General features: G+C 47.0%; 1 protein-coding gene, 1 long non-coding RNA gene and 1 pseudogene across 3 annotated transcripts; 2 read left to right on the top strand and 1 right to left on the bottom strand.

Annotated features, from left to right (window-relative positions):
- Positions 1-17,058: 17,058 nt before the first annotated feature.
- LOC109759630 (importin subunit beta-1) lies at positions 17,059-21,064 on the top strand. 2 transcript variants are annotated; one of them, XM_020318456.4, is made up of 3 exons: positions 17,059-17,355; positions 18,167-20,591; positions 20,678-21,064. In XM_020318456.4, the coding sequence occupies exons 2-3, from the start codon at positions 18,178-18,180 to the stop codon at positions 20,871-20,873; spliced, it is 2,610 nt and encodes an 869-aa protein (XP_020174045.1). In that variant the 5' UTR covers positions 17,059-17,355; positions 18,167-18,177; the 3' UTR covers positions 20,874-21,064. The 2 variants fall into 2 exon arrangements, with proteins under 2 accessions (XP_020174045.1, XP_020174044.1); XM_020318455.4 differs by having other exon boundaries at positions 17,070-17,355; positions 18,162-20,591.
- A 33,562-nt stretch (positions 21,065-54,626) lies between these two features.
- Positions 54,627-62,157, bottom strand: LOC120972688 (uncharacterized). Its single transcript, XR_005766973.2, has 2 exons — positions 61,558-62,157; positions 54,627-54,939 (listed from the first exon to the last, which is right to left on the bottom strand). It is a non-coding gene; the product is annotated as an uncharacterized lncRNA (long non-coding RNA).
- LOC109759632 (calcium-transporting ATPase 7, plasma membrane-type-like) lies at positions 54,952-57,972 on the top strand (annotated as a pseudogene).
- Positions 62,158-72,089: the final 9,932 nt, after the last annotated feature.

Below are 72,089 nucleotides of genomic sequence, written 5' to 3'. Positions count from 1 at the left end.
CACCCCGGCCCACCCTGGGTGCCCGGCCCTTTGGCCCCGGGTGCCCGGGCCTCCTCCCAGCCGCCAGCCGCCGCATTTTGGGTGCCCGGCCCATTGGCCCCAGGCGCCCGGGCCATCAACCCCCGGGTGCCCGGCCTCCCTCCAGCCGGCCCTCGGCCCGGTCCGGGTGCCCGGCCCTCTTCGCCTCGGGTGCCCGGGCCCCCTATGCGCCAGCCCCTGTCCACCCGGGGTACCCAGGCCTCACACCCCCGGGTGCCCGCACCACTCCGAGGGCCTGCGTGCCTCTTTGGGTTTTCACCCTTGTATCCCCCTCCTCCTCTTATTTGGTCTCTAAACTATATAAGGTCCTCCCCTAGCTCATTTAGAGGATAGAAAAGGATTTGATAGACAAAGAGAGAGCTTTGCTCATCTTCCTCCTTTTGGAGATCTAGACCTCCTCTTGGAGAAGCTCCTCTTGGAGATCAAGCCCTCCTCTTCGAGAAGCTCGTATTGGAGATCAAGCCCTCCTCTTGGAGAAGGAGCCCCATCATAAGATCATCAAGACCTCTCTCCTCATAGGATTGGGATGAACTAGTTACCTCTTGTATCTTCTTGTGTTGGATTTGGACCTTTGTGTCTCTCTTTGTGTGATTGGATCTAGCACATGTGTGATTGGATCAAGTCAATTTGAGTGTTCCTCTTGTTTTCCCCCTTTGTGTTCTTGTTCTTGGGTATTTCCCCTCCAATTCGTGAAAGATCTCCATCTAGGGTTCCACCCTACAATAGAAGAGCTTCACTGCGTCGACCTCGTCGCCGTCGTACTTGCGCCGCCCGCGGAAATCTTCACCTCTGCCACCGTCGTAGCTGTCTTCCTCTACCAAGTTAGGGCGTGGAAGATCTGGACTGACGAACTTCCAATCTACAACTCTCAGTTTGTCGCGTTCTTCATCAAGGGTAATTAAAAGTTACTTTTACTGCCCTTGTTGATTCTGATGATTTCTACAAAATCTTCAAAAGGTGTTTATTCTTCAACTTCCACTCTTTAAACACCTCACACAAGCATCTGTTCTTGATCTGTTTCTCTAAGCAATGTTTTTCTTCAAGATTCCTAAACTGTGTGGATTTTCCAATCTATACAACTCTGGAACCTAAGTCAAAGAACGCTTAGTGAAATTCCTCAAAACACCTCTGGTCAAATTCCTCAAACTTGTTCTTTTTGCAAAAACTTCTGAGAACGCATATGACCTCTCCAAATTCTTCGCACCTATACTCTGTTCACAGGTACACATGCCCGCTGCGGAATTACTAGGTTCTCATCAACTTAACTCATTTTGCAGCGTTCCTTGAAGACAAATTGCATACCTCTTTAGAGAACTCAATTGTTCAAATTCCTCAGCTGAAGAAAATGGCAGATGGCAAGAAACCTCAGAAGGGAGGCAAGAAACTGGAAGTAAACACTGCCCTTGAAATCCCTGACGACATCTATGCAGGGTATTGCACTCCTGATGAGGCAATTCATGGCAAGGAAATGAAGAATGAGCGCAAGGTGCGCATTCATAGGATGGAAAGAAGATGGGCACGGGAATGGAGGGAATACCGAGATGTTACTGAAGGAAATATGCCCTAGAGGCAATAATGAAGTATTATTTATTTCCTTATATCATGATAAATGTTTATTATTCATGCTAGAATTGTATTAACCGGAAACATAATACATGTGTGAATACATAGACAAACAGAGTGTCACTAGTATGCCTCTACTTGACTAGCTCGTTAATCAAAGATGGTTATGTTTCCTAGCCATAGACATGAGTTGTCATTTGATTAACGGGATCACCTCATTAGGAGAATGACGTGATTGACTTGACCCATTCCATTAGCTTAGCACCCGATCGTTTAGTATGTTGCTATTGCTTTCTTCATGACTTATACATGTTCCTATGACTATGAGATTATGCAACTCCCGTTTACCAGAGGAACACTTTATGTGCTACCAAACGTCACAACGTAACTGGGTGATTATAAAGGTACTCTACAGGTTTCTCCAAAGGTACTTGTTGGGTTGGCGTATTTCGAGATTAGGATTTGTCACTCCGATTGTCGGAGAGGTATCTCTGGGCCCACTCGGTAATGCACATCACTATAAGCCTTGCAAGCATTGTAACTAATGAGTTAGTTGCGGGATGATGTATTACGGAACGAGTAAAGAGACTTGCTGGTAACGAGATTGAACTAGGTATCGAGATACCGACGATCGAATCTCGGGCAAGTAACATACCGATGACAAAGGGAACAACGTATGTTGTTATGCGGTCTGACCGATAAAGATCTTCGTAGAATGTGTGGGAACCAATATGAGCATCCAGGTTCCGCTATTGGTTATTGACTGGAGAGGTGTCTCGGTCATGTCTACATAGTTCTCGAACCCGTAGGGTCCGCACGCTTAACGTTACGATGACAGTTATATTATGAGTTTATATGTTTTGATGTATCGAAGGTTGTTCGGAGTCCCGGATGTGATCACGGACATGACGAGGAGTCTCGAAATGGTCGAGACATAAAGATTGATATATTGGAAGCCTATGTTTGGACATCGGAAGTGTTCCGGGTGAAATCGGGATTTTTCCGGAGTACCGGGAGGTTACCGGAACCCCCCGGTAACTTAATGGGCCTTAGTGGGCCTAGGTGGAAGAGAGGAGAGGAGGCTAGGGCAGGGCCGCGCCCCCCTTCCCCCCCAGTCTGAATAGGACAAGGAGAGGGGGGCGGCGCCCCCCTTCCTTCCTCCCCTCCACCTCTTCCCCTCTTCCACTCCTAGTCCAACATGGAAAGGGGGGAGTCCTACTCCCGGTAGGAGTAGGACTCCTCCTGGCGCGCCACACCTCCTAGGCCGGCGGCCTCCCCCTTGCACCTTTATATATGGGGGCAGGGGGGCACCTCTAGACACACAATTGATCAACGATCTTTTAGCCGTGTGCGGTGCCCCCCACCATATTACACCTCGATAATATCGTTGCGGAGCTTAGGCGAAGTCCTGCGTCGGTAGAACATCATCATCGTCACCACGCCGTCGTGCTGACGAAACTCTCCCTCAACACTCGGCTAGATCGGAGTTCGAGGGACGTCATCAAGCTGAACGTGTGCTGAACTCGGAGGTGCCGTGCGTTCGGTACTTGATCGGTCGGATCGTGAAGACGTACGACTACATCAACCGCGTTGTGTTAACGCTTCCGCTTTCGGTCTACAAGGGTACGTGGACAACACTCTCCCCTCTCGTTGCTATGCATCACCATGATCTTGCGTGTGCGTAGGAATTTTTTTGAAATTACTACGTTCCCCAACAGTTACTCCTAAGTACATGAATAAATTTGCTGCACACCCTCCTTGTCCAAGACCTCCACTGGCACCTGGCCAAGAAGCTGATCCCACCAGCCTCAAGCGCGGTGAGGACTATCCTGATGAATGGTCCAAGCGACAAGCAAAACTGGCCAAAGTGGCCAAGGAAGCAGTGAGGAAATTCAATGAAGACTCTGCTGCTGCCGCTGCTGAGGCCTCTGCTAGCAAGCCCAGGAAGTCTATGCAAAAGAAGCCTGCTCGCAAACCACCTTCCTCAGCAATGCCCTCACGGCCAAGCTCATCCATGCCCTCACGTCAAATTCCTCAAGCTGCTCCAGTTCTTCCACCTACAAAGCCCTCAGCTCCTCCGGCAAAGTCCTCGGCACCTGTGCATCTCGCCTCTTGCCAAAGGACCACACGCATCTCAATTGCCTCAGGAGCCTCTGCAAGTTCTTTAGCTCCTCCTCAGTCAGGCCCCACTTTGCTGAAGACCAAGGCCACTACTGGACGAGGCACTAGACCAAGTCCTCACAAGAAGCAGGTTGCCTTCCATGTACCATCAAGTGAAGACGAAGCTGGTGATGATGAACTTGCTGATATTATCAGAGAAAGACATCAATGGGCCACTAGAGCCAAGGGCAGAGCTGTGCCACTCTTGCTGGATCCGAAGAAGATCCTAGACTTCATTGATCTATGGCACAAAGATCCAAACACTCCCTTGCCAGAATTAAATCTCTCGCCTGGCCAAAGTCATATGTTGGCTGCTTTCATAGCTGAAGAAAAATGGAAATTTGGGAAAGCCAGGACGGTGAAGAAAGCTCAGTACAAGAAAGAGTGCTTTCTGAAGCAAAATGTTCTGAAGCTATCACCTGATGAACTTGTTGCTCTGCAATCAGAAATCAAGAAACTCGGTGATGAATTTGATGCATACCGTGCAGAATGGCTGGGAGCCAAAGTCAGATTCGTCAGGATGACGAAGGGATTTACATCCAATGTTGCTGCTCCAACGCACATTGAAATTCCTCACGCTGAAGCATCTACCCAGCCTACTGAAGAACATGCCAACACCGCTGATGATGATCAGGTTGCTGATGAAAATGAGAGTACCAGGGTTGATGAAGCTATTCCAGCCGCGGATGAAATTGCCAGGGCAACCACTAGTGTTGCGCCTGAGGATCAAGCAAAGCCAGCTGAAGCATCTGCTGCTGTGCCTGAAGACACTGAACAAGCCAGGGCAACTGCATCAGTTGCACCTGAGCAAACTGCACCAATTTCCTCTGCTCCTCCCGCACCAACACCAAGTCCTATTCTTCCTTCTGCATCAGAAGCAAAAACAAAGGCCGCGGAGCGAGCAGCTGTGAAGAAAAGGAAAGCATCTGCCACCTCAGAGTCCTCTGTACCAAAGAAAATGAAGACTTTGACGAGCTCTTATGACAATACTATAGATGTTGTTCCTGTTTCAAGCATGCCATCAAAAGAGATAGTTCCCTTTGGTGAGGATTATCAAATCCCAAGTGGATCAGATGAAGAAGCTCCTTCTACTGCTTCGTTAGAGTAGTTGGACGAAGAATTGAAGTGGATAACATCCCTTCAACCCCTCTGGTATCATCGCCCATGCCTCAGTTCATGGATGAAGAGGCAGGCATTGAGGAAATTGATGAAGAAGATGAAGACGTGGACATTGGGTGCACCACTCCAGTTCTGAATGATGACTATTGGGAAAGTCATCACCCAAATTCACCAATGTTCACCCCTCCGCAACAGATTCCGCAATCCCTAGTCCAAACTGAAGAAATTCATACGGGCTCTGAAGAACCTCAAGCTTCTCTTCTTACTATCCCTGAAGAAATTCCAGCCACTAGTGCTGATGTAGATGCTGCTGAAGAAATGGAGACCTAGGCTGCTACTGATGAAGTGGAAACAGAAATTCCTCAGCCTGCGGCTCCTGAGACTGTGATTCAAGAGGCTGTGAAGACATTGACTGATACTCCTCAGCCCAAGCCGAAGAATCCCTTCTCAAAGAAGCAGAAGTTCTTCCATGAACACGTTTTCTTCACAGAATATAGTCCTTATGACTTTGCTCGTCTTCAACACAAGCGGTTCTGGACAGCAAGCCAGATGAACTTCTACTCTTCACTGCTATTCGATAAAGACAAGATCTCTGACCATGAGCATATTCCTCATGTGGATATGGAATCGTTGCCTTGCTTCACCCCTGTCCTCAGTGTTCTTCATGACGCTGGGCTGCTCAATTTCTGCACTGACATCTGCGACTGGAATGAAGAGCTAATTCTTCAGTTCTACGCTACGTTGCACATCACCGGCAACGCTGAAGATGTGAATTCATGGGTGTTGGACTGGATGACTAAGAACACTCAATACAAAGCACCGGCCTCTGAATTGCTTCATGCCCTACCAGTCAGTCCTCCCCTTGAAGGTGCAAGGGTTATCTACCATGAACCTGAGCTATCTGATCATTGCAAGTGCTGATGAAGCCTCTGAAGCCTGGCCAAGCTCCAAGAACCAAATTCCTCATGAAGGAATTGCTCTATGTGCCAAGGACGATATACAGGATCTTGAACAAAACTCTCAATCCAATTAAGGGCCACAACTCTGATGAGAAAGAGGTTGTTGGCATCATGAAGAATTTGCTTTTCAATATCATCTATGGAGTCCAAATCAACTTCCATGATTTCTTCATGAGGACTATGGCTAATGTTGCTCTTTCACCGTTTGAATTGAAGCCTTACGCTCCCTGGATCATGAGATTCATCAGATCAAGGTCTTCAATCAACTTCAAGGCTGACACTCTCAGTCATGGCAGCTTCTTACCCCCAATTGAAGTCCTCAAACGGACTATGTCCTCAGCTGATGAGAAGGGCAAGGCTGCTGTAATTGATGAAGGCACACGTCCATTGGATGGACAGTTTCACAAAGCTGCATCCTACTCCACCAATGATGACTCTGCCACTCATGACTCTGCCGCAAATGCTTCAAAGAAAAAATCCTCAAGCTACTGCTCCAAGGGTGATGACTGATCGTGAGCTTCTCCTCAGTCTTCATTAGAAGGTCGATCGCAACCACAAGTGGGTCAAGAGACAGTTTGGTGCTATTCTTCAGAACATGACTGTTACACAAAATTTAGGGAAGAAGAACCACTACTACTTGCATCAAGTCTTCATCCGCACTTGGGCCATACTTTCACATCTGTATTCTGATAAAGATATCAAGGAGATGGACTTCCAACAGGACATTGACTGGTCTCAGCCACCTTCGAAGAAATTCAAGAAGGTCAAAGTTCCTCAGCTCATCACCAGTTCATAGTCTTCATCGCGCGAGACGGACCCAGCTGAAGAATTGGACGACAACCGACCCCAACAATGCTGGCGCTCCTCCATCGACTTCATTATGATATTCTTCAAGGGCGTTAGTCCTTATTTTTCATCCCTTTTGGTCATTTGATGACAAAGGGGGAGAAATTTGAGTTAGTCTTCAAGCGGGTCTATATATGGGCTTTTTTTTGCTAAGTTACAACTCTCGTTCTTCTGAAGTATTTGTTGGATCGAGTTGTAAACTTAAGTCCTATGGTGGTCTGATACTTTTGTTATGTTCTTCTGCATGCTATTTCCTCATATATGTTGATGCACGCATGCTGAATCACATCAGTCACCATATTTCATCATGCATTTCAAATTCTTCATATTATATGTTAAATGCATGTATGAATTACAAGATATAGGGGGGGATCTCCATGATTCTACTCTTCAATGTGCATTGCTTCTCAAAAGCAAATTCCTCACATATGCACATCTTCAGGGGGAGTTCTTCTATATCTTGCAATCAAATTCCTCAATATCAGTATTTACACTTCATATGTTTATCCCCGTTGAAAACTTAACCTATATTGTCATCAATCACCAAAAAGGGGGAGATTGTAAGTGCATCTAGTGCCCCCTTAGTGATTTTGGTGTATTGAAGACTTATAGGTTAAGGGACTAATGTGTTTGTGAGTGTACACATGTCTACAAGTCTATGAGGAGTTTGATATTTACAGAGAAAGTCGACCCCTAAAAATCAATGTCTTCAACTGAAGACTTTGGCTTTCTGAAGACTTTGAAAATGAAGAAATTGGTGTGACCGTGAAGACTTAATATTCATGCGAGGAATATGAAGCGTGAAGACTTTTGTTTTCGTAGTTTCATTTTTCTCTTTCTTGAGTCATAGGAAACACCGTACTGTTAAAGGGGGTCGAGGAAAAACTAAGGAAAAGTTTCCAAGTGATGCTCATCTCAAAATCCTACACCTACCAATCCTTTTGAGTGAAGCCATTAGAAATCCCATGCAGTTCGGTCAATTTCTTCAGTGATAGAGACGAAGATATTCTGGTCGCTGAGGAATTTGTTCTGACTGAGGAGTTAGGAATTCGCCCTGAGGAATTTGATAGTCAAATTTCCGACCGTTGCTGTGCTATGCACCAGCTGTCCCAAAATATCTATCCACTTAACGGTCATATCATTGAAGGGCATTTATGTCTTATCATGTCGGGCTGCTCCCTAGGCTATAAATAGCCGCCCCCTACAACCACTAGTTGGTTGGCTGCTCCGAGAGAAACTGACACTTGTCATTGAGAGCATCCCATCCTCCGAGGACTTTGAGCGAAAATCATCAAGTGAGGAAAACCCAAACCCAAACACCTACAAACCCAAAGTGATTGAGCATCACTGAAGAGATTGTTCCTATGTGGATCCAACGCTTGTTACCTTTGAAGACAGTGCATCTTCCAGACGGTTAGGCGTCATGGTCTAGAGCATCCAAGAGGAAATTGTGGATCGCCGAGTGACCGAGTTTGTGAAGGTTTGGAAGTCACCTGAAGACTTACCACGAGTGATTGGGCGAGGTCTGTGTGACCTTGGATCAAGGAGAATATGGTGAGGAATGTGTTTCCTCAGGTTTAAATACCTAACCGCTCCAACCAGACGCACAACTGTCACGGCAGTTGAAACTAGTCTACCAAATCAATGTCTTCACCGAGCTACTGGTTCTATTTCCTCAACCCTTCCATTTCTTTAGTTACTTACTGTTGTACTTGATCGTTACTCTTTGAAGACTTTGACTGAAGACTTTCTCTATTTCCTCAATTCTATTTCTTCAGTCAGTTTGTCTTCAACCTGCTTATCCTGTGTTTACGCTTCTTGTACTCTGTGCTTGTTTTCATTTCATCATGATGACTCTAATTCTGTTCTGTTATGCTTGCATCTGAGTACTTATTCCGCTGCTAGTCGTTTGTGACTTAGGAATTTCCTCACCCTGAAATTCCTCAGTGACAAATTTGTAAAAATCGCCTATTCACCCCTCCTCTAGTTGATATAACGCACTTTCAATCCTGGACTTCATAGATCTCTGGCACAAGGACCCAAACACTCCTATGCCTGATTTCAATCTCACACCTGGCCAGAGTCATATGTTGACTGCCTTCATAGGTGAAGAAAAATGGAAATTTGAAAAGGCCAGGCAAGTGAAGAAAGTTCAGTACAGAAAGGAGCGTTTTCTGAAGAAAAATGTTGTGAAAATGTCTCCTAAGGAACTTGTGACCATGCAGACTGAGATCAAAGCACTCAGTGATGAATTTGACGCATACCGTGCAGATTGGCTAGGAGCCAAAGTCAGATTCATCAGAATGGCGAAGGGATTCACTTCAATTGTTGCAGCTTCAACACAACGTGAAATTCCTCAGGCTGAAGCATCTGCCCAGCCAACTGAAGAACATGCAAGCACAAGTGATGACAATCAGATTGTTGATGATTCTGAAAGCACCAGGGCTGCTGAAGAAATACCAGCCGCTAAAGAAACTGCCAGGGCAACCTCAAGTGTTGTGCCTGATGAAACTGATCATGCCAGGGCAATTGGATCAGTTGCGCCTGAAGAAATTGCACATGTTTCCTCTGCTCCTCTTGCCCAGACAACAAGTACTAATCTTCCTTATGCATCAGAAGCGAAGAAAACCAAAGCTGCGGAGCGAACAACTGTGAAGAAAAGGAAAGCATCTGCATCCTCAGAGTCTTCAGCTCCGACGAAAGTGAAGACTTTGCGAGCTCCTATGGAAATCCCATAGATGATGTTCCTCTATCAAGAATGCCATCAAAGGAGATTGTTCCCTTTGGTGAGGAATATGTGATTCCAAGCGAATCTGATGAAGAAGATCCTTCTGCTGCTACGTCAGAGCAGATTGATGAAGAAATTGAAGTGGACAACATCACTTCAACTCCACTGGTATCATCGCCCATGCCTCAATTCACTGCTGAAGAGGCCAGCGTTGAAGAAATAGATGATGATGAAGAAGAAGATGTGGATATTGGGTCTACAACTCTGATACTGAATGATGACTACTGGGAAAGTCATCACCCCAATTCACCACTCTGCATCCCTCTGCAACAGATTCCTCAGTCCCCGGTTCAAACTGAAGAAATTCATACGGGCTCTGAAGAACATCAAGATTCTCTTCTCACTATTCCTGAAGAAGTTCCAGCCACTAGAGCTGATGATAATGTTGCTGAAGAAATGGAGACCCAAGCTGCTACTAATGACACTACTCCTGAAAATCCTCAGCCTGTGGCTCCAGAGGTTGTGCTTCAAGAGGCTGTGTCGACTTCGACTGCTAATCTTCATCCCAAGCCACAGAATCCTCACTCCAAGAAGCAGAAGTTCAAGGCTGATGACTTCTTCAATGAGCACATTTTCTTCACTGACTACAATCCATACCACTCTGCTCGACTTCGTCAAAAGCGTTTTTGGACTACTAGCCAGATGAACTTCTATTCCTCACTGCTGTTTGAGAAGGACAAAGTTTTTGACCATGAGCATATTCCTCATGTGGATATGGAGTCTCTACCTTGCTTCACTCCAGTCCTCAGTGTTCTTCATGACGCTGGGCTGCTCAACCTCTGCACCGACATCTGCGACTGGAATGAAGAACTCATTCTTCAGTTCTACGCCATGTTGCACATCACAGGCAATGTTGAAGATGTGAATTCATGGGTGTTGGACTGGATGACAGAAAATACTCACTACAAAGCACTGGCCTCTGAATTTCTTCATGCCATCCCAGTCAGTCCTCCTCCTGAAGGTGCATTGCTCATTTATGCTGAACCGGAACTCTCCAACCATCTGATGCAAGTGCTGATGAAGCCATTGAAGCCAGGCCAAGCTCCAAGGACCAAATTCCTCGTCAAGGAATATGTGCCAAGGACAGTATACAGAATATTGACCAAAACCTTCAGTCCTATCAAGGGCCACAACTCTGATGAAGAAGAGGTTGTTGGCATTATGAAGAATCTGCTTTTCAACATCATACATGGTATTCCTATCAACTACCATGATTTCTTCATGAGGACTTTGGCCAATGTAGCTCTATCACCGTTTGAATTGAAGCCTTATGCTCCCTGGATCAAGAGATTCATCATATCAAGGTCTTCAATCAACTACAAGGCAGATTTTCAAAATCATCTCAGCTATTTGCCCCCAATTGAAGTCCTCAAAAGGACTATTTCCTCAGCTGATGAAAAGGGCAAGGCCGCTGTTATTCATGAAGGTACTCGACCATTGGATGGACAGTTTCGCAAAGTTGCTTCATATTCCACCAATGATGATTCTGCCACACATGACACTCCGCAAATGCTTCAAAGCAAAATCCTCAAGCCACTGCTCCACGGGTGATGACTGATCGTGAGCTTCTCCTCAGTCTTCATCAGAAAGTTGATAGAAATCACAAGTGGGTCAAGCGTCAGTTTGGTGCAATTCTTCAGAACATGACAGTCACTCAAAATACTGTGAAGAAGAACCACTACTATATGCACCAAGTCTTCGACCGCACTTGGGCCATTCTTTCACATCTCTATAGTGCTGAAGATCTCAAGGAGATGAACTTTCAACGGGACTTTGACTGGTCACAGCCACCTTCGAAGAAATTCAAGAAGTTCAAAGTTCCTCACTTGGTCGCCAGTTCATATTCTTCATCACGCGAGACCGATGAAGCTGAAGACTTGGACGACACTGCGGCAGGCCCTACATCAACGGACGACTCCAACAACGCTGGCGCTCCTCCATCGACATCATGATGTTATTCTTCAGGGGCGTTAGTCCTTATTTTTCGCCCCTTTTGGTCATTCGATGACAAAGGGGGAGAAATTTGAGTTAGTCTTCAAGTGGGTCTATATATATGGGTGTTTTTTTGCTAAGTTACAACTCTCGTTCTCCTGAAGTATTTGTTGGATTGAGATGCAAACTTAAGTCCGATGGTGGTCTGATACTTTTGCTCTGTTTTTCTGCATGCTATTTCCTCATATATGTTAATGCACGCATGCTGAATTACATCAGTCACCATATTTCATCATTCATTTTCAAATTCTTCATATCATACGTTAAATGCGTGTATAAATTACAAGATATAAGGGGAGGTCTCCATGATTCTACTCTACAATGTGCATTGCTTTTCAAAGAAAATTCTCACATATGCATATTTTCAGGGGGTGTTCTTCTATATCTTGCAATCAAATTCCTCAATATCCATATTTACACTTCATATGTTTATCCCCGTTGAAAACTTAACCTATATTGTCATCAATCACCAAAAAGGGGGAGATTGTAAGTGCATCTAGTGCCCCTTAGTGATTTTGGTGTATTGAAGACTTATAGGTTAAGGGACTAATGCGTTTGTGGGTGTACGCAGGTCTATAAGTCTATGAGGAGTTTGATATTTACAAAGAAAGTCGACCCCTAAAAATGAATGTCTTCAACTGAAGACTTTGGCTTTCTGAAGACTTTGAAAGTGAAGAAATTGGTTTGACCGTGAAGACTTGATATTCATGCGAGGATTATGAAGCGTGAAGACTTTTGTTTTCGTAGTTTCATTTTCTCTTTATTGAGTCATAGGAAACACCGTACTGTTAAAGGCGGTTGAGGTAAAACTAAGGAAAAGGTTCCAAGAGATGCTCATCTCAAAATCCTACACCTACCCAATCCTTTCGAGTGAAGCCATTGATAATCTCATATAGTTCAGTCAATTTCTTCAGTGACAGAGATGAAGATCTTCTGTTCTCTGAGAAGTTTGTTCTGACTGAGGAGTTAGGAATTCGCCAGTGCGGATTGCCTACAAGTGAGGAACATGATAGCACTGAGGAATTTGATACTCAAATTTGTGCCCGTTGTTGTGCTACGCACCAGCTGTCCCAAAATATCTACCCACCTAATGGTCATATCATTGAAGGACGTTTATGACTTATCATGTCGGGCTGCTCCCCGGCTATAAATAGCCGCCCCCTACAACCACTAGCTGGTTGGCTGCTCCGAGAGAAACTGACACTTGTCATTGAGAGCATCCCATCCTCCGAGGACTTTGAGCGAAAATCATCAACTGAGGAAAACCCAAACCCAAACACCTACAAACCTAAAGTGATTGAGCATCACTGAAGAGATTGTTCCTATGTGGAACCGACGCTTGTTACCTTTGAGGACTGTGTATCCTCCAGACGGTTAGGCGTCATGGTCTAGAGCATCCAAGAGGAAATTGTGGATCGCCGAGTGACCGAGTCTGTGAAGGTTTGGAAGTCACCTGAAGACTTGCCGCGAGTGATTGGGCAAGGTCTGTGTGACCTTAGCTCAAGGAGAATACGGTGAGGACTGTGTGTCCTCAGGTTTAAATACCTAGCCGCTCCAACCAGACGTACGACTGTCACAACAGTTGGAACTGGTCTACTAAACCATTGTCTTCACTGAGCTACTGGTTCTATTTCCTCAACCCTTTCATTTCCTCATTACTGTGTTGAAGTACTTGATTGTTACTGTTTGAAGACTTTGACTGAAGACTTTCTCAAATTCCTCAATCCTATTTCTTACCACGAGTGATTGGGCGAGGTTTGTGTGACCTTAGCTCAAGGAGAATACGGTGAGGACTATGTGTCCGGGACTGTGTGTCCTCAGGGTTAAATACATAGCCGCTCCAACCAGACGTACAACTGCCACAGCAGTTGGAACTGGTGTACCAAATCATTGTCTTGACCGAGCTACTGGTTCTATTTCCTCAACCCTTCCATTTCTTCAGTTACTTACTGTTGTACTTGATCGTTACTGTTTGAAGACTTTGACTGAAGACTTTCTCTATTTCCTCAATCCTATTTCTTCAGTCAGTTTGTCTTCAGTCTGCTTATCCTGTGTTTACGCTACTTGTACTCTGTGCTTGTTTTCATTTCATCATGATGACTGTGCTACTGCTCTGTTATGCTTGCATCTGAGTACTTATTTCGCTGCTAAGTAGTTCGTTGCTTAGGAATTTCCTCACCCTGAAATTCCTCAGTGACGAATTTGTAAAAATTGCCTATTCACCCCCCTCTAGTCGATATAACACACTTTCAAGAAGACAATAAAAAGGAGAAAGTCTCACATTGACGAGGGTAATCAATGGGCTATGGAGATGCCCATCAATTGATGTCAATGCAAGGAGTAGGGATTGCCATGCAACGGATGCACTAAGAGCTATAAATGTATAAAGCTCAAACTGAAAACTAAGTGGGTGTGCTTCCAACTTGCTTGCTCATGAAGACCTCGGGCATTTGAGGAAGCTCATCATTGAAATATACAAGCCAAGTTCTATAATGAAAAATTCCCACTAGTATATGAAAGTGACAACATAGGAGACTCTCTATATGAAACACATGGTGCTACTTTGGAGCACAAGTGTGGAAAAGGATAGTAACAATGCCCCTTCCCTCTTTTTCTCTCATATTTTTTTGTTTTGTCCTTTTTTTCTTCTTCTTTTTTTAATTTTCGACCGGAGTCTCATCCCGACTTGTGGGGGAATCATAGTCTCCATCATCCTTTCCTCACTGGGACAATGCTCTAATAATGATGGTCATCACACTTTTATTTACTTACAACTCAATATTACAACTCGATATCTAGAACAATATGACTCTAAATGAATGCCTCTGGCAGTGTACCAGGATGTGCAATGATCTAGCGTAGCAAAGATATCAAAAAACGGACAGACCATGAAAATATCATGCTAGCTATCTTATGATCATGCAAATCAATATGACAATGAATGCTCAAGTCATGTATATGATGATGATGATGGAAGTTGCATGGCAATATTTCTTGGAATGACTGTGGAAATGCCATAATAGGTAGGTATGGTGGCTGTTTTGAGGAAGACATAAGGAGGCTTATGTGCGATAGAGCATATCACATCATGGGGTTTGGATGCACCGGCGAAGTTTGCACCAACTCTCGAGGTGAGAAAGGGCAATGCACGGTACCGAAGAGGCTAGCAAATTGCGGAAAGGTAAGAGTGAGTATAATCCATGTACTCACATTAGTCATAAAGAACTCACATACTTATTGCGAAAGTTTATTAGCCCTCAAAGCAAAGTACTACTGCGCATGCCCCTAGGGGGATAGATTGGTAGGAAAAGACCATCGCTCGTCCCCGACCGCCACTCATAAGAAAGACAATCAATAATAAATCATGCTCCAATATCATCGCATAACAAGAGACCATACGTGCATACTTCAGGAATCACAAAACTTAACACCAATATTCTTACTAAACCACAATCATTCACTAGTACCTCCCACATATTACCATCTCTATATCGCAAAACCATTGCAAGAAATCAAACATATATATATATATATATATATATATATATATATATCATATTCAGTGATCTACAAGTTTTATGTAGGATTTTATGACTAACCATATGAATGACCAACTCCTGTTGTCTCTCTAAATAGATATAAGTGAAGCATGAGAGCTTAATTCTTTCTAAAAAATATTTGCCCACGCTCTAACAAATATAAGTGAAGCAAAAGAGCATTCTACAAATGGCGGTTTTCTATATGTAGAGAAACAGGCAATCCAAACTTCAAATGATATAAGTGAAGCACATGAAGCATTCTATAAAGCCATACTCAAAAGATATAAGTGAAGTGCAAAGAGCATTCTATATATCAACCAAGGACAATCTCATACCAGCATGGTGCATAAAAGAAAAGTGAAAAATAAAAACAAAAGATGCTCCAAGAATTTGCGCATATCATGTGATGAATAAAATATAGCTCAAAGTAAATTTACCGATAGTCGTTAGAAAAAAAAGGGATGCCTTCCGGGGCATCCCCAAGCTTAGTTGCTTGGGAGTCCTTGAATATTACCTTGGGGTCCCTCGGGCATCCCAAGCTTAGGCTCTTGCCACTCCTTATTCCTTCATCCATCGTGATCTCAACAAACGCAGGATTGAACCCATTACAAAGCACCTCTCCCATTGCAAGAAAAATCAATCTAGTTAGCCAATCCAAATCAATAGATCGGAGAGAAATACAAAACTATGTTAATCATGCATAAAAGAGTTCAGACAAGACTCAAATAATATTCATAGATAATCTGATCATAAACCCACAATTCATCAGATCTCAACAAGCGCATCGCAAAAGAACATTATATCAAATAGATCTCCAAGAACATCGAGTAGAACATTGTATTGAAAATCAAAGAGAGAGAAGAAGCCATCTAGCTACTAGCTATGGACCTGTAGGTCTGTGGTAAACTACTCACACATCATCGGAAGGGCAGCAAGGTTGATGTGGTCAGATCCCCCTCTGGCAGAGTATCGAAAAAGGTCCCCAGATGGGATCTCACGAAGACAGAAACTTGCGGCGGCGGATTTTTTTGGGTGTGCTCTCTGGTCTACGGGGAATATTTGGGTATTTATAGAAGAAAAATTAGGGTTGGAAGTACCACGGGGGCCCTAAAAGCTTGTGGGGCGCGCCCTACGAGCTTGTGGCCATCCCGTGCCCTTTTTGGCCTTCTCTCGAAGCTTCTAGGGCGTCTTGTGGTCCAAGAAAAATCATCAAAATGTTTCGTTCTGTTTGGACTTTGTTTGGTATTGATTTTTTGTAAAGACAAAACAAGAAAAAAACAGCAACTGACACTGGGCACTAGGTTAACAGGTTAGTCCAAAAATAATATAAAATAGCGTAATAATGCATATAAAACATCCAAGATTGATACGTTGGAGACGTATCATCCTTGTCGCGTCGTATGCATGATCTTGTTCGCCGAGAGCCTCGATGCTCAAACCTTGCTTGGGCATTCGCAGTTTGTAGTGGCTCTTTCAGTATCTTGTACCTTTGTTTTTTTTGTGTCTCTTTGTTTGTTTGTTTTCCTTTTGAACTTGGATTTGTTGCTCGATGTTGTGGTGGTTGCTTTATAATATAAAGCGGGGTAACCCTTTTTCATAAAATCAATGCAAGGATTCAACGACGATGACTGCGGCTCTAGAGAGCTGGTCGTTAGGGGCACGTGCACGAAGACTTCCCGACTGTCAATGACAAGGTCAAGCCGGCTCAGGTAGAGGGGCGGCGACAATGGTGCGTCAACGGCTCGATCTGGCCACAGTAGTGGTCATTCGGTGGTCTTAGAATCTCGATGTAATTTTTATTATGTTTGAGATGTTTTGTACTTCCGTTGAACTTTTATAATAGATCTCATTCTTTAAAAAAACTGAAGCAATTATTCTTTTTTTTAGACAAAAGCAATTATTCTTGTGAATGAATGAATAAAGGAGGTTTGGACTGTAAAAAAATGGTGCGTTTTAGCCTGACGGGTTTGATGGGCCGGGATGGTTTGGCCCATCTCACGACCAGTTGTTGTCCACGGCCCACAGGCGAAACCACAGCCGACCGCCCCTCCCCCACCCTCTCCCAGTCCCGTCCCCTCCTGCATCGTTGAACCAACCGAGCTCCAAAGTAAACCCCGCGCCCAAAATCCCCAAACCCTAACCGCTACACCACCCGACCCGGCGGAGCCGCAGCTCCCCGGCCGCCCGGCGGTAATCGGCGCCGGCGAGGGAAGGTGCCGGGAAGGCGGCGGCGACCTGCGGGATACCGGGACAGGCGGCACACGGCCGCTGAAGAGCGAGCGCGCGAGCTGCCGGGGAGCGGTGAAGCCCCCGCCACAGCCCCCAAAGAGACTCGCTACACACCAACACGGTAAGGCACCTATCGCCGAATGGCCGCTTCTCTAAGTTCCATTCCATCTCCATTGCTTGCTCAATCTGTCAGACATCGAGCATTCTTGTGAAAATCGAATTTTATTTTTTCAGAAAACGTCAAAGATTTTGGAATTTTGGTTGTGTAGCAAAACCTACCAGTTATAATGTTTTCAAGTAGCTCGATAAGAGAAGATAGCTTAATCAGGATGCACCCGCTTGGAGACTAGTGGGTCAAACTGGCCCTTAAGGACTGTTTGACTGAAGCAGACGACCTAAATTTCGTCAGTTGGGTAAAATGCAAAGGCTGTGGACTACTATAATGTAGCTTCCAAAATAATACTCCCTCCGTTCGGAATTACTTGTCGCAGAAATGGATGTATCTAGACGTATTTTAGTTCTAGATACATCCATTTCTGAGACAAGTAATTCCGAACGGAGGGAGTAAGAGGCAGAGGAACTGGGGTTCACATGTCTTGTGTGCAGTGGCGGAGCCAGGAATTAAGGATCAGGGGGGCCAAATGACTCGAACTTTTGATAACAGGGGCCAAACAATACTAATATATGTATTTTTGTATAAATTACACACTATTCATCTACTAATTAGCAGCAAATCAGTGATCTTAGGGGGGGCCAGGGGCCCTGCTGGTCCCCCCTGTCTCCGCCACTGCTTGTGTGTGCTAAAACCTAAAAGTACCAGCTGCTACCGGGGAGTGTTGATGGGTGCCAATTTTAGTTTAATTTAATTCGTATGTAATTCCTTTTTTTACTGAGAATGTTAAAATCTGTTTGTTTGATGTTTGTTAGGACAGTTGATACAGCCATGGATATCACTCAGATTCTCCTAGCTGCGCAATCTCCGGACGGTAACCTTCGGTCGGTAGCAGAAAGCAGCCTTAAGCTGTTTCAGGAGCAGAATCTTCCCAGGTTCCTGCTGTCCTTATCAGTGGAGCTCTCGAATGACGGAAGGCCGCCAGAGTCTAGAAGACTTGCTGGCATTATCCTTAAGAATACGTTGGATGCTAAGGATTGTTCAAGGAAGGAGCTACTTGGTCAGCAATGGGTCAGCCTGGACCTGTCGATCAAATCGAGGATCAAGGAATCGTTGCTGCTAACGCTAGGTTCTTCGGTGCCTGATGCAAGGCAGGCCTCATCACAGGTTATTGCAAAGGTTGCGTCCATTGAGATGCCCCGTCGTGAATGGCCAGACCTCATTGCCAAGTTATTGGGAAACATGACGCAGCAGGGTGCATCTGCGCCACTGAAGCAAGCAACTCTAGAGGCATTGGGGTATGTCTGTGAGGAGATTTCTCCTGAGCACTTGGAGCAGGATCAAGTCAATGCTGTTCTGACTGCTGTGGTCCAGGGAATGAACCAGGCAGAGCTAAGTGTTGAAGTGCGTCTTGCAGCAGTTAAAGCTCTATATAACGCTCTTTATTTTGCTGATAGCAACTTTGCAAATGATATGGAGAGGAACTATATAATGAAGGTAATTTGTGAGACTGCTGTATCTAATGAAGTGGAGATCAGACAGGCAGCTTTTGAATGCCTTGTTGCAATTGCATCCATATATTATATGCACTTGGAACCTTATATGCAAACTGTATTTAACCTGACGTCTAACGCTGTCAAAGGAGATGAAGAATCAGTTGCACTTCAAGCTATTGAGTTCTGGAGCACAGTTTGTGATGAAGAGATTCAACTCCAAGAAGAATATGAGGGATATGACAATGCTGACTCTAGTGCAAATTTTCGCTTTATAGAAAAGGCACTCCCTTCACTTGTTCCAATGCTGCTCGAAACTCTGTTGAAGCAAGAGGAAGATCAAGAGCAAGATGATAATGTCTGGAACATTTCCATGAGTAGCGGGACGTGCCTTGGACTAATCGCTAAAGCTGTTGGTGATGCGATTGTCCCTCTTGTCATGCCATTTGTTGAGGCTAACATCACAAATCCAGATTGGCATTGTCGTGAGGCAGCTACTTTTGCATTTGGTTCTATCCTTGACGGTCCTTCTCTTCCGAAACTTGCTCCACTGGTACATGCTGGACTTGATTTCTTGCTCAATGCAATGAAAGATCCCAACAGCCAGGTAAAAGACACCACTGCATGGACTCTTGGGCGTGTGTTTGAATTTTTGCATTCTCCAACCAGTGTGAATCCAATTGTAACAAGTGGAAACCTTACGCGTATCATGACAGTGTTGCTCGAGAGTAGTAAGGATGCTCCAAATGTGGCTGAGAAAGTCTGTGGAGCTATATACTTTCTTGCCCAAGGTTATGAAAATACAGCAGATTCAATCTCTTCTGTGCTTACACCTTATCTTCCTAGTGTCATTACCACTCTCCTTTCTGCTCCAGACTGTGCTGACGCAACCCATTTTAGGCTTCGTTCATCTGCTTATGAAGCATTGAATGAGATTGTGAGAGTCAGCAACATAGATGAAACTTCAAGCATTATAGGCCAGTTATTGCAGGAGGTCATGAGAAGATTGAACTTGACATTTGATCTCGAAATATTTTCACCAGGCGACAAGGAGAACCAGAGTGACCTGCAGGCTTTGCTGTGCGGTGTACTACAGGTTATCGTCCCGAAACTGAGCAACTCAGATGCGGAATCCATTATCACCCAGAATGCTGATCGGTTGATGTTTCTGTTTCTCCGTGTCTTTGCTTGCCACGGTTCTACTGTACATGAAGAAGCAATGCTTGCTATTGGTGTTCTTGCGGATGCTATCGGTCCAGATTTTGTAAAATACATGCCGGAGTTTTTCAAGTACCTTGAAGCAGGCTTGCAGAATCATGAAGAATACCAAGTATGCTCCATTTCTGTTGGAGTGGTGGGTGACATTTGCCGTACACTAGAAGATAAAGTGTTGCCATTCTGTGATGGAATTATGACTGTTCTCCTCAAGGATCTTTCAAATCCAATGCTCAACCGGTCTGTCAAACCTCCCATTTTCTCATGCTTTGGAGACATTGCTCTTGCTATCGGCGAGAATTTTGAGAAATACCTGCCATATGCCATGCCAATGCTTCAAGGAGCTGCTGAGCTTCTTGTTGTTTTAGATCAAAGTGACGATGATATGGTTCACTATGGTAATCAGCTCAGACGGGGAATATTTGAGGCTTACTCTGGCATATTACAGGGTATAAAAGGTCCAAAAGCTCAGCTGATGGTACCTTATGCAACCCACCTATTGCAGTTCACTGAAGCTGTCTACAAGGATGGGAGCAGGTGCACATCATTTTCATTGCCATTTCTTTTAGTTATATGAGTGACTGTTCCGTTTCTTAGCGGTATATGCATATGTCTGCTTTCAGGGATGAGAGTGTGACAAAGGCTGCAGTTGCAGTCCTTGGTGATCTCGCGGATACACTTGGCCCAATATCAAAAGATCTGTTCAGGAACCACCTCTTCCATGTTGAATTCTTTAGGGAGTGCCTTGATTCGGACGAAGAAGTCAGGGAGGCTGCATCGTGGGCGCAGGGAATGATAAACCAAGCAGTGGTTGCTTAATACGCGAAATCATTTTCTGTTGTTGGTTGTGGTGGAGGTTTCTTCTTGTGCATCTGTAAAGTCCATATGCCACGGATGAATGGAAGAATTCCAATGTATATGTAGTGTCAGTAGTAGGGGATCCTTCAGTGATCGATGTGTTTGACTTGAACTGCTAAATTTACTAATGTGTTTGACTTGTTGCTTATCCATGCTATGATGTCTATGTTACTAGTCTTCTTTTGTCATATGCTTTCATGCTGCCTGATTGATCCTTCTTGTTGGTATATGTTCTATTGCAGTGCAGTGTTCTTGTTGATATGGTTTCATGCTACCTGATTGATCCTTGTTGTTGCTATATATGACTTGTCACACTATTGGCATGAATTATGGCCATGTCATCATGTCGGAATTCTTTCAGTGGAGTTTATTTTGAACATATGGTGTTGTAACATTGTGCTGGAGAAACATCTTTGCAGAGGGCTTTTCTCAGGTGACTTGTTATACGAGTACTAATGTTGTGCACGGACAGAAGCGGTGCAGGCACCATTGCATTGTGGGTCCACATCACTGGTTTGCACCTTCTCCACGCCACCGCCATGACTCAACCCAGTTTACCTGATCTGACCAATCTTTTCTCAGGTTTTTTATTCTTACATTTATTTGTTTGTTTGTTTTTGTAACGCTGACTACCATGAAGTAACCAACCTGACCAATCTTCAGACTCAGAACTATTTTTGTGTGTGCCTGTGCTGGAATCTGAATCATGAATGCATGACTGGTTCTAAAAAAGGAATACATGACTGCTTTGGAGAGGAGCGGCTCGACCAAGGTCTGGCGCCTTTCCATCTTTCGACGGTCCGGCGCCTTTCGCGTCAAGGCGAGGGACAGGGGTCTCCCCACTGTATTTGGAGAGGAGCGGCTCGACCAACGTGTGCACCTTTCGGTGTAGATGAGGGCACGTCATCATCGTTGGGCTTTGTCTCCGTCCGAAGAACCTCTCGGTTTGCTCCGTCCGAAGAACCTCTCCGTTTGCTCTACTCGGTCTATTTCACTTGGAGGACTTCATCGACTACTAGCTAGTCTTAGTTTCTTATCCTTATAGGGCTTGTAAGCTGCTTGGCGAGGGTAGTGCAACTTGTCTGCGATGGGGATCCGGCTGGCATCTGCTCTAGTTCTCGGGTGAGCGCCAACGATCCGACAGTGCGGAGCCTTCGAGCCTAGGCGAGAGGAAAGGGTTCCTCTTCGGCGTTGGGAGCGATGTTCTTCCCTTGTCCCTGGGTTCAGACTGTTCACAACTTTCTCAGGCTATTGGCTGATCACTGAGGCTTCTCCGTTGCTCCTCTCTCTGCTGACTATGTGTAGTAGGCTTCGACATTACTAGCAGGGCTCTTCATGTATTTTTCTTTCTGTTGTAGTGTGTGTTGCATTGTTAGCTGTTCACACAACTCCAATTCTTTTGGTCGCTCTTGCTGGGTGGCTTTCACCCCGGAGCTCGATGCCGGGTACTCGAGTAGCACCACCATCTATGCCAATTATGTTGTCGCCATCACTTTTTCGCGATCCCAACAGCTACATGTGTCGCCACCTCTGCACAACCATCCCTCTGCGTCAAGCCGTCGTCGATAGTTTGCATCTCACTGCCAAAGTCAACCACCAGATCTTAAAGGGAGGAACCCTCACGATCTTACGATTGTCATCGCAATCTGCTTCGAAGCTGCCGCCGCATGCTGCGTGCACGTTTTTTTAGAAAAGGAGGATGACCCCCGGCCTCTGCATCTGGGAGATGCATGCGGCCACTTAATTGATTATTCTCGAGGACCTTACAAAGTATTACAACAATATGCCTGAATCCGCCATCTTGGCAACATTTGCCGCTACTCCTATCCAAATGATGAAGGCGTGCTAGCTGGGCCACTGCCTAGACCACTCATCTAAGCCTAACATCAAAATGATGAAGGGGTGCTAGCTGGGCCACTACCCAGACCACTCACCTAAGCCTAACATCAAAAGCCGGAAGCCCCAGCCGAGCCACATACCGGGTCTGGGGTACAAACCGGCCCGACGCACTCGTGGTCACCACAAGACCTATCACCGACGGAGACGGGACGGTCACGACGCTCCTGGCTAGGGCCCCTTGCCGGACCTAATCATAGAGTTGCCGGATCTACAATTTTAGTTTCCTATTTACTTTCTTTGCAATCTTTTACTTTCTAATCTATAAACCAAAAATATGCTACCTCTTGAGCATGCGTTGGTTTTTCCTTGAAGAGGAAAGGGTGATGCAACAAAGTAGCGTAAGTATTTCCCTCAGTTTTTGAGAACCAAGGTATCAATCCAGTAGGAGACTACACGCAAATCCCTCGTACCTGCACAAACAATTAAGAACCTTGCAACCAACGCGATAAAGGGGTTGTCAATCCCTTCACGGCCACTTGCAAAAGTGAGATCTGATAGATATAATAAGATAAATATTTTTGGTATTTTTGTTGTATAGAATGAAAAGTAAAGATTGTGAAATAAACGGCGACAGAAATAGCACGTTGGCGGGAGATTAATATGATGAAAAATAGACCCGGGGGCCATAGGTTTCACTAGTGGCTTCTCTCAAGATAGCAAATTCTACAGTGGGTGAACAAATTACTGTCGAGCAATTGATAGAAAAGCGTATAGTTATGAGAATATCTAGGCATGATCATGTATATAGGCATCACGTCCATGACAAGTAGACCGAAACAATTCTGCATCTACTACTATTACTCCACACATCGGCCACTATCCAGCGTGCATCTAGTGTATTAAGTTCATAAGAACAGAGTAACGCATTAAGCAAGATGACATGATGTAGAGGGATAAACTCAAGCAATATGATATAAACCCCATCTTTTTATCCTCGATGGCAACAATACAATACGTGCCTTGCTGCCCCTGCTGTCACTGGGAAAGGACACCGCAAGATTGAACCCAAAGCTAAGCTTTTCTCCTATTGCAAGAAAGATTAATCTAGTAGGCCAAACCAAACTGATAATTCGAAGAGACTTGCAAAGATATCAAATCATACATATAAGAATTCAGAGAAGAATCAAATATTGTTCATAGATAATCTTGATCATAAACCCACAATTCACTGGATCTCGACAAACACACCGCAAAAAGTATTACATCGAATAGATTTCCAAGAGAATCAAGGAGAACTTTGTATTGAGATCCAAAGAGAGAGAAGAAGCCATCTAGCTAATAACTATGGACCCGAAGGTCTGTGGTAAACTACTCACACATCATCGGAGAGGCTATGGTGTTGATGTAGAAGCCCTCCGTGATCGATTCCCCCTCCGGCAGAGCACCGAAAAAGGCCCCAAGATGGGATCTCACGGGTACAGAAGGTTGCAGCGGTGGAAATAGGGTTTCGTGGTGCTCTTGGATGTTTTCGGGGTATATGAGTATATATAGGCGAAGAAGTAGGTCGGTGGAGCTACGAGGGGCCCACGAGGGTGGGGGGCGCGCCCTCCTACCTCGTGGCCGCCTCGTTGCTTCCTTGACGTCCACTCCAAGTCTCCTGGATTGTGTTTGTTCCAAAAACGATCCTCGCGAGGGTTTCATTCCATTTGGATTCCGTTTGATATTCCTTTTCTACGAAACACTGAAATAGGCAAAAAAACAACAATTTGCACTGGGCTTTCGGTTAATAGGTTAGTCCCAAAAATAATATAAAAGTGCATAATAAAGCCCATTAAACATCCAAAACAGATAATATAATAGCATGGAATAATAAAAAATTATAGATACGTTGGAGACGTATCAAAATACCAAAAATATTACTTTACCGTTTATCCATCTATATCAGATCTCACTTTGCAAACAACCGTGGAGGGATTGACAACCCCTTATCGCGTTGGGTGCAAGTTGGTGTTTGTTTGTGCAGGTATTCGGTGCTTGTTGCGTTGTCTCCTACTGGATTGATACCTTGGTTCTCAAAAGCCGAGGGAAATACTTACTCTACTTTGCTGCATCACCCTTTCCTCTTCAAGGGAAAACAACGCAAGCTCAAGAGGTAGCAATCACCCTTTAATGAGAAAGGAAACAATTTAAGAATATAGTAATAGCGAATTTTTTCCTCATGAGCAAATAGGGTGGCTATATCATTCAATTTAGTAAGATGTGCCACAACAGTTTCAGATTCATAACCATAGAAAGGATCAGATTCAATCAAAGTAATTAACTCAGGATCGACAGAGGATTCATAATCCTTATCAGTAACAAAGATAGGTGAAGTAGCAAACACAGGGTCATATTGCATTCTAGCATTCAAAGACTTTTCTTTTAGCTAACAGTTTCTTAAGATCATCTCTATCATTACAAGCAAGAAAGTCTGTAGCAGTTTCCTCATCCATAATATAACCCTCAGGTACAACAGGCAATTCATATCTAGGGGGAGAATCATAATCTTCAGTTTCAATAATATCATCAGTTTCTGTAATTTCATTCTCTCTAACCCTAGCAAGTTGTTCATCAAGAAATTCTCCTAGTGGCACAGTATTATCAAGCAAAGAAGTAGTATCATCGTAAGCATCATGCATAGCAGAAGTGGCATCATCAATAACATGCGACATATCAGAATCAATAGCAGGTGTAGGTGTCGCAAGTTTACTTAAAACAGAAGGAGAATCAGGTGCAGAGCTAGATGGCAGTACCTTACCTCCCCTCGTAGTTGAGGGAAAAATCTTGGTTCTTTGATCTTTCAAATTGCTCATAGTGATCAACAGATATAAATCCCAAGTGACTCAAAGAATAGAGCTATGCTCCCCGGCAACGGCGTCAGAAAAAGGTCTTGATAACCCACAAGTATAGGGGATCGTAACCGTTTTCGAGGATAGAGTATTCAACCCAAATTTATTGATTCGACACAAGGGGAGCCAAAGAATATTCTCAAGTATTAGCAGCTGAGTTGTCAATTCAACCACACCTGAAATATCTGCAGCAAAGTTTTTAGTAGCAAAGTAGTATGGAAGTAACGGTAACAGTGGCAAAAGTAACAGTAGCAGTTTTGTAGCAATCGTAACAGTGGCAACTAAGGGAGTCCTGGATTAGGGGGTCCTCGGACAGCCGGACTATATACTTTGGCCGGACTGTTGGACTATGAAGATACAAGATTGAAGACTTCGTCCCGTGTCTGGGTGGGACTCTCCTTTGCGTGGAAGGCAAGCTTGGCGATTCGGATATATAGATCTCCTTCTCTGTAACCGACTCTGTGTAACCCTAGCCCCCTTCGGTGTCTATATAAACCGGAGGGTTTAGTCCGTAGGACAACAATCACAATCATAATCGTAGGCTAGCTTCTAGGGTTTAGCCTGTACGATCTCGTGGTAGATCAACTCTTGTAATACTCATATCATCAAGATCAATCAAGCAGGAAGCAGGGTATTACCTCCATCGAGAGGGCCCGAACCTGGGTAAACATTGTGTCCCTCGCCTCCTGTTACCATTAGCCTTAGACGCACAGTTCGGGACCCCCTACCCGAGATCCGCCGGTTTTGACACCGACATTGGTGCTTTCATTGAGAGTTCCATTGTGCCGTCACGGTAAGGCTTGATGGCTCCTTCGATCATCGGTAACGATGTGATCCAGGGTGAGATTTTTCTCCCCGGACAAATCTTCGTATTCGGCGGCTTCGTACTGCGGGCCAACTCGCTTGGCCATCTGGAGCAGATCGATAGCTGCGCCCCTGGCCATCAGGTCAGGTTTGGAAGCTTGAACTATACTGCTGACATCCGCGGAGACTTGATCTTCGATGGATTCGAGCCCATGTCAGGTGCGCCGCATAGTCACGACGAGCGTGACTTAGCTCTGCCGTCGGACGGTGTTCGGGAGATCACACCTGCGGCTACTCCAGCCCTCAATCCGGAGCAGATCGTGCCGTCCGAGGACGGGTGGATAGACCCCACCACGGAGGTCGCGCACTCAGCGGCGATAGAGCCGAATACTGACTTCACCTCCTACGAGACCTGTGTTATCGGACCCTTGGATCCGTCCCCGGCCACAGGCTCTGAACCGCTTGCGTCCGTGCCTATCGAAATTGATTGGGCACCGATCATGGAGTTTACCTCCGCGGATATTTTTCAGCACTCGCCCTTGGGCGACGTGCTAGATTCATTGAGGTCCCTCTCCTTGTCAGGAGACCCTTGGCCGAACTATGTCCGGCTCGAGTGGGAAGCGGACGACGAAGAAATTCGTTCCCCACCCACCACCCATTTAATAGCCACTGTCGACGACTCAACCAACATGCTTGGTTTCGACTCCGAAGACATCGACGGTATGGACGACGATGCAGGAGAGGAACAGGAACCACCGCCCACAGGGCGCTGGACAGCCACTTCATCATATGATGTATACATGGTGGATACACCAAAGAAAACAACGACGAGGAACGGAAGGATGCAGCGAAGGATAATTCCCTCGAGAAGCAACCAAAGCGACGACGTAGGCGCCGCTCCAAATCCCGCCTCAGCAAAAACAGTGATAACAGCGCAGGAAAGAATAATACCCCGGTCGACTCCAAAGGAAACGACGACCACTTGGACCCAGCGATGGAGCAGGATGAGCCAGCGTACGGCGAACATAGTACGGAGCCGCTGTCCGATCACGGCGACGCCGAGGGTAAAACTCATCAACCTGTCTCCGGAAAGGAGAACAGTCCAGACGACGATGCACACATCATCCCGGAAAGGCACTTGGAACAAGAGAACCTCCATATAAGGCTTATTGCCACCGCGAGGAGCCTGAAGAAGCAGAAGCAAAGGCTTAAGGCTGCGTAGAATACGCTCAACGGCAGATGGAACAAGGTGCTTGACACCGAAGAAAAGTACGGTGGCAGTCGCCACACAAAGAGCTATCCAAAGCGCAAACTGCTGCCTGAATTCGACGACGAGGCTTTAGAGTCCATTCAGCCGAAAAATAAAACGGCCGATCAGCCGGACCGACCACCCCGTGGCCGCGATAGGGCGGCTAACGACGTCGCACACAAGTTAGCGCACGATTTACGTGAGGACCTGCATGAAAAAGCCGGTATGGCCAGGTCCATCTACGGATCTAGGAAGCGCGCTCTGGCACAGAATCATGGCCGCCCAAACGACTATACTGACCGAATAACAGCTCGGAATCAAAACCGAACACCACAGCCATCAGAAGAATGCCATGACACAACCAAATACATGGGTGCCGCGCACCGCCTATGCTTCACCGATGAGGTGCTGGATCATGAATTTCCAAAGGGATTCAAACCCGTGAACATAGAGGCATACGACGGAACGACGGACCCTGGGGTTTGGATTGAGGACTTTATCCTTCACATTCACATGGCTCGCGGAGATGCTCTCCACGCCATCAAATACCTGCCCCTCAAGTTGAAAGGACCAGCTCGGCACTGGCCGAAAAGTCTCCTCGAAAACTCAATTGGAAGTTGGGAGGAGCTTGAGGATGCTTTTAGGGCTAATTTTCAAGGGACCTATGTCCGACCTCCGGATGCAGACGATTTAAGTCACATAATTCAACAGCCCGAAGAGTCGGCCCGAAAGCTTTGGAACAGATTTCTCACGAAGAAGAATCAAATTGTCGACTGCCCGGATGCTGAAGCCTTAGCGGCTTTCAAACACAGTGTCTGGGACGAATGGCTCGCCAGACACCTCGACCAGGAAAAACCGAGGACAATGGCAGCCCTAACAAGCCTTATGACCCGCTTTTGCGCGGGCGAAGACAGTTGGCTGGCCCGTAGCAGCACCAGCGACCCAGGCACATCTGAAGTCAGGGATGGCAATGAGAAACCGCGACGCAATAAAAGCAAGCGTCGAAACAATGAAGACAGCCCAGACAATACTGCGGTAAACGCCGGATTCAGGGGCTCTCGACCCGGTCAACAGAAAAAGCCATTTAAAGGCAGCAGAGATGGACCGTCCAGCCTAAACAAGATTCTAGGCAGATTATGTCAGATTCATGGCACCTCCGAAAAACCTGCAAATCATACCAACAGAGAATGCTGGGTCTTCAAGTAGGCCGGCAAGCTAAATGCCGAACACAAGGGGAGGGAGACACCAAGTGAAGACGAGGACGAGCCTCGCCAGCCGAACACTGGGGAACAAAAAAAATTCCCGCCAGAGGTCAAAACAGCGAACATGATCTACGCAATTCACATACCGAAGAGGAGGCGCCAACGCGCACTCCGAGACGCATACGCCGTGGTGCCCTTCACCCCCAAGTTCAACCCTTGGTCAACCTGCCCGATCACTTTCGATCGCAGGGATCACCCGACTAATATCCGGCACGGAGGATCGGCTGCCTTGGTGCTAGACCCAATAATTGACGGATACCATCTCACCCGAGTCCTTATGGACGGCGGCAGTAGTCTTAATCTGATATATCAGGACACTATCCGCAAAATGGGGATATACCCGACAAGAATCAGCCAAAGCAATAATACCTTTAAAGGAGTAATACCAGGCCCAGAGGCCCGCTGCACGGGCTCTCTAGTGCTAGAGGTTGTATTCGGTTCTCCCGACAACTTCCGACGCGAAGAATTAACCTTCGACATCGCTCCATTCCGAAGCGGCTTTCACGCACTACTCGGTAGAACGGCCTTCGCTCGTTTTAATGCAGTACCGCATTACGCTTATCTTAAGCTTAAGATGCCCGGTCCACGTGGCATCATCACAGTTAGCGGAAAAACAGAGCGTTTCTTACGTGCGGAGGAATACGTGGCGGCTCTAGCAGCCGAACACTGGACGACCTCTCCAACCAGAATGAATTATAGGTCGTCAAGACCGCGGACACGGTTAGACGAGTCCGGCGCATCACTAGCTGTAGCAGCTCAGATAAACCTGAGATTGGGTCGAGGGATATACCCCCATAGGTGGTGCTAGGGGCTTCCCGCATGTAAAAGGGCTACAGTTCGGCTTGACCCTATTAATACAATAATAGATCACATTTTAATGGTTCATTAAGAATAACCAATTTTTCGCACGAAGACTTTCACCTGGGTTTTTCTCTTTTACAGATGATCATCGTGCTACACCCTTCCAGGATACGGCACAACGGAGACACAGGCACAGACGTGCAGCAGGGCCCCGCTCAAAGGTTTCTTTTTAGATTAAGATCCTGTGTAAACCTTTTTTACTGTCTCTTGTTGCTTCACACCCTCCGGATACTCAACACAACCGAGAGGGATGCTGGCGTTATTGCCATTTTCACATCAGACTAATTAGACTAATGCACGTACCTGGAAATTCAGGGCTCATTATCGAGGGCGTTACTCAGCCCAGTATATCTTGTAAAGTCCGAATACCTTAGGGAGTGTTCGGCGCCGCGAGTTTGGCCTTATATGCATCAGCTCTGTCAGGACCCCGATTCCAAGTCACATCGATCTAGCCGGTAACACCTCATATCACTTTGCGGCCTCACGCACGGTATTCCCACGGTGTCGCCTTACCATGGCCCGGGACCGTTTGCGTCTTTTAGCTCACGTATATGATAGTGTCGCTAGCATCCATATGACAGAGAACCCGGGCCGACATGACTAGTCGTGAACCCAAAGTGGCACTAACTTACGGGGACAGACATACATGAATCAACATCGAGCATGTCGGTCAGCAGCGTGCGAATCCGGGCTGTAGCACTGGGCTAACAGGACTCCGGTGAACCGGGCTGTAGCGGGCTAGGCAGGACTCCGGATGTCACCGCGTGACATTTCCCCGAAGGGACAGACACAGGAACGAAGTGAATCACATGCCGGCCAGTCAAGTGTTCCGGAGCAGTAGTGCTGGGTTAGCAGGACTCCGGTGAACCGGGCTGTAGCGGACTACTATGGCTCATGGAAGCCCAAGACTACATTTCCCCATAAGAGAGGCTACCAAGGATAAAAAATTAGGTTGTCGGATCCCACACATACCAAGCATTTCAATCATACACACAATATGCTCGATATGTGCAAATACAACATGGCATCACAACAAGACTCTACGACTCAGAGTATTTATTCATTAGGCTCCGAAGAGCGAGATATTACAAACATGGGTCTCATGACCCAACATTCAGAGCATACAAGCCAAAGCACATGCGGAAGCTTAACATGTCTGAGTACAGACATCTATAAATGAAAGGCTGAGAAGCCTGACTATCTACTAGATCCTGCCAAGGGCACAAGATCGTAGCTGAGGTATCAAGCTAAACGTCGAAGTCCACACGGAACTACTAGCGAGACTAACGTCTCTCTGCAAAACATAGAATAGGCAAACGTGAGTACAAATGTACCCAGCAAGACTTACATCAGAACTAGCTACATATGCATCGGTATCAACAAAGGGGGTAGTGGAGTTTAACTGCAGCAAGCCAGCTTTGACTCAGTGGCTATCCTGAACTACGACTGCAAGCAACTCTTTTGAGGTGGCGCACACGAGTCCACATATTCACCGTATCAGTACACCACTATGGATCCGCTCCCGTCTCCCTACGAGAACGCCATCCATAGCACTCACGCTTATCTTGCGCATTTTAGAGTATCCACTTTCACTTGTCTATGAACTGTTATAGGCAACCCAGAAGTCCTTTACCGCGGACACGGCTATTCGAATAGATGATGTTAACCCTGCAGGGGTGTACTTCGACACACACGCTCTCACCACTTACCGTCGTTTACACGACATGTACTCGGCAACCTTCAAGCAGAAGCCCAGCGAGGGTGTCGGCCACAACCTACCTAAACACTCAAGTCTCTAGTCCAGGTTTATCGCCTATTCAGGTTCCATCCGCAGGGAGTCCGGCCGAGGTTTCCACATACGGCCCCGAACGATGTGTGCAGGGTTCCCGAGACACCAAACGGGCGCCCGGTACACCGTGCCACGTGCCTACCGCATCACAGCCCACCCCTCGGCCAGCGGTGTCCATGGCCTCCAGCATACTACAAACACCAGAAACTACTTGATACTCCTGGACAGAGGACAAGGGTGATTAAGAAGCCGAGAGGGTCCATTGGTTTCGGGCCCAATGCGTGGTAGTAACTGTATCATGGATCACAAACACAGAACTCAGTTCCTGAGGACGGCTTCAATGAGACAACCCACCATGTACTCCTACATGGCCTCTCACCGCTACCTTTACCAAATCGTGTTCACACACTTAGCTCACACACAGTAGGACATGTTCATCACCATTCCAACTCATCCCCGATGAATCAGACCTGACACAACTCTAAGCAATAGCAGGCACGACAAACAAGCATGAATGAGTAGGCACATCAGGGCTCAAACAACTCCTACTCATGCTAGTGGGTTTCATCTATTTACTATGGCAATGACAGGTCATGCAGAGGATAAGGGGTTCAACTACCGCAGCAAGTAACAGATGAATCGTTGTTGTCCTAATGCAGTAAAAGAGAGCAGGAGCGAGAGAGTGGGTTTGTATCGGAATGGACAAGGGGGTTTGCTTGCCTGGCACTTCTGAAGATAGCATTGAGTCTTCATCAGTGTCAACGATCACAACGTCGGAACAACGTCTACCGAGGGGGAGCAACACCGGCAAACAGAGAAGAAACACGATCAATGCAATGCACAATATGATGCATGCTATGACATGGCAATATGAATGTGTTTTGGTCTATTGCAAGCTAGAACAGATTGAGATGAGTCCATTTGAACCAAAGATTCAAATGCAAACCCATTTTATGAAGTCATAAAGGTGGATTAACTTATTTCACTTAAACAGCAATGTTAAACTGTTAAACATGCATGATACCAGTACAGATGGATAGATTGGATTTTTCTGATCATTTTTCATATACAAATTATTTCATTCTGAGCTACGGTTGATTTTATATGATTTTTAGAAGTTTATACTATTTTCTGGAATTTTCTGAATTATTTTAAATCCAGAAAACCAATACTGCGTCAGCATGACATCATGCTGACGTCAGCAGGTCAACGGGCCACGGTCCAGGTCAAACCTGACGCGTGGGTCCCGTAAGTCAGTGTGACAAGGTAGGAACAGAGGCTGACCAGTGGGTCCAGGTCAACGCTGAGGTGGCGGGGTCAACCTGACCTGTGGGGCCACGGGCATTAGCTTAATCTAAGCAGCGGATAAACCTGTGATTAATTAAGGGCGCGGGGCCCATTTGTCAGTGGCAGATGACGTTAGTTAGCCCCGTCATTAGTACTAATGACGATGCCACGTCGGCTGCCGCCGGTGTTGGTCGCCGGCGAGCACGCAGCATGGCGGAGGGCTTCGGGTTCGCGCTATAGGGAACGGATCGACGAGCGGTTTGCGGCTATGGGTTGCTGGCGCTTGCGCGCATCCATCGGAGCAGGCGGTTGGGCGAGAGGAGGCCGGGAACGACGGCGACGACGACAACCGCGGTGAAAACGGCGTTGCGGCGCACGGTAGGAGCAACGGGTGAGTGCTCTAGACTCCTGAAGGCGTGCTGCGCATGTTGCAGTGCTCGGTTGCGGGTTCCCATAGGTGTGGCTGCGGTGGCGACAAGGCTGTGCGGCGGCAAGCTTCGGGCACGGCGGTCAGCGGGGCTAGAGGAAGAAAACGACGGCGGGGAGAGAGGGGTTCGGTAGAGGAGCTCACGGCGAGGTCGATGAGTAGCTCAGCATGCTCGGGGACGCTCGGGGGTCGGCGAATCGAACGACGGCGTTCGTCGGAGCAGACGAGGAAGATGGCGACGGTGACAATGCTGCAGGGCATCCGCGGGCGCGTTCTTCGGCTTGGAGCTTCACGACATCGAGGCGGAGCTAGAGGTCACAACCATGGGGCAAGGGGACGGTGGTGGGCGCGGTGCTTTGCGGCGGCGGGCACCGGCCGGTTTGGGCGGCCGTGAGAGAGAGAGCAGAGGAGAGGAGGGCCACGGGAGAGAGTGAGAGAGGTCCATGGGGGTGCGTGGCGACGCGGGAGAGATCCAGGGTGACGGGGACGCAGGCAGGCAGGGTGGAGGTGGCCGGGGCGCGTGCCGGCGCGCTGCGTCCACGCGCTCTGCCTACTGGCCTGGGGAGGAAGACGACAGGAAGGAGGAGGTGGGCTGGGCCGAATCTGCTAGGCCACCAGGTAAGTGGGCCTCAGGTAAGTCTCTGCTTCCTCTGTTAATAATTTGTTCTGTTTTCTATTTTTGCTATTATGTTTTGATTCAGTTCAAAGACCAAACCATTTTCAAAATTCATGAAAATAATTGTGTAAACCAAATGGACTCATCCAAAGCTACACAACAATTTCCAGAATTATTGAACATATATTTATCATATAACAAATATAGATCCAATTCAAATATTTATTGGATTAATTCAAAGGCCCAAAATAAATATGTTAAACCTTCCAAAAATATTGGTTTGAATTTTATTCTTGCCAATATTTTTCAAGGTTTAACAGGAACAGTTTCTTAGGCTTCTTTGAGAAGATTTCAACGTTGATCATTTTTAAAAGGTTTCTGAGGCTTTGAAAATTCCTCAATACAAATTTCATTTGAATTTGAACATGATGCATGGAGGCAAGAAAAATCAAGCAAGGGCTGATCTGGGGCTGTGACAGCTCACCCCCACTAAACAAGAATCTCGTCCCGAGATTCAAGAGGTGAGGTAAAAAGACAGAGGGGGTACGAACTAACATGATCTTCATGATCCAAGTTGCACTTCATAAGAACGTTGATTCGATCACCAACTTTGTCTCGATGTCTTGCTCTGAGAACTCCAACCGACAAGACAACAAGAGGAAAGGGAAAACTCTAGAAGGATCGATCTCCTCGAATATCGAACAACTCAGGATCAACTCATGGAGGGAGGCATTGAAACATCTCTTGAGCTGAGAGGCAAAACATGTACCAGGAGGGACGGAAGAAACAATTTGACGAGGGTTTCAAAGTAGCGAGGAAAAATTGCCATGATTCCATAACGGGGCACCTTGGGGAAGGTGACTCGTAGAGTTATTCCCTTAAGCGGCAAAAAGAATTACTTTTGATACAAAGATCATTGAAACTCTCTAAACTGGCCCAAGGAAAATCGCAAACGATCATTTGAAGGAGTTCAGAGAAATGGCATACTCAGATCGGAAAGGAAACTATGGTTATGGAGCAACTCGGCAAACGGAAGGCACATTCCCGATGATACCGGGGATATAACCTAGTGTCTGAGTATGCTCTCCAGAACTTGAGCATTTCATATTCATCAAGGTTTTACCAACATCCGTGCCGAGGATCCTGGCAACACATCATACTACCATGATGAACGGTGATGGAGGATGCAGGTGCAAAGGAGGACAACACTTTCTCAGATTTCACCTTAGCAAAGCCAAGGGAGCAAAATCTGGATGATCGACCGAGAGACATTTAGCACTCCGCTCTGATGTTCTCCTTGATGTTCTAGCGTAACCCATTAGATGTGGTTTGGTATCTTGAACATCAAGTAGTAGGTCGGACTTCGGGAGCGCAGGAATCCATAAGGAATAACTAGTGGAATAAATCCTAAGAAATCCTTATGGGGAGGTGGCCAACTTACTCAATCAAGATACTACCATAATAGGTCTTCCGGCTAGGTGTGTTGGCCACGACATCCACTTTACCGGTTATCAAGAGACCAATATTATAATTCTTGGAAAATGTTCCAACCATCATATCTGCCCGAGATTCAGATCTGGTTGGTGTCAGGATATTCCAGACTCATCAAGTCTAGAAGGAAAATGAAAGTTTGCAACACAAATCGACGAGATGACGTTGCGAGATTCTCAGGGGATGAACTACGATAGCAAGCTCCAAAACATGAGCTGGTTCTGCTACAAACACATGTGAACATGCTGTCCCAGACAAGCATGACCACATAGTAGTCTTATGATAAAACACTACCGAGTTCAGGTGGGGAACCATCATCTAGGGTAACGAAGTCTTGTGCATGACCTAGGATTTGCACAACAACTCCTTTTCCTTGAACAAATCAATCAGTGGCTTGGTGTGCTAGGAACACATATAGAACGAAGGTTGCAAGTCTCCGAACCACAGAATACTTCGCACATGTGCATGACTGACTTGGGATGATTCCAGAGGAAGCGAAACAAACTTTCTCGAATCCATGGCGGCAACTTACATCAAATGCACGTGAATTAGAGGAAGTCACTACTTTCATCCAAACGTATACCTCATGAGCAGAACATGAAGGCAATTCTTACAAAGTTTCCAATACTAGCTGGATGTTCAACACGAGTCATGGAGAAGGTAGCAGTGTTGCTGATGGGCTCAACAACAATTCATCCAGGTTTCCATGGAGATGGAATTCCATAATTATGTGAACAAGTGATAGCATTGGTCAGACCCAAAAGATATAATGGTGTTTGCTCAAGGGATCAACCACGAGTAAGACAACATTATGAACATCGTTGGTTCTGATTTGATTTGATGATAGCCCATACTCAAATCAAAGTCTTGATACGACAATAGGTCCAACAACTGACCACAGGGACCAATCGATGAAGATATCGTCTATCTTCAACACACGCAAATATATCCCTTGAAATGAACTAGGCTGGCAAGCTTTTATCTTCCAACTCTCCAATTGTTGTTTAGCTTGACCAACTAGCTCAGGGTATCCAACACGGATTCTTGGAGAAGGGGTGGTTTACAGGAAACCAACTTGATCACGAATTCAACATAGCGGCCAGGTGACAACCTGGTGATACTTCCGAGAAGATATTCGGAAAATCACGTACCACCGATATGTTACTAGGCTCGAGAACAATCTCGCTTTTCAGGGCAAGACGATATGATCAACTGAGCAAGGGTTTGACAAAATCCTAACTCATTGATTGAAGAGTGCACCAAAAATAAGGACTAGGTAGCACGATCAATCTTAGGATGATGATTCAATAACCAGCACGCTAAGAATGAGAGTATTGCCATTAACTACCAAGCAACGAGTTGCTCAGAGTATTGATTTCACACATCACGGTTCACTTGTCGGTATTCCGGTTGTGACAACACGGGACCGAGGAATGAATAATAATGGCGAGAAGTATCACTGCGTCAAGAATTCATAAGAGGTGGTACAATTCTCATGACACTCTTGACATAAAGATGGTAACGCTCCAAGGTAGAGCCGAGCAGAAGCTGGATTGGCATTTTGGTCTGCGGAATACAATTGCTTTGACCCAATCCTAGATATGGATGAGGTTCTGGAGTTTGTTTCTCCAAGTCATTCTGAAATAGAATGGCTTGACAGACCACAAGGATAGTACGCATCGATAACACGGATGTACAACTACTCCTGACTATCAATTGATAGACGAAGGCCGGAATACAACTAAAGAGGGACAATCCAAAGGAACATATAATTTTCTGAGTTGTGGGTGCATAGATTAGCATGTCGAACGAGTTCAACATATTTCTTCCGGATAACCCATGCAGAAAGGTAGAACTGGCAGATTCACAATGTAGAATGGAGAACTCATCGAGAGCACTCTTGTTGTGATCTTTTGGTTCAACGAGGAACTTCTGCCGAGGATGGTTCATGGTATTTGGAAGAATGGTATACCACGGACCTCGAGGACTATCGCAAAGGTTACTAATAACCTAAACGAACGAGCAAACACTATCAACAGGAGGTAAGTGGAGTGAATCTCGGGTTCAAAACCCAGGAGTAGAATACCTACTACTAAATGGCATCACGGGATGCTTTCGAGAATGATGGCCAGAATCATCACACTAGGAATATAAAGCATTGCTAGATTACTAGGTGGTTCCCTAAGACACCTAGGGTCATAATAATAGCTCCAACATATATGTCGAGGCAATAGAGTACCTCAACTCACCGATTAGTGTGGTTGAACTGGCCCAAAGCGACATCGGAACGGAAAGAAGGGATTTGCAAATGCATCAGACTATTTAGAAACCTAGGATGACTCGGACAGCATAACGGCTGTAAATGCTCAGAAAGGATTTGAGACATTCACAAGGATTTGCATAGTCACTTAACAACATCATATCAAGGCTCTGGGATGAACTGTCAACACACTATAGTGGTAGAAACTGAACTAAGGCTTAAATCCATGAATCCTACGAGTCTACGGATTAGTAACACGTGATCCTGATAGAAAGATGAGAAGCCTAGTTCTTAATCCCCTTAGAAGAGAAGAGTGTGACTCAGATCAGAAGGGCATAAGGTAAAGGAGTAAAAAGAGCCTTACGTTCCCTCCCACAATCAATTCCCTTATATAACTAAAGCATTTCTAGACACAACTTCGACCAGTTTGGCTTGGTAAACCTACAGGCAGTCAGGCTCTGATACCAAAGCTGTCAGGACCCCGATTTCAAGTCACATCGATCTAGCCGGTAACACCTCATATCACTTTGCGGCCTCACGCACGGTATTCCCACGGGTGTCGCCTTACCATGGCCCGGGACCGTTTGCGTCTTTTAGCTCACGTATATGATAGTGTCGCTAGCATCCATATGGCAGAGAACCCGGGCCGACATGACTAGTCGTGAACCCAAAGTGGCACTAACTTACGGGGACAGGCATACATGAATCAACATCGAGCATGTCGGTCAGCAGCGTGCGAATCCAGGCTGTAGCACTGGGCTAACAGGACTCCGGTGAACCGGGTTGTAGCGGGCTAGGCAGGACTCCGGATGTCACCGCGTGACATTTCCCCGAAGGGACAGACACAGGAACGAAGTGAATCACATGCCGGCCCGTCAAGTGTTCCGGAGCAGTAGTGCTGGGCTAGCAGGACTCCGGTGAACCGGGCTGTAGCGGACTACTATGGCTCATGGAAGCCCAAGACTATATTTCCCCATAAGAGAGGCTACCAAGGATAAACAATTAGGTTGTCGGATCCCACACATACCAAGCATTTCAATCATACACACAATATGCTCGATATGTGCAAATACAACATGGCATCACAACAAGACTCTACGACTCAGAGTATTTATTCATTAGGCTCCGAAGAGCGAGATATTACAAACATGGGTCTCATGACCCAACATTCAGAGCATACAAGCCAAAGCACATGCGGAAGCTTAACATGTCTGAGTACAGACATCTATAAATGAAAAGGCTGAGAAGCCTGACTATCTACTAGATCCTGCCGAGGGCACAAGATCGTAGCTGAGGTATCAAGCTAAACGTCGAAGTCCACACGGAACTACTAGCGAGACTAACGTCTCTCTGCAAAACATAGAATAGGCAAACGTGAGTACAAATGTACCCAGCAAGACTTACATCAGAACTAGCTACATATGCATCGGTATCAACAAAGGGGGTAGTGGAGTTTAACTGCAGCAAGCCAGCTTTGACTCAGTGGCTATCCTGAACTACGACTGCAAGCAACTCTTTTGAGGTGGCGCACACGAGTCCACATATTCACCATATCAGTACACCACTATGGATCCGCTCCCGTCTCCCTACGAGAACGCCATCCATAGCACTCACGCTTATCTTGCGCATTTTAGAGTATCCACTTTCACTTGTCTATGAACTGTTATAGGCAACCCAGAAGTCCTTTACCGCGGACACGGCTATTCGAATAGATGATGTTAACCCTGCAGGGGTGTACTTCAACACACACGCTCTCACCACTTACCGCCGTTTACACGACATGTACTCGGCAACCTTCAAGCGGAAGCCCAGCGAGGGTGTCGGCCACAACCTACCTAAACACTCAAGTCTCTAGTCCAGGTTTATCGCCTATTCAGGTTCCATCCGCAGGGAGTCCGGCCGAGGTTTCCACATACGGCCCCGAACGATGTGTGCAGGGTTCCCGAGACACCAAACGGGCGCCCGGTACACCGTGCCACGTGCCTACCGCATCACAGCCCACCCCTCGGCCAGCGGTGTCCATGGCCTCCAGCATACTACAAACACCAGAAACTACTTGATACTCCTGGACAGAGGACAAGGGTGATTAAGAAGCCGAGAGGGTCCATTGGTTTCGGGCCCAATGCGTGGTAGTAACTGTATCATGGATCACAAACACAGAACTCAGTTCCTGAGGACGGCTTCAATGAGACAACCCACCATGTACTCCTACATGGCCTCTCACCGCTACCTTTACCAAATCGTGTTCACACACTTAGCTCACACACAGTAGGACATGTTCATCACCATTCCAACTCATCCCCGATGAATCAGACCTGACACAACTCTAAGCAATAGCAGGCACGACAAACAAGCATGAATGAGTAGGCACATCAGGGCTCAAACAACTCCTACTCATGCTAGTGGGTTTCATCTATTTACTGTGGCAATGACAGGTCATGCAGAGGATAAGGGGTTCAACTACCGCAGCAAGTAACAGATGAATCGTTGTTGTCCTAATGCAGTAAAAGAGAGCAGGAGCGAGAGAGTGGGTTTGTATCGGAATGGACAAGGGGGTTTGCTTGCCTGGCACTTCTGAAGATAGCATTGAGTCTTCATCAGTGTCAACGATCACAACGTCGGAACAACGTCTACCGAGGGGGAGCAACACCGGCAAACAGAGAAGAAACACGATCAATGCAATGCACAATATGATGCATGCTATGACATGGCAATATGAATGTGTTTTGGTCTATTGCAAGCTAGAACAGATTGAGATGAGTCCATTTGAACCAAAGATTCAAATGCAAACCCATTTTATGAAGTCATAAAGGTGGATTAACTTATTTCACTTAAACAGCAAGGTTAAAGTGTTTAAACATGCATGATACCAGTACAGATGGATAGATTGGATTTTTCTGATCATTTTTCATATATAAATTATTTCATTCTGAGCTACGGTTGATTTTATATGATTTTTAGAAGTTTATACTATTTTCTGGAATTTTCTGAATTATTTTAAATCCAGAAAACCAATACTGCGTCAGCATGACATCATGCTGACGTCAGCAGGTCAACGGGCCACAGTCCAGGTCAAACCTGACGCGTGGGTCCCGTAAGTCAGTGTGACAAGGTAGGAACAGAGGCTGACCAGTGGGTCCAGGTCAACGCTGAGGTGGCGGGGTCAACCTGACCTGTGGGCCACGGGCATTAGCTTAATCTAAGCAGCGGATAAACCTGTGATTAATTAAGGGCGCGGGGCCCATTTGTCAGTGGCAGAGGACGTTAGTTAGCCCCGTCATTAGTACTAATGACGATGCCACGTCGGCTGCCGCCGGGGTTGGTCGCCGGCGAGCACGCAGCACGGCGGAGGGCTTCGGGTTCGCGCTATAGGGAACGGATCGACGAGCGGTTTGCGGCTACGGGTTGCTGGCGCTTGCGCGCATCCATCGGAGCAGGCGGTTGGGCGAGAGGAGGCCGGGAACGACGGCGACGACGACAACCGCGGTGAAAACGGCGTTGCAGCGCACGGTAGGAGCAATGGGTGAGTGCTCTAGACTCCTGAAGGCGTGCTGCGCATGTTGCAGTGCTCGGTTGCGGGTTCCCGTAGGTGTGGCTGCGGTGGCGACAAGGCTGTGCGGCGGCAAGCTTCGGGCACGGCGGTCAGCGGGGCTAGAGGAAGAAAACGACGGCGGGGAGAGAGGGGTTCGGTAGAGGAGCTCACGGCGAGGTCGATGAGTAGCTCAGCGTGCTCGGGGACGCTCGGGGGTCGGCGAATCGAACGACGGCGTTCGTCAGAGCAGACGAGGAAGATGGCGACGGTGACGATGCTGCAGGGCATCCGCGGGCGCGTTCTTCGGCTTGGAGCTTCACGGCATCGAGGCGGAGCTAGAGGTCACAACCATGGGGCAAGGGGACGGTGGTGGGCGCGGTGCTTTGCGGCGGCGGGCACCGGCCGGTTTGGGCGGCCGTGAGAGAGAGAGAGCAGAGGAGAGGAGGGCCACGGGAGAGAGTGAGAGAGGTCCATGGGGGTGCGTGGCGACGCGGGAGAGATCCAGGGTGACGGGGACGCAGGCAGGCAGGGTTGAGGTGGCCGGGGCGCGTGCCGGCGCGCTGCGTCCACGCGCTCTGCCTACTGGCCTGGGGAGGAAGACGACAGGAAGGAGGAGGTGGGCTGGGCCGAATCTGCTAGGCCACCAGGTAAGTGGGCCTCAGGTAAGTCTCTGCTTCCTCTGTTAATAATTTGTTCTGTTTTCTATTTTTGCTATTATGTTTTGATTCAGTTCAAAGACCAAATCATTTTCAAAATTCATGAAAATAATTGTGTAAACCAAATGGACTCATCCAAAGCTACACAACAATTTCCAGAATTATTGAACATATATTTATTATATAACAAATATAGATCCAATTCAAATATTTATTGGATTAATTCAAAGGCCCAAAATAAATATGTTAAACCTTCCAAAAATATTGGTTTGAATTTTATTCTTGCCAATATTTTTCAAGGTTTAACAGGAACATTTTCTTAGGCTTCTTTGAGAAGATTTTAACGTTGATCATTTTTAAAAGGTTTCCGAGGCTTTGAAAATTCCTCAATTCAAATTTCATTTGAATTTAAACATGATGCATGGAGGCAAGAAAAATCAAGCAAGGGCTGATCTGGGGCTGTGACAAGCTCCGAATCATGTCTTTGGTCAATAGTTGGGTTTGCCCGGCTCCTGTGTTTTGCTACCTTACGTTCCGCTCTATCGGCTAAGGTGGCACCGGGAGAACTACTGCGATTGTGCCCTGGTTCATCTGGATGAGCACCTCAGTAGAGAAAGCCGGAAACTGACTGCCATGATAAAGCGCGAGACTGGTCAACCACTCAATGACTCAGCGGAATCCTCGCGATTCCTCCGCATTAACGAAGGACCGGTTTCCCGGTCATGTATGTACGCGCACCATATTCGGATGAGCGCGGAAGTACCAGGGGCTATATAGTAGCCCCACCGTCAAGCTCCTATGGCTAAGTGAAAGTGTTAAAGCTATATAGTCCGATTGCCTTGTTCACCGCGCCATCACCTCCTTAATGGACCAAGACGTTGGATCAAGTGTGAATACGCGCTTTTCTGAACACCCCTGCATTATATGCGTGGGGGCTGAAGCTGACGACTGCAAACTTTCAGGTTATATACATACATAAACTGCCGCACAGGAGGCATCATAATACTTTCAGGCAAAAGTATAAACACAGCCTTTATAATCCAAATAGCATTATTTTTACAATTGGGATGCATGTCACTCGAACATGATACTCTCCGAGCACTGAGCCTCTATTAAACGAGCGCCTTCTAGGACTTCTTCAAAATAGTGCTCGGCCAGGACCTGGCCTACGGCCGGACCCCGGGTTGCAATAGCGGTGGCCTCCATCTCTGCCCAATATGTCTTAACACGGGCAAGAGCCATCCACGCACCCTCTATGCACGCCGACCTCTTTACAGCGTCGATATGCGGCACAGCACCAAGGAATCGTTGCACTAAACCGAAATAACTATTCGGCCTTGGTCCCTTTGGCCAAAGATGATCCACGACAGACCTCATGGCAAGTCCGGACAACCTATGGAGCTCGGCCCACTCGGCCATTTGTTCAGTTAACAGCAGCGGACGCGTTGGAGCACTAAACTGCGACCAGAACAACCTTTCCACTTCATGATCTCCCTGATCTTTGAAAAACTCAGTCGCATCAGCAGCACTCATTGCCAAGTCCGAGTATGCGTCTGTAGCACTCCATAATTGATCCAGAGGGGCATACTTCGGATCTCCGAACTTCGTCTACAACAAAAAGGGCTTCCCAGCCGTGATATCTCTGGCTTGACGGAGCTCCTCCTTCGCCGCTCTGATTTTAGAGCGGGTTTCCTTGACTGATTCCATGGCTTTCTTCAGGTCAGCCGCTTTCGCTTGGCTTTCCTTTTCAGGAAGCTCATATCGGCCGGCGGCATCTTTCAGCCCAATAGCCATCTTGGCTATTTTATCTTTGCTCTGGCGATGAGCAGCCTGTTCGGCTCTTAACTCTTCGGCCGCCTTTAGGGCGACCGCATCACTTCTCCTAGCTTGTTCCTTGGCTCGGGCAAGTTCCGCCCGAAGGATCTCCACGGCGGCAGCTCCATCTCCAGTCACAACATATTATAGATACTAGCATCATGCTCCTCTTAATATTTATTGACCAACCGAAAATACGTACCCTGTGCCTCATCAAGCCGCTTGTTCACAAGCGCGATGTCGGCATCTGCCGCGTCAAGCTGCTGCCTCAGTTCGGTAAACTCAGCAGTCCGGCCAGCCACCGGACCCTCAGCCGCCTGCACATGAAAGCAGCGCGATTATTACCTGGGACTATGATCCTCTATTTACCGCCTCTGGACGGCAACCAGAGTCTCTGGGGCTACTATCTGTATAGAGCACACCTAGCGTGTGCAGTACCGTCAATATATATATATTACTTTGCGTACCTCAAAGCCTCTTAGCAGGCTCGTAAAAGCTTCATGCAACCCACTTTTGGCGGATGAAATCCTCTCAACCACCGTACCCATTAAAGTACGATGCGCCTCTGAGATAGCCGCTTGCTCCAAAAGACCCATCAGTGCGTCCGGTTGGGCACTAGACAGCCCCGGACTCTCTTTATTGCTCTCCTTAGGAGCCGAATACTCCGGACTTCGGCTGGCCGAAGGGTTACCTTCTGGCCTTGGCGGATCAGGAGAAATCCTCTGTGACGACACCTCAGGGTCGTCCGCCCCATGAGGCGGGGAGGCAGGGGGAGGCGTTTCGCTCTCCATCATCTCCGGAAGAAGATCACCCGAAGACGAACTCTGTCGAGAAGGGCTACGAGCCGGGCTGCAAGATATATGTCTCGGTTATTGTCCTCGGAGATAAAGCAGGATATATTTACCAAAGTACTCCTGTTCACTTACAGCTCGGTGGAGGGCTGGCCCCCTTGCGGGCGCTGTGCGGTAAGGACGCCCTTCGGGGCAGGGCCCCCTGGCGAAGGTTTCTTCCCTCGTTTGGAAACCTCCGTTTCCAAGTCTTCAGAGGCGGTCCTTTTCCTTCCTTGGGGACATGGGATTCTAGATTCTTCTCCCCGATTATCCTCCTTCGCGTAGACACCAATTCCCCCAGTTTGGATGTGTAATGTGTGAAGCCCGCTTTCGGCTTCTTTATTCCTCCCTTTATCTTCCCCTGATGGCACTTGATAAGGTGCGTGCTCAAGCATCCTGGCTAGTACAGGATCCGGTGAGTCTTCGGGAAGGGGGGCCGAACACCTGATCCTCTCCGCCTTTCTTATCCAGTCCTGGCCGAGAGCGATTTTTTGTCAGAATGATGTTGTGACAAATAAAAAGACAGCATGTTCGGCCGCAGAATTACTTACGTGGGTATCTAGACGGTTGCAGTTGATACCCGCATCCTCGGTGGTGTCCGGACACTTTATTCGTGATCCGAAGAACAATCCATACATCTCTTCAAGCGTCACGCCGAAGAATTGTTGAATGGTTCGCGGTCCTTCCGGGTTGAACTCCCACATACGGAGAGATCGACGTTGGCATGGCAGGACCCGGCGAACTAGCATAACTTGCATTACCTTGACAAGACTGACATCCCTCTTGAGGAGATCTCGGATGCGACTTTGCAATGTCAGCACGTCATTAACTGGCCCCCAGTCCAGCCCCTTGTTGACCCATGACGCCAGTTGCGGCGGAGGGCCCGAGCGGAAGGCGGGGGCAGCCGCCCACTTTGTACCTCGGGGAGCTATGATGTAGAACCACTCCCGTTGCCATAAGTTGGACACCTCCGGGAAGGAACCCTTTGGCCATAGAGCATCGACGCCTTTGGCTTCACATTGAAGGTCTTGAGCCATAAGCCGAAGTTGGGGTGATACGGAGGAAGGCCTCACACACGACGATAAACGACGAAATGTGAAGGATGGAATCTGGAGCTAGATCATGGAAATCGAGCCCGTAATAGAACATAAGCCCTCTAACAAAGGGATCAAGATTAAAGCCTAGTCCTCGGAGGAAGTGGGAAACAAATACGACACTCTCGTTGGGTTCGGGAGTGGGGATGACCTGTCCTTGAGCAGGCAGCCTGTGCGGGATTTCGGCGGTCAGATACCTGGCTTCCCTTAGCTTCTTGATGTCCTCCTCTGTGACAGAGGAGGCCATCCACCGACCTTGAAGGTTGGATCCGGACATGGTTGAAGGTCCGAAGCGCTTAGCCTAAGTCTTGGGTGTTGGAACTCGAGGTGGGGGAAGACAAGGATCGAGCATGGGAAGAAAAGGGCAGGCCTTGGCCCCCTTTATAAAGAGGGTGAATGTCAAGCGTCCTTCGCGTGGCCGTTTGGAACTCGCCTAAAATCGAGAAGTCATACTAACAAGCACGATTGGGTTACCCACACCCGTATTGATGACAATCTCATGATAAGGGGAACACGATCTCTACTTCGACAAGACATGCCAATAAAACCGCCTCGTAACACGTGCAGTGGCAGGTTGGGAGAAACGGTTCGAATAAAGACCGGGTCGTGGCGTGATGTCACGTTATGAAAAGTTGTCGGCAGATTAGATTTGTGGAATATTATACTCTCTACGATGGTATGTGGCATTTGTTTTGCAGAGCCGGACACGATCCTTGTGTTCAAAATCTTCTATGGAGTATTCGGAGAAGGAACCCGCCTTGCAATGCCGAAGACAATGTGCGCGCCGGACTCATCGTCATTGAAGCCTGGTTTAGGGGCTACTGGGGGAGTCCTGGATTAGGGGGTCCTCGGACAGCCGGACTATATACTTTGGTCGGACTGTTGAACTATGAAGATACAAGATTGAAGACTTCGTCCCGTGTCCGGGTGGGACTCTCCTTTGCGTGGAAGGCAAGCTTGGCAATTCGGATATATAGATCTCCTTCTCTATAACCGACTCTGTGTAACCCTAGCCCCCTTCGGTGTCTATATAAACCGGAGGGTTTAGTCCGTAGGACAACAATCACAATCATAATCATAGGCTAGCTTCTAGGTTTAGCCTCTACGATCTCGTGGTAGATCAACTCTTGTAATACTCATATCATCAAGATCAATCAAGCAGGAAGTAGGGTATTACCTCCATCGAGAGGTCCCGAACCTGGGTAAACATTGTGTCCCCCGCCTCCTGTTACCATTAGCCTTAGACGCACAGTTCGGGACCCCCTACCCGAGATCTGCCGGTTTTGACACCGACAGCAACGGAAAAGTAACTTAGCAAAGATCAATATGAAACGACCTCGTAGGCAATGGATCAATGATGGATAATTATGTCGGATGGCATTCATCATGCAACAGTTATAACATAGGGCGACACAAAACTAGCTCCAATTCATCAATATAATGTAGGCATGTATTCCGTATATAGTCATACGTGCTTATGGAAAAGAACTTGCATGACATCTTTTATCCTACCCTCCCGTGGCAGCGGGGTCCTATTGGAAACTAAGGGATATTAAGGCCTCCATTTAATAGAGTACCGGACCAAAACATTAGCACTTAGTGAATACATAAACTCCTCAAACTATGGTCATCACTAGGAAGTGTCCCGACTATTGTCACTCCAGGGTTGCCGGATCATAACACGTAGTAGGTGACTATAACTTGCAAGATAGGTTCAAGAACACAAATATATTCATGAAAACATAATAGGTTCAGATCTGAAATCATGGCACTCGGGCCCTAGCGACAAACATTAGGCATAGCAAAGTCATAGCAACATCAATCTTAGAACATAGTGGATACTAGGGATCAAACCCTAACAAAACTAACTCGATTACATGGTAAATCTCATCCAACCCATCACCGTCCAGCAAGCCTACGATGGGATTACTCACACACGGCGGTGAGCATCATGAAATTGGTGATGGAGGAAGGTTGGTGATGATGATGCCGACGATTTCCCCTCTCCGGAGCCCCGAACGGACTACAGATATGGCCTCTCGATGAAGAACAGGGGTGACGGCGGCTCCGTATCGTAAAACGCGATGAATCCTTCTCTCTGATTTTTTTCTCCCCGAACGTGAATATATGGAGTTGGAGTTGAGGTCGGTGGAGCTTCGTGGGACCCACAAGACAGGGGGCGCGCCCCCACCCTTGTGGACAGAGTGTGGGTCCCCTCTGGCTGATTCTTTCGCCACTATTTTTATTTATTTGAAAAATAATCTCCGTGAAGTTTCAGGTCATTCCGAGAACTTTTATTTCTGCAGAAAAATAACACCATGGCAATTCTGCTGAAAACAACGTCAGTCCGGGTTAGTTCCATTCAAATCATGCAAATTAGAGTCCAAAACAAGGGCAAAAGAGTTTGGAAAAGTAGATACGATGGAGACGTATCAGTAGGGCAGCAAGGTTGATGTAGAAACCCTCTGTGGTCGATCTTCCCTCCGGCAGAGTACCAGAAAGGCCTCCAGATGGGATCATGGATGAATAGAGACTTGCGGCGGCAGAAAGTGTTTCGTGGTTGCCCCTGGTATATTGGGAATATTTATGAATTTATAGAGGCAGAATTAGGTCAGGAGGGGCCCACAAGCCTAGGAGGAGCGCCCCCCGGGGCGCGCCTCCTAAGCCCGTCGCTCCCTCCTGACTCTTCTGGTCTTCTCCCGAACCTTAGTGGGTCCCTTCTAGTCCAGAAAAAATTAATCCAAAGATTCTCTTCATTTGGACTCTGTTCGATATTGATTTTCTGAAAAGCCAAAAACAAGCAAAAAATAGGAACTAGCATTGGGAACTGAGTTAATAGGTTAGTCCCAAAAAAAGTATAGAATTGCATATAAAACATCCAAAATTGATACTATAATAACATGAAACAATAAAAAAATTTATAGATACGTTGAAGACGTATCACGGACGACGAGTGAAAAGTGGCGGCGGCTGCGGACGAGAGAGGGGAAATGTGGATGTGTACGGTTTCGGTGTCGGCGGTTGGCTTAAATAGCCGTGCTAGGGCACTACGCGGCCCACCGGAGCGGCGCCACATGGCGACAGAGGAGATGAGCATCAGACCGCCGGTTTCGAAGTGTGTTCGTGTGGAACCCGGCCGTCAGTCCGACGTGACGGACGCGTGGCCTCTCCATATCCGCCCCATATTTGGTTTGGATATGAAGGGTGCCGGTCAGTCCAGGCGTTTAAGGCTTGTTTGAGGCGTCTGTCTTTGTCTTTTTTTTGACCAGTTACTGACAGGCTAATCCGCACAGGCGTTTGAGACGGGTTTGAGATGTCCGGTTGTAGATGCTCTTACAGCCGGACGCCTCAAACAATCTCTCATACGCCCACGGACATGCCTGGTCAGTGACCGAATAGAAGAGAGAAGGAAAAAAAAAGTGACCCAATCAGAACCCTCATATTATCCCTATACGTCCGGGTTGTCCGCGAACCCTCGTATCCATCTCAAATGTAGGGAGGATATGAGGGCATGCAGACGCGTCCGATCAGTCCGCCACATAGGACGCGGTCCCGTCCGGACCACATTTTCTCTTTCTTTATTCATTATTTTATTTCTCTGTGTTCATCTCCATCAATCACTTGCAAGTGACCGGATTTATGATGAAAAAATAAAGATTGTGGTTACGCGGACGGACAAATACAGGAGACGTCCGGTCATTGACCGAGCGCATCTGCGGATGTTTGTGGGGTCCAATTAGAGGTATGCGAGTGTAGATGCTCTTATTCTGCCCCGTTCGCGTCACGAAGGAAACGAACTCACTCGTTGCCTCGTTGGCGTCACGAAAGAAACGAACTCGCGCGGACTAGCCGTCCCACGGCAAGTCAATGCGGAGGCGGTTCATGGTGCAGCTTCTCCCGATTTTCACGAAGCTTCCTAAAGTCCTGACTACTATATACATTCACCCGCGGCTAGCTGCTTCAAACACAGAAATATGTTAGTTTCATATTTTTCTAGTGTAATGGGTTTATTTCACATATGAAATGTGAAACATTGAAAATTAAAAGTGTTTGAAATATATCCGAAATTGGTCTCGTTTTAAAGTTCTTGACGCCAGGAGTCCAAATATATAAAAAAAAAATTCAAAAACAAGTCTATAGTTCAAAAGATATGGTTTGATTTAAATTGTCGAAGAGGAAATAAAATCTATGAATTTGTTCCGCAGGTAAAATGAGAGGAGAGTCTTGCATGCCTACCATCCCCAACAAAAGGTGTACTTTGGAGTCCAATATGCTGCTGCTGATTTGACCAAAATAAAGATAGAAAAAATATATTAGTGCTATACATCTAGGTGGATCATACTATTTCACGAATCTAAAACAAATATAGACAGCCTCAGATCTACGTGTACGTGACCCGACCGCGCAAAATGACTTTGCGTGACTGATAACTTACCCTATATAGTTCTCGTCTCGTCAAAGCCGGTAGATGTAGACACGCGCCGGCCGGTAGTAATTCATGCCGAAGCACTGAAATTCTGAAACGCAGGAGATCACTGATAGCTTAGCCTGTACAGTTCTCGTCTCGTCAAAGCCGGTCGATGTAGACACCCAGCGGCCGGTAACAATTTATGCCGAAGCACTGAAATTCTGAAACGCAGGAGATGACTAATAGCTTAGCCTGTATAGTTCTCGTCTCGTCAAAGCCGGTCGATGTAGACACCCTGCGGCCGGTAAGAATTTATGCCGACGCACTGAAATTCTGAAACGCAGTAGATGACTGATAGCTTAGCCTACTCCCTCCGTCTAGATGTGTAAGTCATCTTACGAAAATCAAATAATCTCAAAACACTTAGGCACGGTACATTAACTCCCTTCCTGTTTTTTGTTTCGTGACATATCAACCAATAAGAGATGTGCACCGTGCATGCTTTCAATGACTTGAGACTATCAAACATGACATGTAGTGGTTAGTTCATTGCATGCAATGCTATTAATTAGCAAAAAAACATTAAGTTCTCTCGTTTTCTCCTCCGCCTTGGTCACAGTGCACAACCTAAGACGATTTATACACCTAGACGGAGAGAGTATATAGTTCTCGTCTCAACTAATAGCTTAGCCTGTATGTTTACTTAATATAAATTCATGATTCATAATACCATTCTTCTTTTTAGGTAAGAGCTTTGTAGCTAATCATACTTGATCCTGCTTTCTCTCAACTATAGGTATCGGTTTCACATATTTGTCAATTTTGATATGTTTTACAGGGTGAATGGTGCTGCATATTCCGCTGAAGCTGCTGCTATTCAGTATGTATCAGTTTAACCTGCATTTATGCTTGTCATGCATACATTATCTTCATCTTTTTAGGAAATTTACCACATTGCTCTCTGAAGGATCATTTCCCTTTTCTAATACTCATCTTTGGTATGCTTATCGAGTGTGAGTGCATATAAGTCAGTAGGAGATATATGACTGTGAGGCATGCATGTGTTTTCCATAATATTTTTCTCTTCGGAACGACTAAAAATCAGTCGACTGATTTCTATTGAAGTCTCAGTCGATGCCTTGATTTTTCTTTTATGCTAGCTGCTTGTCACGTTTAAATCAGCTTGTTAGGATGACACGGCCGGCATGTTTCTTTTTGTTTTTTTCTGTTGGGCTACGATTGAAAATAGACTGTGCAAAGTGCAGAGAGCAAAGCGTTGTGTTTTTTTACTAGATCAGCATGTGTGTCCAATGTTTCCCTATATCTTCTAGCATGTCATAATCAATGCACACTTCTATTTTCCTCCATGCATTTTTTTTATTTTTCTCCATGTTGTGGGTCAAACTTTGCTCGTATAAGATTTTGTAATGCGATAAATCGTTTAATCTATGCGCCAATTCGTGCAAATTTGTGTTGCATTTCCTTTTTCCGGTCGCAACATTCTGTATTATTTTTTCAAAATGGCTTGTGCCAATTCATTTTGGATTTCTAGGATAGTTTTCCTTTTGATTTTTTTGTTTGTTCTTTTAAAATTATCAATTATTTCCATTCTTCTCATTTTTTCTTGTTCTTTTTTCTCTCATAATTTCTTCTTTGAAGTATGTTTGTGTTTTTTTTTTCATTTTTTTTGAATTTTATTAATTATTAATTGTTCACGTTTATTTTTGTCATCAACACACATTGTATTCGTGTGTAACTATGTTTTTATTTATTCTTTATTTTTAGCCTCGAAGGAAAAATTGATTGTATGTAGCATGTTCGTTTATCCTTGCACAACTACACACGTCTCACTCCACATGCAATTGGTGAAGGACTGACCTTTGCGTATATGATTTTTTTTTCTTTTTTTGTCGGGAGAGGGGATAGTTGCATGTCTGCCACTAGGCACACAACTCCAAGTGCGGTCCCCAACTACAACTACATGTCTTCAACGCGATTGCAACTCAGTGGTGTGTTTGTCAGGGGAGGGGGGGTAGTTGCATGTCTGCCAATAGGCATGCAAGTGTAGTGTCGTCCCCGACTGATATTGCAACTCAGTAGTGTTTTATCGGGAAGGGGGAAGTTGCATGTTTTTCACTAGTCATGCAATTGCAAGTGTCACACCTGCCCGCAATTCTATGGTGTTTTGTGGAGGGAGGCAGTTGCATGTTTGCCACTAGGCACGCAACTGCATGCCCACACCCGACTGCAACCGGCCTTTGTTTTGTAAATCAGCCGTGGGAGAGGGGGTGGTTGCATGTCCAACATTAGGCCTTGCAACTGCAAGTGTCGCCCCTGTTTGCAATTGCATGTCTGCCTCCCAAATGCAACTAGCCTTGTGTTTTTGTCGGAGGGCGGCGAGAGAAGGAGGGGGCATTTGCATGTCCAACACTAGGCTTGCAACTGCAAGTATCGCCCTTGACTGCAACTGCATGTCCACACACCCAACCGCAACTGACCTTTTGTTTTGTAGGTGGGCCTCGAAAGAGGGGGTGGGTAGTTGCATGTCCGACACTAGGCTTGCAATTGCAAGTATCACCCTCGACTGCAACTGCATGTCTACACACCCAACCGCAACCGACCTTTTGTTTTGTAGGTGGGTGTCGAAAGAGGGGGTAGGTAGTTGCATGTCCGACACTAGGCTTGCAAATGCAAGTGTTGCCCTCGACTACAATTGCATGCCCACACACCCGAATGCAACTGACCTTTTGTTTTATAAGTGAGAGGCAGGAGAGGGGGCGGTTGCGTGTCCGACTCTAGGCTTGCAGCTGCAAGTGTCGCCCTCGACTACAACTGCATGTCTTCCAACATGGTTGCAACTGGATATTATTTTGTTGGACGGGGTGGGGGTGGGGGGCATGCGAGGGGCTAACACTAGGCCTGCAACTGCAAGTGTCGCCCCCGACTGCAACTGCATGCCCACACACCCCTGCTGCAACTGACATTTGTTTTTGTAAGCCGACGGTTGGAGAGGAGGAGTTGCATGTCCGATACTAGACATGCAACTGCAAGTGTCGCCCCGACTGTAACTGCATGTCTCCCTTCAGACTGCAATTGGCCTTGTCTTTTTGTCAAAGGGCGGCGGGAGAGGCGGGGGCAATTGCATGTCCGACAATAGGCTTCCAACTGAAGTGTCATCCTCGACTTCAACTGCATGTTCACACATCCAACCGCAACCAATCTTTTTTTTCTCGCTAGTCAGCGGGAGAGGGGGGAGGAGGAAATTGCATGTCTGACACTAGGCTTGCAACTGCAAGTATCGCCCTTGACTACAACTGCATGTCTACACACCCGACTGCAACTGACCTATTCATTTTGTAAGTGAGGGGCGAGATAGGGGGGGGGACAATTGCATGTCCAACACTAGGCATGCAACTGCAAATGTCACCCTCGAATGCAACTGCATGTCTCCAACATGGTTGCAACTGCAAGTGTCGCCCCCGACTTCAATTGCATGCCTTCGATGATGACGTGGGATAGCGATTCGCTTTTTTGGAGATCGACCGTGCATGCATGTACATGATGCAGACGTATGTTTTTTATGCAGGAGTGGATGCGTGTACATGATGCATACGATTCGTGGTACCTTTTTTAGATGTGTGAAAAAACAAATTTATTGCCCAACTGATAAATATAATGGTAAAATGTAAGTAAAAATGAAAAATAAAAACAAAAAAATGATAGAAACCGTTAAGAAATTTGTGCGTACAACAAATTTCTTTTTTGAGGGGTACCTACAGGAGCTTTTTTTTTTAGGCACCTACAACATCTTTTTTTGTTTTTGAGAAATGGCACCTACAGCAGCTAATATCCTGACTGTTTCTTTTTTGAGTTGATAATATCCCGACTGTTGCAACATCGAGATGAGCAGCAGCTGCTGGCCCAACGCTGCTCCAGTACGCACGAAGACATTGCCAGCCCAAAAAGCAACAAGGAGGAGGACATGGGCTCGCTTGACAACCAACAAGCAACGAAGGGATGACGTGTTCTAGAAAAAAAAACTGATGATGTCAGCCGACTTAGACTTCGCGAAGTCTAAGTCGACTGAGACCTAGACAGACCCTTTTCTCTTTGCTCAACTATGTGTTTTGTTCAATCATTGGGCAATGGCTCATCGTAGGGACGATATCCAAACTGGTCTGAAGGAAGAAATGGTTCAACCAAAAAAGAGTGACACTTTTTCATCTTCCATGTGAAGAAAGACACTGCCTTCATGGGCCTCGGAAGGGAAACTAGTAAAAATAAACCAACTGAATAGAGGCAAGAGATGAATGCCCACCGAAGAGCAAGCAGATAAAGCCTACCACCAGACCTCACAGCTAAGCGGAAGATACCATGCGCTGAATCCATCGCAATGCCTTGCCCAAATGCACTTCTTTTTGTATGTCCAGTTTATATTTTCAGTTAGTTGTTAACTCGTTTGAATGATTTAAACACATCAGGTAGATCTTATTTTTAAGTGATAATTATCTGGATGGCTGTTCTCTATGAACACATCGTTTTGTTAGATTTTTATCGACTTACATTGGATGTTAAGTGGATTTCAATTACTTCTTCATTGTTATACATGCAAAATTTTATATGCATTATATTTATATATGCAACCGGTAAAAATATATTCATGCCCGTGGCAACGCACGGTCATTCTACTAGTAGATATAGGGATCATCTGAGCACAGGCTCACAAACCAATTTTCCGGACAAACGCGTGTCTCCGTTGATTTAGTATTATGGCTCGCATAAACGCGTGGTTCATCGCGCCTTTTCCAGTTTTGGGCATTGGTGCGTGGTTCATCTCCGTTGATGTACAGGAAGCTTCCCCGGGATCTCCTCCTTTGGGAGTAGTAGTGGTATATAGGTACCCGCCGACGCCCGGCTAGCTGCATCAGAAACACAACAAGAGTTTTCAAGACCCGTCAACCCCACCCTACTGTTTTATCACCTTTCTCGCTTGGTTTGCACTAATTCGCTCGCTCCTCAACGGATGGAGCGGCCGGCGCCGGCGAGGCAATGGCGCAAGGCGCTCAACGTCATCCGGACGTGCCACAGGTTAGCGCGACCCGGCGTTCTATCCACCACCGTCCTGCCACGGAGACGGTGTGCCTCCTACGTCGCCATCAAGATCCAGCACGCCGGCGATTCCGCCTCATTCTCTGTCGCGGCCGACGATGAGTCCTTCAAGGGCCTCGTCAAGGAGAAGCGCCACAACTCTTTCGGCCGCCTGGGAGGCGGCGCTGGCATCGCCGCCGCGCTGGCCTCCGACGCCGAGCGCGGCATCCGCGGTGACAGCGACGACCTGCGGCGCCGCAGGGAGTCGTTCGGCGGGAACACGTACCCGAAGCCCAAGCCCAAGAGCTTCTTCAGCTACCTCTGGGACGCGCTCAAGGACGACCTTTTCATCGTGCTCGTCGGCTTCGCCATCAAGGAGCACGGCTGGTACGACAGCGTCGGCATCTTCCTCGTGGTGTTCCTCGTCGCCACCGTGTCCGCCGTCAGCAGCCACGGCCAGGTCAAGCGCTTCGACGAGCTAGCCAGCAAGTCCAACAATACCGCCGTCACCGTCGTCCGAGCCGGCCGGAGGCAGGAGGTCTCCAGATTCGATATCTTGGTCGGCGACGTGGTGATACTCAAGATCGGCGACTCGGTGCCGGCGTACGGGGTGTTCCTGGAGGGTCACGGTCGGCTGCAGGTGGACGAGTCGAGCATGACAGGCGAGCCCCACCCGATCGAGATCGATCCCGAGAATAACCCCTTCCTCACCGCCGGCGTGAAGATCATCGACGGCTACGGCCGAATGCTCGTCACCGCCGTCGGCACCGACACCTTGTGGGGCGAGATGATGGGCAACCTAACCAAGGAGGACGCCGACGAGCCAACGCCGCTCCGGGAGCGCCTCGATGGCCTCACCTCAAGCATGGGCAAGATCCGCGTCGCCGTCGCGGTGCTCGCCTTCGCCGTGCTCACCGCGCGCCACTTCACCGGCAGCACCAAGGACGACCAAGGGAAGCCACTGTTCAACAAGGGCCACGTCACCTTCGACGCCGTGTTCAGCTCCCTCGTCAGCATTCTCCAGCAGGCCGTAACCATCATTGTCGTCGCCATCCCCGAGGGCCTCCCGCTCGCGGTGACGCTGACGCTCGCCTTCGCCATGAAGAGGATGGTGAAGGAGAACGCGCTGGTGCGCCGCCTGTCGGCGTGCGAGACGATGGGGTCCGTCACAACCATCTGCACCGACAAGACCGGAACGCTGACGCTCAACCAAATGGAGGTGACCGAGTTTTGGGTCGGCACTGACCAGCCCAGAGGTGCCATGGCGATCGCCGGGAGCGTCGTCACCTTGCTCTGCCAGGGAGCTGAGCTCAACACCACAGGAAGTGTTTTCAAGCCGGACAACGTGTCGGCGCCGGAGATAACAGGCAGCCCGACGGAGAAGGCGCTGCTGTCGTGGGCCGTAGCAGACCTCGGCATGGACGCCGACGCGTTGTAGAGGAGCTGCAAGGTGCTGCACGTCGAGGCCTTCAACTCGGACAAGAAGCGAAGCGGCGTGATGATCAAGGACAACGCTACCGGTGCGGTGGTCGCACACTGGAAAGGCGCTGCGGAGATGGTGCTGGCGAACTGCTCCATGTACGTGGACACGGACGGAGCGGCGCGCCAACTCGAAGGGGAGCAGAGGAGGAACCTTGAGAAGGTGATCGACGACATGGCGGTCGGCAGCCTCCGGTGCATCGCCTTCGCCTACAAGCAAGTCAACGGTACTCACCAGTCAAAGATCGACGACGATGGTCTGACGTTGCTGGGCTTCGTCGGGTTGAAAGATCCGTGCCGGCCAGAGGTCAAGGCCGCCATTGAAGCTTGCACCAAGGCAGGCGTCGCCGTCAAGATGGTCGCCGGCGACAACATCCTCACGGCCCGCGCGATCGCCATGGAGTGCGGCATCATATCCAGCAATGACCACAGCGGCATCGTCATCGAGGGGCACGAGTTCCGCGCCATGTCGACGGAGCAGCAGCTCGAGATCGCCGACAAGATCCGCGTCATGGCGCGGTCCCTGCCGTTGGACAAGCTAGCACTAGTGCAGCGACTGAAGCAGAAAGGCCACGTGGTGGCCGTAACTGGCGACGGCACCAACGACGCGCCGGCGCTCAAGAAGGCTAACGTCGCTCTGTCCATGGGCGTCCAGGGCAGCGAGGTGGCCAAGGAGAGCTCCGACATCATCATCCTCAATGACAGCTTCGACACGGTGGTGACGGCCACGCGGTGGGGGCGCTGCGTCTACAACAACATCCAGAAGTTCATCCAGTTCCAGCTCACCGTCAACGTGTCGGCCCTCGTCATCAACTTCGTGTCGGCGATCACCACGGGCAAGATGCCGCTCACCACGGTGCAGCTCCTGTGGGTGAACCTGATCATGGACACCATGGGCGCTCTGGCGCTGGCCACGGACACGCCCACCAAAGCGCTCATGGACCGCCCGCCCATTGGCCGCACGGCGCCGCTCGTCAGCAACCCAATGTGGCGCAACCTCGCCGCGCAGGCGGCGTTCCAGATCTCCGTGCTGTTGGCGCTCCAGTACCGGGGCCAGGACCTCTTCGGCACCGATGAGAAGGCCAACGGCACCATGATCTTCAACGCTTTCGTGCTCTGCCAGGTGTTCAACGAGTTCAACGCACGGGAGATCGAGAAGAAGAACGTCTTCTCCGGGGTGCTCAAGAACAGGATGTTCCTCGGCGTCATCGCCGTCACGCTCGTCCTGCAGCTGGTCATGGTGGAGGTGCTGACGATGTTCACCGGCACCAAGCGGCTGGGACTCGAGCAGTGGGGTGTCTGCCTCGCCATCGCCGCCGTGTCGTGGCCCGTCGGCTGGGCCGTCAAGTTGATCCCCGTGCCGGACCACCGTCCATGACATCTTCACATGCTGCAAATCGTCATGATTCATTCATACTGCAGTGTTCATTTTTATTTCATACGTATATAGCTTAAGTGATTCTTTTTGACAGTTTGTATTGTACATGGCACTGCAGGAAATAATGTGTACTAGTATATAATTGATCCGGTGCTCAGTAATAATTCTATATTTCTTCGCCGTAGGACATTTCAGTAGTTATCTGTTAGGGTAGAATTGTCCTTTCTTAGGGTTAATTGTAAATTTGTAATGATAAGTTCAATCACAACTTACTAAAAAAAATTATGCTTAATCTATAAAGTAATATAAGATGTTTTAGATCATTACTAGTTAATCATGATGACGACTGCTAGGCACTGGCGCGCCGGCTGAAATTTCGTCCGGTCGACCCCCAGCCGCTTGATTCAGCCGCGCGCAATAGTTCGATTGAATCCTCTCGCGTTATTTTCTTCCCTCCTCCTCGTCTCTTCTTCCTCCCCCCGCGTCGGCGGGCATCGACCACGTACGACGACGCATTTGTTCCTAGGACACCCGCGCCACCTGCGTCGCCTTGCTCATCCTCGCCAACAACCAGAGATACCGGTTGCAACAAAAACACGATGCAGCAAAAACACCGTGTTCCACCGTTGCTATGGTTGCAGCTCCGCCGTAGGCGGCTGTAGCGTTGTGGCTCAACGGTTGTATCTCTTATCGATCGATCGCAACTCCGCCGTAGGTGGTTGTAGCGTTGTGGCTCAACGGTTGTATCTCTCATCGATCGATCGCAACTCCTATTGAGACAACCGCAACTACTGCCAACGTCGGTCGCCATCACCGCCACAACTCCTCCTCACCTCTTGCTTTCGCTCCATGGTGGCTTGTAGCACAGAACCTAGGTACAAGCCACCGTTCCAGCACGGCACAATGCCAGTCACAGCTTTCCGATGTGTGGTTGCAGCAAAAGAAAGCAAAACGTTGTCACCCGCCATGGTCACTCGTTGAAAAGAAGAAAGAAGCTCATTCCGACAATTTTGTATGCCGGTTCCAGCAAATGTCGCGACTGGTTGAAGCAAAAATGCTGCATTGGGACAATGGTTCTAGCAAACATGGCGGCCGGTTCCTTCCAGCAAATCGAGATGCCAGTTGTAGCAAATCTTGAAGACGGTTCCAGCATTATCATAGCTCCAGGGCTGCACGCACCATCACAGACTCGTTGTAGCTCCTGGACAAGATGGTTCCAACCACAGGGGCGGAGGACTCGGTAGGGTGAGGTTGGGCGTCCACCCTACCTTGCTTTAGCGAAAAACGGTGTGCATAGTTGTGTACGCATGCAGTACGTCGCCGAACGGCTGGTAAAAAAAGAAAAATGAATGTTCTCGTCGCTGGTGAGTTGTGCCTGGCCGTGCTAGTTGAGTAGATATCGTTCGCTAGTTGACCAGAGAGAGGAGGGGGAGCGACTAGCTGAGGAGTACTCGTTCGCAGCCTCCCCAAGGGGCACGCTCTGGGCGCTCCTGTTGATTTTTGTTTTCTTATTTTATCGCACACATTTTTTGCTTTTTCTGGGGTTTTTTGGCTTGTCGGTTTTTCACCCGTCTTTTTTAGCTTTTGGAAAAAAAATCTAAAACAATTATTTTTCGCGTGGAAAAATGCTTTTTTTGCTTCTGCGAGAGGCACGGCCGTACCTCTTAAAAATAAAAAAACACGTTTTTTTCCTTTCATGAGAGTCACAAATTTGCTTCCGCGAGAGGCACGGTCATGTCGTGCCTCTTAGAAACGGCAAAAAAATCTGTTTTGTTTTTTCCTTCTGCGAGAGGCACGGTTGTGCCTCTTGGAAACGAAAAAAAAACGTCTTTTCATTTCTTTTCCTTCTGCAAAGAGGCACGGTTTTGCTTCCGCGAGAGATACGGACGTGCCTTTCGGAAATGGCAAAAAAAATGCGTTTTGTTTATTCCTTCCGCGAGAGGCATGATTGTGCTTCTCGGAAACAAAAAAAAAACGTGTTTTCTTTTCCTTCTGCGAGAGACAAAGTTTTTTCGTAGAAATTTTTTTGTCAGAATCTATCAACATCGGATCTAATTTTAAAGATCTCGTTGCAAGGAATTCAAGGATAAACAAGATTCGAAATTTGGACACATGGTTAAAGAGATAAAACATTTTAAATAAACGGATGTAAGAAAAAGAAAAAAGAAAAACTCACGGGTTGCAACAAAATGGCGCATACTTGTCGCAATCTGGGAAGGCGGATATAACCTTTGGAAAAAAAAGCGCCCCTTAATTAGTGATCGCAGAGGAGGAAGGATCGGTCGGTGGCAGGCTGGCAGCAGGCTGTGGACCGAAACAAGGAGGTTGTTCGACTCATCACCAGTAACGACCCTACCAATTTTATATTTATTTTTTATTGTCTAAACATTATAACAAAAATTAGAATCAAAACAAGCACAAATCAATTCAAATCCAAACCAAATGGAGAACTTTGCCCAAATTTTGGAAGGCACGTTGGCTATAATCTAAACAAGACAACCTGCCTCACTTTGGTCATTCCAAAATTTTGGTTGGACATGTTGGGGCACCAACCAAACACATCCAAAGAGGCATCTAGCGCAGGCACCACGTCCATGCACACACCACTCGAGCGAACGATCAACCCTAGTCTAGTGCTAGTGGGCACTTCTGGCGCTTGCGTAGGCGGCAGATTAGCAGCAGCGGCGTTGCAGGTGGCCGGCGCCGAGTGGCGCAGCGCTGCAGCGGTTGCCGGTGAAGGCGCCGGCAGGCTTGCTGGCGTGGAGCCATGGACTGCGAGTGGGAGCGAGCGGGGGGCGTGTGTGGTCGGAGAGCGAGGATGGAGATTCTGGAAGAAGAAGAGATAAGGCTGATATGGGTCCACAAAAACATGTGGGCGGGGACGTGGAAGGGAAGGACCAGCGCGTAGGATCTGTGTGAATCCGACGCAGCGCGCGGAGCCGGCCGAAGACCCGGCGGCCGTCTCCTCGGTCCGGCCGCTCCATGCACGGCCTCTGGTTGCCGCTCCCAAATCTTCAACGACGCAGCCGCCCGGCGCTGCCGTCCCGAGATCTTCCGAGCTACAACGCTGCCGTCCCGCGTCGTCGTGGAGCACCCTCGGATAGGTAGGTCTGTCCCTGCCCTACCTCTCTCCTCCGGTAGCTGTGTGTGCGCTGATCGCGGCACTACGCTAGCTCTGGAACGAGGGCTCGGGAAAAAAATCGGCGTTGCTCCACCGCCAGTACCTCCGCCCCTGCTGCTGCTCCGCAGCAGCCATAGCTGCGCGCGCATTTGGGATTGAAAACGGCTGAGTTTTGATGGTTTAGTTTGGGGTATCAAGTTAGAAAAGAATTGTAATTCGTTAGTGTTGGATTTGTGTGCGTGTGGGTGCTGGATTAGAAGTGTGTGATGGATAGTGATGAATCAGTGTGTGCTGGGTATAGAATTGTTCTTTGTAAATGTCATCGGTGTTTCCGACTTCACTATTGCAAAATTGGGGGCTATAGTGCTACTAGACAATGTTGCGAGGCTATGCGAAGAACAAAGAGTTTGGTGTTACTACTACAAAGGATGATCCAAAGTAGGAGTATAAGGGAAACAAGGAAATGCATACCAAGGATACGGGGCCATGAAGCACTTTGAAGAACCTGACTCGAAAAGGACGCCATGACCATTCTCTCGGTGTGGTTGTCCTGCTCTTTTGCAGGTTGAGCTCCAAACAAGCTGCGAGGCCACGAAGCCAACCCCATCGACTGCTCTGCTGCTTGCCTCGCAATGCACTAGTCTGCTGCTGGAAGTTCCCTGCTGCTTGCCTTGCCTTGGTGTACTAGTGTTTTTAGTTTGGACAGAAACAGCAGCGGAGAAGAGACGACAACACATAGGGTTGTCACCGGTGACCATCTTGACGGTGACGTCTGCCAAATGGATTGTTACAGAATGCTAAATTATAATGTTACACATAGACATAGACAATCACAAATGATAAGGTCACACAATGCCAAATTTATAATTGATTCACATTCAATATTTTGTAACAATCCCAGTTCACATAAATATACAACATGAATTTAATAGCCTGTCGCACTATTCACCCAATACCATCTGAATTCAAGTTCAGTCACACTATTCACAGAATTGTACTCTCGATTCACATCAATTACAATCTCAATTTGGCATTTGGCTTGTCTATGTGTAACCCTATATACACTACAGGAAAAACACACGTCGCCGAGTAACACGCCGTAAGCCGAGTGCTGAAACACGGGCTTATGGCTTATGTGAACCTAAGCCCAGTATGCCCACTAGGACACACGACGAACAGTGAGAACTCGGGTTACCTACATGTACACCGTGAACACGACATTCCAACACTCGGCTTAAACAATGGACACGGCCTAAACTCAGGAAAGCCGAAGTTGCCTCCGAGAAGCATTCGGCTTATAGCGCAACTCAGCGCAAAGCATACCTGCCACATGGCCCGCGCACCGCCCGCTAACGTCTCGTGACGGTGTTGTAGGTAAGCCGAGTACCCGATAGAATACACTCGGCTTTCGTGCTCTGCCAGGTGTTCAACGAGTTCAACGCACAAGAGATCGAGAAGAAGAACGTCTTCCGCGGGGTGCTAAAGAACAGGATGTTCCTCGTCGTCATCGCCGTCACGCTCGTCCTGCAGTTCGTCATGGTGGAGGTGCTGACGAGGTTCGCCGGCACCAAGCGGCTGGGACTCGGGCAGTGGGTTGTCTTTTTTTTGAGAGAAACTCGCCATCTTTATTCAACTAAAGCAAAGGTCATAGGTACAAGGTTTGGGTCATGAGGATTGCCCAACAAAATATGTCGACCTACACCTAAATTACAAGCGAACTTGACGAGTTTGTGAGCCTCAAAATTAAAGTTTCTACGTTTATGAATGAAAGTACTAGTAAAACTATTACGACGAGCCGATATTTCATGTACTATGGCAGCATTAGGACCTCATGTCCCTTTGTTGATGTCGTTCACCGCTTCTTGACAATCTGAGGCCACCAAAATATTTTGCACGGCGAGATCCTCCGCAAGAGCTAGAGCTTCTCGACAAGCATACGTTTCCAGAATCAGTGGATCATTAATTCCTTGGAAGACCACAGCCGAAGAACCCAAGTAAAGTCCTGAATGGTCTCTACACAGGGCCGCCACAGCTCCTCCACGGCGTGATCTAACGACTGCTCCATCAACATTTATTTTCACACAACCTGCAGGTGGAGGTAACCACCGTTTTGGAGGGATTGTTGAAGCAGCTCTTGCTTCATGGCGCACTCGACTGTTAGAAATCTATCCCAGCTCTGCGATAAAATTCTCCACAAAGTAGATAGTTTGTTGGGGACTTTGGAAGATAGATTCATAAACTGCCTTTCTTCTCACATACCAAACCGACCAAAGTGTGACAGCCATCCGAGTAAAACTGTCATGATTAAGCTGAAATAGCCATAACCTTGCATTGGGCTCGTCATTAGCTGTCATACGGGAGACAAGCTCGTCATCAGAAAACGCCCAAATACACCTGGACACGGTGCATGATACTAGGGCATGTCTCCAAGAGTCAAGACAACCGCACAACAGGCATATATCCTGGACTGACATGTTGCGCCGCTTGAGAACATCAGTCGTAGGGAGAGAGTGATGTGCAAGTCGCCACAAAAAGATTCTTATCTTCGACGGTACTTTCATTGTCCACAGCGAGCTCCATGATTTTTCGTCCCTCTGGACATTAGATGATCCTCCTCTCCCCTCTAACCATTCTTCCCGCTGTAACTTCGTTTTGATCAATAATTTATAAGCCGAAGCAAATGAAAACTTGCCCTTTCTGTCCAGATACCAGGCCCAGAAGTCCTCCGTGTTGTTAGTGCATGTGGGTAACTTTAGCATCGCCTCCACATCTATCGATAAGAACATCGACCGCACCAGTTGTTCATTCCATGTCGCCGTGGCTGGCAACAGTAATTCAGACACCATTACAGGTGGGTTCACAACAAGGCTGGTGATCGGTCTCGGTGCTGTCTCCTTAGGAATCCAGTTGTCGGTCCAAATATTCGTACTCTGGCCATTACCAATCCGCTTGATTAAGCCCTATTTCAGCAAGTTACGTCCCTCGAGTATCGCCCTCCATATCTGAGATGGCCTGGACCCTAGCTCCGCCTCAAGAATGCTGCTGTTGGGATAGTAGGATGCCTTCAAGATCCTCGCACTCAGCGTGTCTGGCTCTTGCATCAACCTCCATGATTGTATTGCCAAGAGGGCCAGGTTAAAAACTTCAAGATCTTTAAAGCCGAGTCCTCCCATGATTTTGGGTCATGTCATCATGTCCCATGAGACCTAGGTTGGTTTGCGCTGACCTTGTTTACAGCCCCACCAAAATTTCCGTATGATGGATTTTATATGATCACATAAACCCATAGGGAGCTTGAAACAAGACATCAAATACACCGGAATAGCCTGTGCTACTGATTTGATGAGGACGTCTTTCCCTCCTGCAGACAAACATTTTGTCATGGAATTGTCACGGCAGATGTCCTAGTGTGAGGACTTAGTCGTGAGGCCAACGCATCTACACGGTAGCTTGAAGGGGTTGGTCGGAATCGAGAGACTCGAGGCGGATCAACACACAAGACAAGGGTTTAAACAGCTTCGGGCCCCGGGAAACATCATCCAGTAACAACCCTACATGCTGTTTGTGTCTAGGTCTCATTATCATCACGAGGGAGTCGCCGTAAACCGGCTCTCCTAGTTATGTCTAGCCCTTAAGATTATCTCTCTCCCCTTTTGGGGTGCCCTGCCCCTCCTTATATAAGTTGAAGGGGCGGGTTACATGTAGAGTCCAACTCGGATTAAGACTTAAACTATTCTGACTTCTCTTCATGGGCTTCTTAACGTCTTGGGCTTCATAACGTCTCAGGCTTATTAACCCCAGGCGACTCTGTCTGCCGGGTTATGATTGTCTGCCGGGTTATGACTTGACTTAACACCTGCCGGGTTATCATCTGACTTAACATCTGCCGGGTTATCATCTGACTTAACACCTGCCGGGTTATCATCTATCTTAACTCTCTGCCGGTTTACCAAGTCCCAGCCGGGTTATAACTCTGGCCGGGTCATACCGCGGGGTATATCCCCGACATTAGCCCCCAGTTTAATTTGTATTTATCCATGTTAAACTGATCCTGATCATCCTTAAGTCCTTGTGATTTTCTTCTTCTGGAAAATCCGGGTCAATAAGCCAGCTTCATAATCAATTTGCTGACATTGGTTTGTCACAGAAAAGTATTATGAAGAATAATTCATTTGACTCTGCTCCCAATGCTTAACAAAAATATTGGTCCTTGAAATACTCATCTGATCTTCAACCGGTTTAAGGATGTAGAACTCGCCGATTTATCATTGCCAAAATTGCCGGTTTATAAATATTGATGGCACCGGGTTATAATTGTAGTTAACATCAAGCTTGAAAATATACCTCTTATACGCCTACCACTTGTAGCCCCCAAGTCTTAAGAAGGTAGCGTAGCAACAACTAAGACTTGCTTCAATATAAATGTCACCACCTTGAAGAAATCCAGGTTGTTCCTCTCAGTCACTAGTCATAAACTGAATATTCCATATATGTAGCCCCCAAGTGCCGGGTTGTCATGCTTGCAGCAACCTGGGACTTGTAATTGCCTTATGCTCATAAAAACTTCAACCAGTGTAGCCCCCAAGGGCAGGGTCATTATGCAATAACGAGCAAGGACTTTGTAGATATGATCATGTAAACTTGAGCAGCAACGTGTAGCCCCCAAGGGCCGGCTCAGCAAGATAATACTGAGTTGGGACTTTATATATAAACTTCATTGAAAATAACACCATATGATATGACCCCACCATGGGGCTTGAACCCACGTCCACGAGGTTAAGAATCTTGTCCTCTACCAACTGAGTAATAAACCCTTCAATATAATGGATTAAAGCTTGTGTACCTTGAATTTTTTATAGGAGCAATTGGTAGCCCCCAAGGGCCGGCTCATTACGATGTGACGAGTCGGGTCTTCAATAAGGTGAGCAAAAAATGACTTTGCATTAGCCCCCAAGTACCATGGTGCATGCTGGCAGTGACATGGGACTTGCATATTTGATGTGATCTCAACTTGAATAATGTAGCCCCCAAGTGCTGGGTCGTAAGCCTGCAGCGACTCGGGACTATTCCTTCCATTGTAAAATAAATCATATCCATTGATAAAATAATAGCCATTGCACTAAAGCGACTTTGAAAACCTCGATCATAATACTGGTTATTGATAACCATAATAAAAATCCAGCCATGTTGGCTATTAAAGATTTGAATAATATACCCAATGATTTATAAGCGCATGATTCCAATGGTACAATCCAAATATATACTGGCGACTTATAGTCGAAAGCCAGGCCAGGTTAATAAACACCGGATGTTATCTTATCTCATACTGGCGACTTATAATCAAAAACCAGGCCGGGTCAATAAACACCGGTGAATTATAATCATAAAACTTTATAAGTCTTATCAAATAAACCTCAAAAAGAAAGAATTTGCGAAAAACATACAAGAAGCGAGGCTTTTCATGGGCTGCCATGCCCAAAAACGAGGCTTTTCATAGGCTGCCAGGCCACTGAGTTAAACCATTTTACAAACCTTATAAGATGGACCTCACATTAACCAATCGTCGTTTTAACTTTGACGAGTTGAGGGTCTGTATAAGATTGACTTGTCAAACGCTCGACGGGTCTTTCCAGGATTACCTGGGCGGAGTGACTTACTTAAAAAGGCAGGATAACCCGGGGTTTTAGGTGAATACACCTGGCTTCCAAGCCTGGCTTTTATAGCCTATCACAAGGTTATAAACTCTTTGTTCTTTAGAACAAAAGAGCCCCCAAGCAATATTTTGAGTTGTGCTCAGGGGGAACCTATGTTTGAGTTGTGCTTTTGCAACAGACTCTCTTTGGTCCCTTTAAATTTTCTGAGAACTCGAACTTTGTGAGAGATATTTCTTCTTGAACCAGATGTTAAACCCGATATTGAGAGCTTCAAAACTTTGTGGGAGACATCTTTCCCTTGAACCGGATTTTAAACCGGAATCTTCATTTTCAGCCGGAAATTTTCTGACGGCCTTTAAACTCGAACTTGCGAGAGATTAATTCTTTTTGAACCAAAAATTCTTAAACTGGATTTGAGAGCTTCAGAGTTTTGTGGGAGAACAGATTTCCCTTGAACCGGATTGTAAACCGGATATTTGAGAGCTTCAATGAGACTGACTTCCCTTGAGCCGGATTTTAAACCGGATATTTGAGAGCTTCAACGCTTTATGGGAGAGAGATGTCTCTTGAACCGGGATTTTGTAATTGTCATATACTTTTTAAGCTGGAAATTTTCTGACGGCCTTTAAATTTTTATCAATATAGCAGTAGCCTCCGGGACCGGGTTATCTTTCCCTCCATCGTCCTAGGGTTCTTAAATTTGCTGAAACTGGCAAGATTTGCTGAGTCATGTCATCGTATCCCCCGAGTCTTAAGACGACTCGAGGAGTTATCTTGAGATTCTCCGTATTTCACCACAGCAGAAGGTATATATCATTGGTGTTGATAACGCGATGTGAATCCACAGAAGGTTGAGGTGACTGCGGCGGGTTATAGATGATCCCGTATGAGCCGTGTCAGCAACTCGGCCAATGGTTCCTTCCAACTGGCTATTTGTTAACCAAACTGTAGTGGCGGCGACTTGTGCGCATGTCCATTGAGCCATCCTGCGCAGACGGCGGCTGAATGATAATTTGCCTCCAATTTGCTGGAAGAAAACCGGGCTACCCAAGCAATGACTTGCCCATACTCAATAAACAGCTCATGCAGACAGGTGTGGCCCGGTGTGTTGATGTAGATCAGACCGCAAGGGCGGTAGCGTAAGCACTTCCGTTGAGCACGGCAGTATGTATAAATGTTAGTGCAAAATGACGATGCTATGCTCTCCATATCCGCGATATAACTCGACTTCGGCGGTGAATAATTGTCCTGATGTATTTGGATGACAGATGAAATTGTCGTCTCTGCCATCACTAGTAGAAAAAGGGTCAAATGTGAAGCACATTAGTGCCGGTTTGAATTTGAGTCGGCACTAATGTGTCCATTAGTGCCGGTTCCAACGGCTAGCCGGGCCGCTCTCATTAGTACCGGTTCGTGCCACGAACCGGTACTAATGAGAGTGGTGGCAGGATGTTGTCAGTCTGGGCCCCCCCAGCACCTTTAGTACCGGTCCGTGTTAAGAACCGGTACTAAAGGTCGTCCTACATAAACCCTTCGTCCACCCGAGCTCGCTCTATTCTTCCCCTTTCCCCTCTCCTCTCTGTTCTTCCCCTCTTCCTCTCGAGCTCATCACACATTTTGCCCAAAATTTGTCAAGATTTGAAGGCCCCCATCCATTCAAATGATCACAAAGGTTAGCAACTTTGTCCTTTCATCTCTCATTGCTAGATTAGCTCTTGCAATGCTTTATATAGTGTTTAATTTGTGAATTTAGTAATTTGGGAGGAATTATATGTGCTAGTATTTGATTTATATGCAATTTGAGGTCAAAAATAACACTTAGTTTGCATATGTAGGTGTGGTTTACTTAGTGCCTTCTAAATCTCCGTCGTAACCACCGTCAATCGCCCGCACCGTCCCGTTGCCGGCACCACCTTGTGGTGAGCCTCTTGTTCATGAATGTTTTATATTAAAAAAATGATGTTTGTCTGATTTGGATATATAGTTACTCGTATAATTATCTTACCCGTACGTTGTTTGTTATACATAGTGCCATGGTTTTGATATCCGTCCCCGTCGGCCCTCGTCCTTGTTATGATTCGGATGTGGTATATTCTCTTTTAAAACTATTTGTTGCATTTCGTGTTTATGACAAATTATGGCCATCAAGTTGACATAGATATTTTTATCTAGGAGGTATGTGAACCGGAAATTCCAACCGACCCTATTGTCGAGAGGTTAAATTTAGTTGAAAAAGAAAATGAGTATTTGAAAGAAAAAATGAAAAGAATTGAGGGGGAGAAGATGGAATTGGAGTTGCATGTTGCCGATGTCGTCGATGATCACAAGATCAAGATGGAGAAAATGCGCTTGAAGATTAGAAAGATTAGAAAATATGCCATTGATAGTGAGGCTTGGTATCATTATGCTGTTGGATCAATTGTTACCTTAGTTGCGATCTTGATCGCATTTGTTGTTGCATTTAAATGCTTTAGCTAGAGAGTTATTTGTTTGTTGCATTTAAGTGTTGTATGAACTTGTATTAATTTGGTCTTTTCGGTGTTGTGTAATGAAGATGAGCCGACAATGGATGTACGATGATCGATGCTCTCCCGACTTCATTAATGGCGTGCAAACTTTTCTGCTTGCGGCTGAGGCAAACAAGCGGGCGGATGGTTTTATGCCTTGTCCATGTGCTGGCTGTAAGAATGATCACAATTACTCTAAGTCAAGAACCATTCACGTCCACCTATTTGAGTCCGGTTTCATGCCCCACTATAATGTTTGGACCAAGCACGGAGAAAGAGGGGTTATGATGGAAGACAATGAAGAAGAAGAGGACGACGACAGCTATCCTGGCCGTGGGTTCCCTGAATACGATGATACAACAATGGGGGAAGAAGCTGAGCCGACAATGCGGGAAAAAGCTGAAGAAGAGGCATCAGATGAGCCCGTTGATGATCTAGGTCGGGCCATTGCCGATGCAAAGAGAAACTGCGCAAGTGATTTGGAGAAGAAGAAGTTGCAGCGCATGTTAGAGGATCACAAGAAATTGTTGTACCCGAATTGCGAAGCTGACAAGAAAAAGTTGGGCACCACACTGGAATTGTTGTAATGGAAGGCAGAGAATGGTGTATCTGACAAGGGATTTGGAAAGTTGCTGGTAATGATTAGAGGTGCAGAAGATACATGCATGCCCTAATGACTGCATCCTCTACCGCGGTGAGTACAAGGATTTGAACGCTTGCCCGGTATGCGGTGCATTGCGCTATAAGATCAGCCGCGATGACCCTGGTGATGTCGAGGGCGAGCGCCCCAGGAAGAAGATTCCTGCCAAGGTGACGTGGTATGCTCCTATAATACCACGGTTGAAACGTTTGTTCCAAAACAAAGAGCATGCCAAGGCGATGCGATGGCACAGTGAAGACCGTAAGAAAGACGGAAAGTTGAGAGTACCCGCTGACGGGTTGTAGTGGAGAAAAATCAAGAGAAAGTACAGGAATGAGTTTGCAGGTGACGCAAGGAACGTATGGTTTGGTCTAAGCGCAGATGGCATTAATCCTTTTGGGGAGCAGAGCAGCAACCATAGCACCTGGTCTGTGACTTTATGTTTGTATAACCTTCCTCCTTGGTTGTGCATGAAGCGGAAGTTGATTATGATGCCAGTGCTCATCCAAGGCCCTAAGCAACCCGGCAACGACATTGATGTGTACCTAAGGCCATTAGTTGAAGAGCTCTTACAGCTGTGGAATGGAACAAGTGTACGTGCGTGGGATGAGCACGGACAGGAAGAATTTGACCTAAAGGCGTTGATGCTCGTGACCATCAATGATTGGCCTGCTCTCAGTAACCTTTCAGAACAGACAAACAAGGGATACCGCACATGCACGCACTGTTTGAATGATACCGACATTATATATTTGGATAATTGTAGGAAGAATGTGTACCTGGGACATCGTCGATTTCTTCCGAGCAAGCATCCCGTAAGAAATAAAGGCAAGCATTTCAAAGGTGAGGCGGATCACCGGATGAAGCCTCGCCACCGTACTGGTGCTGATGTACATGATATGGTCAAGGATTTGAAGGTAGTCTTTGGAAAGGGTCCTGGCGGACAACCTGTTTCGAATGACGCTAACGGACGCGCACCCATGTGGAAGAAGAAATCTATATTTTGGGACCTGCCCTATTGGAAAGACCTAGAGGTCCGCTCCGCAATCGACGTGATGCACGTGATGAAGAATCTTTGCGTGACCCTGCTTGGCTTCTTGGGCGTGTATGGGAAGACAAAAGATACACCTGAGGCACGGGAGGACCAGCAACGTATGCACGGAAAAGACGGCATACATCAGGGTCATGCCAGCTACGCTCTTACCAAACAAGAGAAGGAAATCTTCTTTGAATGCCTGCTCAGTATTAAGGTACTGTCTGGCTTCTCGTCGAATATAAAGGGAATAATAAATATGGCAGAGAAAAAGTTCCAGAACCTAAAGTCTCATGACTGCCACGTGATTATGACGCAACTGCTTCCGGTTGCATTGAGGGGGCTTCTACCGGAAAACGTTCGATTAGCCATTGTGAAGCTATGTGCATTCCTCAATGCAATCTCTCAGAAGGTAATTGATTTAGAAATCATACCAAGGTTAGAGAATGATTTGGTGCAATGTCTTGTCAGTTTCGAGTTGGTGTTCCCACCATCCTTGTTCGACATCATGACACACGTCCTAGTTCACCTATGCGAAGAGATTAATGTTTTGGGTCCTGTATTTCTACACAATATGTTCCCCTTTGAGAGGTTCATGGGAGTCTTAAAGAAATATGTTCATAATCGTGCTTTGCTTGTCAACCCCATTTAACACAAAAATGCTTGCTTGTATAACACAATTTTGTGATGTCATGCTCTGCTCTTTCTCTCTGCTCGTCTGCCTTTACTTCTATTGTTCTATTCCAGGTTCACCATGCTCAGTATCTGCGCGACTATGCATTATTGCATCGTGATGGCCAATATGTCATGGTTTTGATGATTTGCCATTATTTGTTTACTGTGCTACTGCTGTGCATGCCAAGGCACTGGATATTTCAGTGCTCTCTAGTCTAGTCTAGTCTAGTCTAGTTAATTATTTTCGTGACGTCTGTTTGCTTGAAACATGAAGAATGCCGCATCCATTCATTTATGCCAAGCTTCTGCCATTTGCAGGAAAGCAGATGTGGATTTATTACTCTGTTGTGCGCATTTTGCTTGTGATTTCTTGAGGCGTTCTTATTCTATTTGTTCCAGTTACTTTGTGTCCTTCCAACTGTTGCCTGATCATAGATACCTTGAAGCATTGTGCCTTTTGTTTCTGAAAACAAAAACCATGTAATTTAATTATT

The sequence above is a fragment of the Aegilops tauschii genome, chromosome 1 (genome assembly GCF_002575655.3).
Source record: "Aegilops tauschii subsp. strangulata cultivar AL8/78 chromosome 1, Aet v6.0, whole genome shotgun sequence".
Taxonomy (NCBI): domain Eukaryota; kingdom Viridiplantae; phylum Streptophyta; class Magnoliopsida; order Poales; family Poaceae; genus Aegilops; species Aegilops tauschii.
The sequence above is the reverse complement of the archived record's forward strand: the minus strand, read 5'-3'. Positions and strand labels throughout refer to the sequence as shown.

Bases quoted from the DNA above. Each gene is read 5' to 3' on its own strand.
- LOC109759630 (XM_020318456.4), top strand. From the start codon at position 18,178: ATGGATATCACTCAGATTCTCCTAGCTGCGCAATCTCCGGACGGTAAC. The intron at 20,592-20,677 runs GTGCACATCATT...GTCTGCTTTCAG, and splicing joins GTCTACAAGGATGGGAGCAG to GGATGAGAGTGTGACAAAGG.